Below are 72,089 nucleotides of genomic sequence, written 5' to 3'. Positions count from 1 at the left end.
AAGAAATTCATTAGAAACTCGAAATTCAGTTTGTTTTGATTGCCTCCATTAGGCTTCTGCAGAAGTTTCCTTCAGTTCTGTTGCGAATTTGTATCGTTAAACTTGGTGTTTTTGTTACTAGTGCTGTGTTTTGGAGAGGATTGACTTTATAGTTACTATCTTGAAAATTTTCCGTACGAGAAGAATGTTCAATGTTACTTTTGTGCTTTGTGTATTTCTGTGGATTGTTTGTTGTTAATAGTTTTTATATTGTTCTTGATTGGCTTTATTTCCGTGCTATTAGTTTTACTTCAACGGATTGTTCTCTTGTGCGCTGCCGTAGGGATATGTTGGGAACAAATCAGCTGTTTTCCCTCTCCAACTATTGGGCTATGATGTAGATCCAATAAATTCCGTGCAGTTCTCTAACCACACAGGCAAGCTGATTCTATTTCTTCATTCAAATGGTCTCAGAACTCTGAGGTCTAATTATATACGGTGCGATGCCTTATGCCATTATGCATAAGTTCTGGTTTGATTGCGTTGTGTTAGTGAAAGTGGATTATGGTTCGTTTTGAAAATAAAACAGGATATCCGACTTTTAAGGGCCAAGTTTTGAATGGAGGACAATTATGGGACTTAATTGAAGGCCTCGAAGAAAATGAATTGTTGTACTATACTCATTTGTTAACAGGTACTCTAGTTTTTCATTAAATGACTTTTCTTGTACAGTATAATTTGGTAACTTTACAATATAAGTCTTTACCTAGGAATTGCATGTTGCTACATAGTAGTGAGGCAGAAAAGAATAAATATGTCTGCTAGAAAAGGAGAATTATGCTAAACTGTTCCCAGCTTCTTGTATAAAGTTCCTGCAATAATTTACATACTGTAGAATTGGTTATTTTGATTTTCAGCTAATGTGAGTTTTGTTGTAATATGGTACCTGTGGATTTTGCAGGCTATATTGGTTCTGTTTCTTTCCTCAACACAGTGTTAAAAGTTGTCGATAAGCTTCGCTTGGTGAACCCTAAGCTAACATATGGTCGGATAAATTCAAGTTCTTTATGCTTCATTATCATTTCTCCATAATCATATATAGGTTTTGGTAAATGTTTATTTTGAGCTCTTGATAACCTTGAACTAGTGAGCTGCAAGGATAATGTCCCCCCCCCAAAAAAAAAAAATAAAAAAAAAAAGAAAGAAAGAAAAAGAAAGCTGGGAGGATAATAATTTTCTATTGCATTTTTGCTCGCAAGGGGCGATCTTGTTCATTGATTGATGATTCATTATCTTCAAATCCCAGGACTTTTTTTTTTTGTCCCATTGCCTTTATACCATGCATGTAAGAGTATATGCTACGGAAACAGAAACTTTGTAATTTATAATGTGGAAATTTTTCGGGATTAGTCAACCACCTATTTAACCATCTCATTAAATCTAGTGTCCTTTTCCAGTATGTGATCCGGTGATGGGTGATGAAGGAAAGCTTTATGTTCCTGAAGAACTTGTATCTGTATACCGCGAGAAGGTGAGGAATCCAGCTCATTCTGGCCCATGGTCGTGCTTGATAGCTCAATCAGTTATTCTTGACTTGACTTAGATTTTTCCTTGATTAACGTCTATTGAACTTTCAATGTTTCAGTACTTTAGTACACACACATATATTTTATAAGAATAACGGCTTTCATTGAGAAAAGATGAAAGAATACACAGGCATACAAAAAAACTCTACCCACAAAAACAACCCCCCCCCCCCCCCCCCCCAAGGAAGGGACTCCAGCTATGTAAGATAACATCTATAGAATAATTACAAAAGGTCTTCGAAACTGAAGCCCACAAAGAAACATGAAAGCGAGCAAGGGACCACACCTCGCTAGGGTCCTTGTTCACCCTCTAAAAATCCTACTATTTCGCTCACTCCACATAACCCACAAAATATGTGGACCATTCAGTACTTTAATATGTGGACCATTAAAAATGAAATTCTGTATCCATGTCTGTTGGAAGTTAGACAATTATTTACGCATCTGCCCTTTATATTTCCTTTTTCATATTCTTGTCTATAAAACTTTTTGATGAGTCCAATTCATGGTTAGGTAATCCCCGTGGCTTCAGTGTTGACTCCTAATCAATTTGAAGCTGAACAATTGACTGGGCTGAGGTAATTTAAATAGGATGGACATGATGTGCTAATGTTATTTTTACTGACCTACATAGATATACGGAAAGCTTATAATATCACGTTTACTTTTTTCTTTTTGAATGTGGATACATGTGTTGGTGAAGTGCAAGAGAACTGCCTTATTATAAGGCTGAATTAGTTGTGAATACCTTTGAAACTCTGAATGTGGCGTACTGTAGATTGATATATTTCTGAAACTAATGTCTAACACTTAACCTTATTTGTGTTTTACTGTATGATGTCTACACTTAAATCATGAAATTATGTGCAAATTGGTATGGTTGGAAGTGGAGACTGGGGTGCCTTATCTTTTTCATTGATCAAAATTTGATAAGACACTCTTTTTTGAATTTTTCTGACTTGTCCTTCTCCCACCTATCAATCTTATTATTTTGGATCTCTCTATGTAATTCTGTATAGCAATTATCAGTTTTTCTTTGATACTCTAGAATTTTTTTATTCAAGTGAACTTCAATTTGTCTGACTTGGCAGTAATCAGTACTTCAGCATCTTTTTTTTCCTTGTCAGATAGAGTTTGAGAAGCCTTGCTTTTTGCAGGATCCAATCTGAAGGAGATGGTAGGGAAGCTTGTAACATTCTTCATGCCGCAGGACCTACAAAGGTAAGAATTACGAATTTGGCTATTGGCCTGTTGAGAAATCTATGCGCATAGGTATTTCTTATTTAAGGGTGCTTTAGTAGTCAACCATCATGAATTGGAGACATTGGAAGTCAATGAACTCTTGTAGGAGTGATTACTGATTATCTTACAAGTGAATCTCACGTTCATTACTCATTTAGAGTGAAAGGTAGATGGCAATCACATCGATGCCTGTCTCAGTTAGATAATTGATTCACCATAACCATAGTTTGGCTGTATGAACTGGATCGTGCAACAAAATAGCTGGCATCCTGCATACAATAATAACTCAATAAGATGTAATTACTGAGTCAGTTACAGATTTAGTTTGGAAGTACTTTAAACATCTTTTGTTTTCCAGGTTTTTCCAGACACTCTGTTGAGACAAAATTTCAATAGTAGGTGCTTGTCCTTTTTAAGGTTTCCAATTTTTACAGCTGCAGTCCTAATTACTTAAGGTGGTTAGAACTTCTCCTAGCATAGAATACCTAGCTGTCAAACTGTGTTCTACATTTAAAAATGTAATTATACCTCCTTTAACAAACATAAATACGACCCATTCTGTTGTTGTCAACCTTTTTTTGTAAATGTCAGACATCATTCTATTTCTAAATATTTATTTCCTGTGTTGTCAATAACTCGGTAATCTGATGAATAAATCATGATAAACTTCTCAGGTTGTGATTACGAGTATAAATATGAACGGTGAACTCCTCCTCATTGGCAGCCATCAGAAGAATGAGGTGAGCTTTTGTATTTTATATTGAATTAAGTTTTTTTAGTTTGTCTTAAAAAAGTTCTTGCAGTTCGAGATCTGAGTCATTTGGTGCATTTTTTTTTAATCTTGCAAAACTCTTAGTAAATTGCTTTCATTACTCATGATTTTTTTTGTAACAGCCCAAGAAAACTAATTTACCTAAACTATTTTCTGTTGAAACTCAACAGACTGCCTGGTTATAATGGAAAATAGGCTTCATCATTATCACTGTCTAAATATTACTGAATAAACTGATGTACCAAGCGTACTCTACTTTCCTAAGTCACTTGTGCTTATGATGCTTTGCTTCACAGTATTCCAATCCGCCATTACTAGAGATAGATGTTGAGGGGTTTACACACATGGGAAAAAGTTGAGACTGAAAAGAACCATTTTCACTTGAGAAGTTTTAACATTTTAGGTTAAAATATTATTTTAGTTTCTGTACTTCTTGTTAAATTGCTTCTCGAAACAACAATCTAAAGTGCATCAGCAACTTCTCTCAGTAATCCTCAAAAATTTCCTTTTCTTTAAAAAAATGTATATATATATAGAGAGAGAGGTTACAAATTCTTCTCAACTAAGATAGAGTTGACAAGACTTTTGATGGAAGTTGAGCTAGGATAACTGATATTGGAATTGGACAGGGCAATACTTTATCTCCATCCATCGGATATACATTATTGGCATGTGGACGGTTCCAGGAACTCCTGTCAAGTGTCAACACCTTAAACTGAAAATTCATGGATCAACTCGAAAAAGAATGTTTTGTTCTTTGGCTAAGAAAAAACCTCCAATAGTAAAGGAGCCCTTTCTGAAACTGTGAAGTTTGATCTTAGAAAAAAAGTTGTAACACTTGAAGATTGAAGGCCCCAAAATGATTCATCACAGTAGAGTTAGTCTTCCTTTTACAAGCTGCACCCACCCCATTTTACTCTTATAGACCTTTATTCACCTTCGATTCAAATGATTTGTTGAGGATTAGATGATTGTTATTCCAAGATGTCTCTTTCAGTCTTTCATGATGGTTGGATAAATTCAAAAAAGCCCCACGAAAATTTTGAACTTTTAACTCATAGGGGATGCTTGTGAAGGTTTTGTTGATGGGTAGTTATTTTAAATGACAAAACTGCTAGAAATATTTACAAATATAACAGAATATCAATGTCTATTACCGTCTATCCATCTATTACTGTCTATCACGGATAGACAATGACATTTTGCTATATTTGTACGTAAGTTGGGTCATTTTTCTATATTTGATGAATACAATCCTCTGATGATTATGCAATAATTGACTGTAAGAAAGCTTGGTATCATGGAAGCTCTTACTGAAGTGAAGAAACAGGCCTTGTCCTAGCTGAGACTCCCTTCCCTTCCACTTCATCCACCTTATTGTCTCTTTCACTTTCACTACAAGCCCTTTTCTGCAGTGCTTGATTATAAACTTGCCGGCATGCATGATTCTTTCACTTGGGAGGCAGTAGTTTGTTTCAGTTATGAAAGACGTAGCCTTTTTATCTTTTTCTTTTTCTTTTTTTCCCTTGTTTGTTCTATAAATGTGTAACATGAAGTGAAAAAAATTGATTTTTTATTTATTTTTTGATGCCTTACATTTATATATGACACATTTGTAGGTTATGGCTTGATACTCTAATATCGGGACCTGTTGTATTTTTTTAGTTTATTATGTTATCTTTGGCTTGCATGTTCACGATCTAATTGCAGTAATTAAACTGTGATGTCCTAGGGCCAGGCTCCTGAACAATTTAAGATCGCAATTCCCAGGATTCCTGCATATTTCACGGTAAAAAAACCTCTGATCTAATTTCACTTGCAATGTTCATCTCTAACTTTTTTCAGCTGAGATTGAGGTAATGAAAGAAACTATTGTTCTATCTGAACAATACAAGGTAAGCTAGTGCGTCTTAGAATTACCAACTTATAGAATAATAAAAGTTTATCACAAGTAGTGGGCTCAGGCAAGTCATTTATCAGAATGTGTAGGAAAAGTGGAACCTCTAAGATTTAGTGTTTCTTGCTCAGTGCATCTATTCAAGCTCTTGAAATGAATATTCAAGAATTAATCACCCTTGCTACATCGGCTCCAACTTTTTCAAAACATTACCCAATCTGCTGGCGATGTGTGTGAATTGTAATTCAACTGCTATAACATGCTGGATCCCTAGTTTGAGGACAATGTGTTTACTGGGTGGAGTGATGTTAGGAACCTTAGTGGGGGCACGTTATGGTTGTTTAAAAACAAACTTCACACGAGGAAGGATTTCACCATTAGCCTTAGTGGGACGTGTTCGTCATTAGCCGGAGAATTTCCGTGATTTGTTTCGATACTTCCTAGATAATTCAATGTTTGTTATGTTTTTTTTTTTTTAATAGAAACATAACTTTTCATTGAAATAATGAAATGATACTAATGTTCAAATTACAAAAGAGGATACAAAAATAAAACATTCCAGGATAAACAAATGGCCTGAATTGAGACTTCTAGGACAGCTTGAATTCTGAAGAAACCAAAAACCAGCTTCTTGAGACTTAACTATCAACCAAACACCAAAATCATACCTTTAGCATGTTGGTAGAATATCTCTCTCGTCTCTCTTTTATGTTTGTTTTTATAAAAAGTAATGGTAATTTAGTAGTAGCAAGTGGCAAAGTGAGTCTAATTGAATTGTAATTAACATGGCCTTCTTCCTTAGACGACGAAGGTTTGATCCTTCACCCCCTTAGTTGTACTTGAAAAAAAGTTAGTAGGAAGTTTTCAGAAATGCCTTTCCCATCTTTGACCGAAATAAGATCCTTCTTGAATATAATAGGTTTTTCTCCTGATTCATATCACTCTCAAACTATTGGTTCGTTGCATTGGCCCCATCCAGTATCGTTTGCTGTTAGATTGACACATCTCCTAAATGCATTTGTAGGGAACTGGGGATCTTACGACCGCACTTATTCTTGGTTGGAGCAATGTAAAACCCCTTTAACTCAATTTTATTCAATAATATCTAACATATTGTTTCCAGAATCGCTTTCATTAAATAACAATTCACTATGTTACCAGAAATATCCTGAACGCCTTGATTTGGCAGCAGAGCTTGCAGTATCGAGTTTGCAGGTCTTTCTCCTCCTCCTCCCTGTTTGTTTTGTTTCTTGAATTATTTTTTCAGAATTTACTCTAGAAATAAAAATACCGGTGATTATGCATGTGCTCTGTATATATTTTTTTAGTGTCATCGTTGGGGAGAAACAACCCATCAACTTGTGTGATTTTTTTATTTTTTTATTTTTTTTTTATAGAAAACAATTTTTATTGAGAAAAAAATGAAAGAATATAGGGATATCCAAAAGATCAAGCCCATAAAAAAGAGAGCTTCCTCTACAAGAAGGGGCTCCAACTATGTAACAAAATGCCCATAGGATAATTACAAAAAATCCTTAAAAAACAAAGTCCATAGAGAAACATGAAAACGAATGAGGGAATAAGCATCCAAAGGATCCTCATCCACACCCCTAAACACTCTGCTATTTGGTTCACCCCACAACACATAAGATCACACCCACCCCTACTCACCATAAAAAATATTTTCTCTCAAAAGGCGGATTGAGGAGGAACTCCTCGATTATAGTACTCACATCTCAGTGCTGAGCGATCATCAAACCGGATGTTTGGAAGAAAGAATCCCGAACATTATTCGCGTACTCCCAACGCTAGAGAATATGGTTCAAGTCTTCCTCCGCCTTTTGACAGGGAGGGAGAGTACAACAAAAAGGCCTAACAAGCAAATGCATCTTCCTCACAACAAGCCTATCTAACGTGTTAGCATGGCAGTGAAGAACCTATGAATTAAAGAACCTCACCATCATAGGGATCTTAATCCTCCAAAGAACCAAAAAGACCGACACCCTAAGGGAGAATGATCAACCAAATATTGAAAGAATGACTTCCACGAGAACCCTTCTAAAGGATTAGGGCTCGAAAATCTAACATCACTTCTCCCGCTTCTAAAAGAATGACTCTTGAGTAAAGAAAGAAAAGTAGCCATGTCCTTCGCTTTCCTATCGAAAAGAGAATGACATAACTTGTGTGATGACCATTTTGTTTTTAATTTTCTGTTTTTGAAAATTAAATTTATGAACATAAATCTCACTTACGTGGGTTTTTTTTTTCTTTGTTATCTATATTTTAGAAACAGTTCCAAAATGTGAGTCAATTTTAAGGCTTCATTTGAGAACGATTTTTTTTTTTTTTTGTTATAAGAAACTTTTTCTTTTTTGGATAATGTATTTATTTTTGGTTTTCTACCTTTAAAAAGTGATTGTTTCTTCCCAAAAGCACAGACACAGTACACAAAATAAGTCATTTTCTATGGATTTAGGAACACAAACACGAGCAATATACATTCAAAGAGGAAATTTAAAGTCAATAAGCCTATATCTTTTACATACAAAACGAGTATTATGTATTTTGCTCTCAAAATTTATGAGTTCTTATAATTTACTATTCTCCTTTTCATCATGCTTAACAAATGTTTGGCACGTGTTCAAGGGAATGTTGAGTGTCTTGGAGCATGTTTGAATTAATTTTAAAATGATTAAAATTATTTTGTTATTTTCAAAATATCCATTTCAAAACTAAATTTGATGATATGAAAATTGTATTTAAAAGTGATTATTAGATTGATTTTAAAAATGACAAAAGTGATTTTGATGATTTTAAAATCACTTCAAAACATGCACCAAGTATCAAACACATGTCAAGTCAATCTTAAATACGAATATGATGTTTCAATCAAATTTTATTCTCTCATGTGAATTTAAAATCTATGATTGTGCATGGTTTGCAGGCAGTTCTGCATAGAACAATGAATGATTACAAAAGTGCAGGACATGATCCTCAATCCAGCAGTTTGGAAATTCGATTGATTCAAAGCCAAGATGAGATTCGTAATCCACAAGTTCAATTCAAAGCTAAAAAATACGATTGAATTTTATGTTCCTTTTGAAATATTTTTCTAGGTATATTGAAATATGGCTTTGAACTTCCTTGTTTCACTTCCTTGCCCCCCAAAATTAATAATTGCAATAATAATTGTACTCAAAACCTTATTTAATTTCACATTATAGAGACTTGGGGATTAATGTCGAAAATGGTTTAGTAACACCACCCACCCATACATTCACCTCATGCAATCATATATTTTTAATCTTATAGAAATTATCAGGCATGATTCATTCACAATATTGATTTATATATATATATATATATATTTAGTCCTCTTTTAGATTTAATTTGTTTTTTTGGATTTTCGAAACAAACACTATTTAAATTTAACTTCTACTTTTTTAGAAGCATTTTGTTCCCCCCTTGTTTGAGATTTTAAAAATGACACGTTTGGCCGTTGAAGATTAAATTTTGATTTTTAGATAGCTTTTTTAAATTAAAAAAAAAAATGCTAGTTACTAGTTTAGAAACATGGGGATCTTTTTTCACACATACACACATATATGTATAGGGTCTAAGTTCAAATAAGGTGACCTGGAATCTCCTTTTTAAATATTGTGAGTTCCAGAAATGTATTCCATTGTCCATCTTGGAGCAACATATACTATCCTTGAAATGATCATTCTGTTTTAAATATTGAATGCATCTTAATTTTCAAATAATTATGAGATAGTGCAAGTATGAAATATTATTCAAGAGTAGAAATCATGATTTAAATTTTAATAAAGATGGTGGGCGGACAAAACAAGAGAGGGTACCGCCAAATTAATTATTTGGAAAGAACTTATTAATTTTGTCAACAATATCATCACTATAAAAGTCTTGACAAGCAACATTCAGAACATTAATTACAAGAAAATAACAAAGCCATGGAGGTAAAAATGACATTTGAATGAGGCTTAATCCCCTGGTCAATGCCTAATATAATGCAAGTATTTCAAAACCAATATTAAAAATTACTTAAACTCAAGTTTTGATGCAAGAAAATTCTAGGTAAGTTTAAAATAGCTAGAATTTAGTCTTTGTGGTTTGATTTTCTTTGTGGTTTGATAAAATCAAACCAAGACTGTTTATGAAGATTTTACCAAATTATATGAACTATTTATAAAACTAAATTATAACTTTTAAAACTATATGAATAAACTCTTACTATCTCACCAAATTTGTAATCTTAACCAAAATTGTACAATTTATTAGCTAATTTACTACTACTAATAATAATAACAAATCCTTTCATAAATTGAGTAATAAAGTCTTCTATTATTATAATTATTATTATTTTACTAAATAAGCCAGTTCACAGCCTATGAATTAGAACACTAAACAGGTACTTTACTACAAAGACAAATAATCTACTCTAATGAAACAAAATTTACCAACAATAGAAAAGGGTTTATTCAAAAAACACAAACAATTAAATTACAAACGACATTAGATAATAAAACTTAATCACTTGAAAATCCTTACAAGCAGAATAATGGAACCTTTTATGCAAGATTGCCACCATCATCCTTGCTTCAAGAATCAATCATTTTTAAGCAGATACTGTTTTTTCTTGAGTCACTTTAATGTCAACTCCGTGGAAACCAAGCATCTTGTTTAGGGCACCAATGTAAGCCTTCACACTTGATACAACTATGTCCATCCCTGCTCCGATGCCACTGCAACAATAAAAACGTAAATGTATCACCATATTTGATATACTGTAGCTTGCTAGCACGTAGAGAAGACTATCAAAAAAAGCTATAGAATTCATTTTGTGAACTTGATATTTGGTGGGAGTTTGAGTCAGCTCGTGTTTATTTTGTTTAATCTTACAAGACAACCACCTAAACCTCCAACTGCAACATGTGATTGCAGAAGATATTCATAGGATCTTAAATCCAAAGTAGATACCATTGTAGTTTGAACCCTTACCTAGATACAGCTTGATTATATTCCATCTATTCAATTCTTTTTAATCTGTCTGTTAGTATCTAAGTTAGTTTGAACACATCTTGATTAATCTCGCACGACAACTATTGCCTACAACTACGACATCTTGTTCTCAATAGGTTTCTACCTAGTTTGGACTTTCATTCCTCGTAAATCCCTTGACTAGGAACCAAATCTTCTCAAGGTGTACATGATTTAATCCAAGAACATAGAGGCAATAATACTTCAAGGTTACTTAAAGATTATAGTTTCCAGAGTTTTCAAAGTGCAAGATGCCTAAGACAAGTAGTCTGCAACAAGTGACAAAAAAGCGTCACCTCAGTGAGGTGAGGCGCATGTAATAAAATGCTAAATGAATATTATATATAACTATTTCATAGGTAAAAATAATAAATATTTAATTTTAAAAACATGAAAAACAAGAACAAATCTTTCAATATTTAAATGAAGTTTGGAAGAAGTAGAGATATTCAGGCACATAAAGTAATGAATGTTTCTTTTGCCCCTTAATGTTGTAGAAAAACCGATTCTACAAGCTAAGGACTAAAAGATAAACAAAACAAGCTTAAAACAACCCCATTTGTCAGTCATGGAAGAAAATAATGGTAGCCAATAAAATTTAATGGGAAAGAGAATGACAGCTGTCATGATAGCATGCAACATGCAGCTTTAATGTTTAACTTTTCTTCTTTTAACTGGTTCTGTTTCTTATTCTATTGTTTTTTCCACTTCTTATTGACCATCCGTCCCATCCATCTTCAGTTGATCGTAATTTGTCTCCTTCGTTTTCTTTCTTTCTTCTTCTTCTTCTTATTCTTCGTTCTTCTCTTTTATTCTTCTTATTCTTCAAGTTTTTTGTCTTTGTTCTTCAATCTTTGTATAATTATGTCTCTTTTTCAAGCTCTTTGGTTTTTCATATTAATAGGGTTCTTATCGGCCATGTTAATAGGGGCTCACGTGACTTTATGGAGATTGTGCAAAAAGGCAAAAAATGGCGCACCGAGGAGTGCCCTTTGATACTTTCAAGGTCCAAAGGCCTGCTCTCGCCTCTTTTCATAGGGTATTTGAAAATAAGACACAAATGTTTAGTTCCCAATATTAATTACAATTTTTTCCTTAATGATTGTTAAAAGCGGGGTGATGTTTAGTTTCAAAGCATGCTTTTTCTAGGTCAATCTAGAGCTTCAAAACTATTGACCTTTTGGTTGAGGATATACATGTAGTTAATCGTTCATGTTGGCCTAAAGAAAGATGAGTGGCAAAATGTTGGATGAGGAATTATCACCTAAAGAAGAAAAGGTGGAATTTTTGCATACTTGTAAATGTAGAGATGAAATCAGAAATTTCTCTTTTCGTATGCTGATTTCTCTTCTGAATTTTTTTCGACTTCATTATACCATGTTAGCATAGGTTATCATCAGAAAATGGAAATGGTAATAATTGAAAATTTTTAGAATAATAGAGACATAAAAGAACACTCCAACATTAGGCACTAAAATATATATTTATCCTTAAAAATACGCATATATCACAATATTTTGTAGCTAAATTTTACCTAAATGTTCGTTGAACTGCTTCTCCAGTCAATGCGTTAGTAGCTGTGTAACTTTTGTCCCCTCTTATTAGAACACGGGTTGTGGCAATTGCATCAATACCTTCAGTGACAGCATTCATTGAATACTCGAGAAGGGTTGCTGGTTCCTGCATCCAGGAAAATGGCAACTCTACACTGTCACATTCACTCAAGTATGGCACACCAAATGAGCAAAGAATTTATGGCAAAAAAGGAAAAAAGAAAGAAAAGGTTATCTTTCCAGTCAAAATATATATATATATATATTATGGGAAAAAAATGAGATAGTCGGTCATTCAGGAATAGCACAGAACTAGATATTAGATATGCTTATGCATGCATGAAAGTCTGGCAGTCGATCATGATGACTTTTTATGTTATATCCACCAAATGTCATGACACCACAATGGCTTAGTAAGTCCGTGTGCTTTCTACCTATTTCTTCTCCATAAACAATGTTCATTGCCTTTTGATGTCCATTGCCACTACTATACCCACCAGGCTCATTGGTCCAGTGATGAACAACTTCTCTTTAAATAATGGATTTCTCCGTGAAACTATATATATATATATATATATATATATATATATATATATATATATGGGAAAAAAATGAGATAGTCGGTCATTCAGGAATAGCACAGAACTAGATATTAGATATGCTTATGCATGCATGAAAGTCTGGCAGTCGATCATGATGACTTTTTATGTTATATCCACCAAATGTCATGACACCACAATAGGCTCACATCTGAAACTATTCAGAGAAAAACGAATAGGCCTTACATTATGTTTTGGATCAAAATGCACTTTAGCAAAATAACTCATTTCCTAAATGCCCTGGTCACGTACTTTTTGTAATGTAATCTTGAAAGCTATGATTTCTACATCTCAGAGTATTTGAACATTAGTCTCTTTTCATTTCATTATATCAATGAAAAGTTTGGTTTCCATTTCAAAAAAAAAAAATGTAACCTTGAAACCAATTATCTGAAATATCCTAGCTTTACTTCAATAGGAAACCATCCTGAAGAAGTAATCTAGATGCAAAGTTTCTTTTTATCTCAACCTTAACAATGAGATCCACAGCCTTGTAAGCTGAATCTACAGGGCCCGTGCCGACAGCACAAGCAATGTGCTCTTTCCCGTCCGCATCAAGGAGTTTAACTGTAGCAGTGGAAAGACCAAGAGTTCCACAAGTGACCTGCATTTAAGCTGTTGTCAAATGATGCTATACATGTATCAAAAATTAATTCCAAACAATTTCTTAATCTGATGATTTATTACAAAATTTAAAGAACCTGCAAATCTAGCAGCTTCCAAAGAACAGTTGGTTGAAAAACTTCATCGGATACCAACGCTCGAAGATCCGCATCTGTAACTCTCTGGAAAGTCGAAGATAAATTAGGGCAAAAAAATTAGAACACAAAGTTTGACAATTAGGAATGAAGGCATGAAATTACATGAAGAAATTTCCTATTGAGTAGTTATTTATTTGAAACAGGTCGAAGTAGAATCCCAAGTATGTGCTGCTCTACTATACGCAGGAGCAGGGAAGGGAATAGCTCAGCAAAAGAGGGACAAAATTCTGAGTCACCTTCTTTTGTTCAGCCACTGCTTTGAAACGCCAGAATACATTGTCGAGATTCTCACTGTCAAGTTCATAACCAAGCTGAAAAGATGAAAAATAACATTAGCCTATTGACATAATGGAAGAAATAATCTGGAAGGACTACCTAAATATTGAGCTTGGAGATCCATATTTACCTCTAGAAGTCGACTTTTAAGGGCATGCCGTCCACTGTAAAAGTAGTCATAATGAAACATGTTATTGGGGTATTATATTTTGAACAAGTACAAGATACAAGAAGTGAAATACTTAAACCCAGAAAGTTGATCCTGTTAATGTTGTATGGTAAAAAAAATTGGGTTAACACTACAATAGAACGGCAACAGATATTTCACATTTCTTCTGTCCCAGAAAAACTACTTTAGCTCCCTTGGTACAGCTCATTGAACCCAACTATAGGATGATTTATGAATAAAAGAAGACACAATGTTTCCATGTCTATTTAAATATTTTTAAACTTAATCTGACCTTGAAGAGAAAAATGCCTCACAAATTATGCATTTTCTGACCAGATAAGCTTCTTCAATCTCGTCTCCTCTATTCTTCGCAATTACAGATACTACAATGTCCAACGTTACTAAGATCATCTAGTTACGCTAAAGGAATCCCAATAAAGTGGCGTTCCAGATGCTGCAAAAGGGTACATCCTCTATGGCGTACTAAGATCCTCTTGAACTGTATTTTTTGAGTAAAACATGCAGCGCTTTTGAATGGTCTTTGGTTCTACCTAGAGATGTAACTGCCTACCCTGACTCTATTTTTTTGGGTCACTTTTGTAGAGGCATATATCTCCTGCCATCTTTTGGGTCCTTTGGAAAGAAAGAAACCAAACAGTCTTCATGGATAAAGAGCATTGTATTCTTTGAATCTTGTCATTTATTACACTATGTCCTGGTGTAACAGTTCAAATCTTTTTGCTTCTTACCCGTATGCTTCCCTTTTGGACAATTGGGATAGCCTTTTGTAATTCCATGGACTGTATATCTTTTTTTTTCTTTGTAAATTTCGTACATCAATGAAATTGTTTCTTAAAAATTTTTAAAATAATAATTTAAAATTAAAATAAAAATTTAAAAAAAAAAGAAAGAAAGAAAGTATGTCTCTAAGCAAAAGAACTGAGTTCAATGAAAAGAATGAATAACATATGTTTAGAACCACAATAAATTAGATGATTAATTTATCATATGAAAGAAAATGAGAAAGGATATTCAAGGGTTTAAACGAGATAAGAAAATGATTATATTCAGGACAGAAAAGAAGAAGACAAGATAACTCAACAGAAGCTCCATTAGATGCTAAAAGACTAATCCACTAAGAAAGAGGGAGACAAGAGTCTGTAGCACTTGAAAAAAATCTGAGGGAGAGATTACTAAGTTGCAGGTTTTGTATGATTTTGGACTTGAATGAATATAATTAAGAAGTTCTTCCCGTGCTGGCCTCTTGCCAGACTTTACTTTTTATCATGTTCTCCTGCAGCCTGCCTACTAGATTTTAATTGTTTTAGTTGAGGTACGTATCGCACCTGATCTCCACAAAGCACAAAAACTCTATACTGGAGAACTGGTGGAGATTTAAATATCGGACACTTGAATGTCACCGAAACACATGAAGTTTTAAAACTCAAAGACACAGGAGTACAACCTATAGAACAAATCTGTTCAAGTAAGGTCGTCACTAAAACACACTAGGTGTGTCGAGAAAAACTTTTTAAAGAGAGAACAGAAAAGAAATGCCCGTGTATACTATATGTCTAAAGTGAAAATACCGAACTTTAAAAGGCATATTAGATCTCTCATTTTAAATAGTTTCATATTAGGAAAAAAAAAAACATAATTAGCTGCAAGGTGCCCATTAAGGAGTCCACCTCCTAGGAAGCAAGATTCATACCACACGATTTCTTTGGGTATTTTCAAATTTTCCCTTTTTGTTCATAGAAGGAAGAAAGTTGTTTCAAAGTCAATAATATTTTTAGTCGACTTCTTACGTAAAGCCACCAAGATTTCAAATTCATATATTTCATACTTTTGTAAATTTCATATATCAATGTTTCTTATAAAAAAAATTAATAATAACAATACTTTTTTTTAATTTTCATATGGTGTGCTCGCTTCCTCTTTTTGCACCTCATGCTTAACCCTAACACCTAAGACATGCACATACGCATGAAGAGATGGGGAAGGGGAGGGTAGGAAGGGAGATTTAATCAAGAAGGCAACATTGTCATTTTCCATAAGGCAACATGGCATACCTAAGTTTTCCTAGAACAATACCAGCTTCATTGGATCGTTCATAGCCAATATCTTCAGGGGATATAATTTCATAAGTACCTTTGTGCTTAAGCATCCCATCCTGCGTCAACAAAGCAATATTTAAGATACAATTGGATCCTAGCAGAACAGGAAAGATAGCCACCCACGACTCACATAAAGAAGAAGAAGAAGAAAAAGAAGAAGAATTAAAAATATGAAATAAGAGCAAATCAACATTTTCATAATGAATTTAAGGCAAAAGCATGCATCAGTTACAAGAGTTCTCCATATTTATAAGTAAACTTATCAGCCAATATAATAATCACACTAACTCCCCCGTAATTAATGATGAACAACCAGTCTTTTGTAAAATCAATAATATACATTCCATTGGCCCGAAACTACCCAATGATTCAAGTAGAATGTGGGAGGCAAAGATAAAACAAAGATACACCAAGCTGCACCTTGTATTCAACTGAGCTTTTGGATGTAGAGAAATTGGCTCAAATGCTAGGTTTCCCTTTGAAGCAAAAAGCTACAAGCATAGCCAGGACTTTCTTCTAGAGGGCTCAGCTTCAAAGGAACAGTTAACTTTTCTTACAAATGGATAGAAATTGTGACACTTTAGGGACACTGTTTTCTTCCTCTTGGAGTGCTTAAGAGAAGGTCTTTTATGAGAAACATAGGAATAATTTCACTGATGGGATGACATTACAAAAGGGCACATTTTGTTTCTAGGTTCTTCTGGGGTTTTTTATATGAAAGGAAAATAGGTGCTACTTTCTCAAGGCTTTAGGCTTCTTCTGGGGTTTTTGCCTTCCACGTTTTGTTTCTAGGTTCTGGAAGAGCGCTTACCATCTGGTTAAGAGCTTTATTTGGGTTGTCTCATGGTTTCAGAATCTTTGTTTGCCTCCTGGTTGTTTTCCTCATTGGAGTCTGAGTTCCTCGTGTTTTTGGCCTTTTAGTTGATTGTTGCTGCCTTAAAGTTCTGTTTTTGTCGTTTTATAGTTTTGGTTGGTTGTTTCTAACTTTCTAGCGTTGTATTTTGTTTTCTTGAGGGGCCACTAATGCTAGAATCAGGTCATAATCAACTATAAAGTATATTGGGTAACTATCTCATCATGACAGGTTTTAAAGATAAATATGACAACGTATCATAAATATTGCATATCAAAATCCAACAAGACTGACCTGGTGGATGCCACTTTCATGAGCAAAAGCATTAGCTCCGACAATAGCCTTGTGTGGTTGTACATTCAAACCAGTGTACTCTTCTACCTAAGGAATAAATTTGTCAGTAAGTAGCCTTTATGATAAAGATACGGATGTCGAATAGAAAAAGTGAAAGCAAACTGGAGGGAAAGAGAACGAGCATTCTGTCCTTAGTCCAAATTCCCAAATAGACTTCACCTCAAAACAACGAGAAACCAAAAAAGAAACAATAGTGATAAGAGAAATAAAAAACACAGACAAATTTTAAAGAGAAACAATAGTGATAAGAGAAATAAAATACACAAAAAAAAAAAAGAATGAAAGAAAGAAAGAAATGCTCCTCTTCCTATCCTTAAAAAACTTGCCTCGCCTCTTTCCAAATTAAAAAAGAACCAGACGCGAGAACAAAACTGTCTAGCTTTCAAGTTGAACATAGGCCACAAGCAACTTGCAATAGAAAATCTACCAACCCAAGGAAAGTTTAACTTTATATTTTGAAAAAAAGAAAGAGATGAAAAGAATGATAAAAATAAAATAACCGAAGGAAATTTTTTCAGGAAATATGTTTTGTAAATTGTAAGAGAAACAATTACCATCTTGCTAGTCAAAAAGATATGTCTCGAGTTAATTCCAGTATGAAGACCTCCAAGCACATGCTCTCCACGACATTGTAAGGACATTACCACCTGAGGATATTAAAAGATGGTTTCAAAAGAGAAAATTAGCATACGTTCATGCATGCCATTTAAAAAACCCATACAATATGACTCAATATGAGTGTTTTCACGTCAGTGCAAACAGATGTTCACGAAACATTACAACAGAAACGTGCATCCAGTCACATGTAAAATGAAATATAGACACCCTAATTTATCTGGATCAAGATTGATCCTCTTTTGTATATAAGATAGACTATTTGCCACTGGATAGATCCATCAAAAATTAAAAGAAGAAACCTTAGCACAATAAAGTTGAACAACTGAACTAACCTATAGGATTCAAGAATAGATAGTTTCAGCAAAAGAAACTCCAAGTTGTTCTGTGCTAGATGATGTGTCTTTTTTAAAAACAAGAAATGGGACTTTTCAACGAAGAAATAAAAAGATACTAATGCTCAAAAGATATCAATTCTTTTTGGACTAATAGACTTCCATATGGCCTGATACAGATCCTTCTGCAAAGGAGATGTAGAAGCAAGTTCCCTGGTAAAAATTTCCCCAAAATATACCAGAAGGGAATCAAGATATTATCCTCCTTCCACATATCCACTACTCCCCCCGAAGAACCATCAACATCAAGGGCCACCCAACCTATCCTCCTTGAACTTGAGATGGTCTTCACCAATAACCATATACTCAGAATTTAACTTAGTCTCTTGAAGAATCACTATATTCGTACCAACTTTGGAAAAATGAACCTTCACTAGAGCTCTTTTTAGCACAGCTCCCAACTCTCTCACAATCCAGGCGAAGATCTTCATGGAGCAACCTCAGGGCCCTGCTTACTCCTATCTTCTTCATCTTCTTGGTCCTCTTCCCTATCCTATTCATTTTCCTAAGTGCGCAACAAATTCATTATCTCTCTTGTCTTTCTTTTGCGAGTCGAGCTACCTCTTGAGTCATTAGTTTTTTGTGGGAATTGGGCGAATGCACATCTTCCATTTCTTCAAGGATTAAGATTTTATCATCTTTTCTAAAAGAGGCAACCTTTGTCTATGAATTACTCACTCTCATTATCCCTACTGATCACCAAATCTAGATGATTATTTTAATTTCACTGACCCTAACCTTCCATTTTGTCATCCCCTTGAGTGTCACTAAAACAAGCATACAAATTTTCTGGGGGGTCTTCACTCAACAAGACATCATGGTCCATCACCCATCTTCTTCAAGAATCTTGTTCTTCAAGCTTGAGAAAGGAAAGTTAATGCTAATGACAATATCTTTTCCTTTCTCTTTACGGGACAATTCTTTTGCTTTATCTTTTTCCTTGTCAAGCAAAATCTCCTTTTTTTTTTTTTTTTTTTTTTTTGCTTAAATAAAGAGATCTGGCCTTCTTGGGCAAAGGAGACATTTTTGGTTGTCAACATCCAAAGGAATTATTGGATGATAAAGTGGTCAACTATGAAGCACTTTATTTTAGGCAGGTTTTAGGCAGAGTATCGATGGGACACAAATACATCCTAACACTAACCAGAAATGTGTCCAATGAACCAACTTACATGTCACTTTTTTTAATTTGGATGCACTCTTACACATGTTGTACACGTTGGTGAACTTTCAACAAGAAAGAAGGCCATTTATTTTGAGCCCAAACTTAAGGCTAAATTAACTTGACGTTTTATCCTCTTTAGAGTACATTTATTATTTTAGTGTTATTAAAAAACTTTAAGAAACATTGTGGTCAGGGAGAGAATTCATCTTTCTCATCTCGCAGCTGATGATAATACAACGGTTCTTATTGTCAATCTTACAATATTCTACCTCCTCTTTTTAAGCCACTTTTGGACCTAAGATTGATGGGATAAGATTCTGTGGTTGACATGTGAGAGCTTGTATATGGGCATTCATAATGAGGTGTGAGGTGATAACCCTTCCTTTCGCTTGGTTTTACCCAAAGAAATAATCCTAATTGCCTGCCATTTTGAAGCTTCTTTCCTTGAAGCATTATTTTATAAGGGTGGTGGGTGATGTATATCCAATCACTCTAAGTGGGATCCTGATCGGTTATTTCTTATCCTTATTCTTGATTCCTTCCTCGGCTAGTTCAAGGATGGAAAAGATGGTAAAAAGAGCAAGATTATTTTACTGGTTAATAAGAGAGAAGCTTTGAAATCGTGTTATTATATTGCTCTGTAGTGTGGTCATGGGATGAAAAAGGTGCTAAACTGTTAAGCATTAATATAGCCAAAGCACCATTGTGAGGAATATGGGAAGAAAGGAATCTACGTATCTTTGGAGGAAAACAAATTACTTGGGAGGAAGATTAGAGATTATTGTACTTCATGAGGTTCCATTATTGGTGGGCTTTCTTCTTGTAACTATATTTAGGGATTTTTCTTTGCTGGGATGCTTTCTTGCGTAATATTTGAGTTTCTTGATTTCCATGTTGCAGCTTCTCAAGCATGAATGACAAGTTTTTTTCTTGTTTAAAAAACAAAAATAATAATAATAATAAGAAGAAGAAGAAGAAGAAGAAAACAGCTTCAAGCTCACTTTTATCTCAACAAATCCCAAACTTCAGAATCATTACCTAAAAAGATATTTCTTTCTAAAAATAATGTTGCTCTCGTCCCTTATATAAAAATCTGAACCACAATTAATTTACAACAATATAACCCATAAATGTCTATAGTCCAATAAAAAATAGTGACGATGATAAATGCATGAACAAACTTTATGAAATATGTATAACATATTGATTAGATCAATCATGCTAGGTTGCGTTGCAAATCATCCCCACTCCACAAAATGAAATAATAATATATTATAGAATAAATCAAATTAACTAAATAAATAACTTGCCTCCTCTAGCGAAGCATTTCCAGCTCTCTCACCAATGCCATTAATTGTGACCTCAACTTGCCTTGCACCTGCACATGCCCCCTGCAAAGAGATGAGAAGAATTAAACATAATTTACTTAAGGTTCGAGATGAAGTCATATCAGAGCATCTAGATAGACGGAAGAGTGATTTTTTCGCAGTTCACACAGAAATCCCTTTTGTCTTGCAATTTTCCAATTCTAAGGAGTGGCTGAAGAATTTTGTCCTCCACAATTTGTGTACTTCAGGAAATGATTACAGAAAAGCTTCAACAATTTAGACCAAGATCAAGACAAAAAAACGTACATCTTATCCCTGCTTCATGATTTACAATGTAAACTATTGAAAATATATATCCTTAAAATATCATAAGAGTATACATTCATCATCACATTCATGTCTTGTTTCTTTTTTTCCTCTTCATTTTTAAGTGATGTGTCACTATGTCCATATCGTGTTCATGTCCTACATATCATGTCTTGTAGTGTTAATAGTATATCATTCATTCCTTGTTACCAACCCATTATCTTCAGATACTTCCCAAATTAAAGGTCCGGTTCAATAAATAGGATTAAAAGAGAAGAAAACACCATTACTTACTGCTACTGTGTTGGCAGTTGCAAGTCCAAGATCATTCTGGCAGTGTGTTGAAATGATAACATTTTCAATGCCAGGAGTATTAGATTTTATATCAGCAATCAACTTGCCAAATTCGACAGGCATTGTATAACCCACAGTATCTGGTATGTTGAGAGTAGTTGCCCCAGCCTTTATCACTTCCCCCAGAATTTGATAAAGGAACTCTCTGTCAGATCTGATCATAAACAACAACATAATAAAGAAAAAGGTTTAATCAATGTAAAAGAACTGCAATTTTATGTTAAGCAATTATTGATGGCTAAGGATGTTGAAAACCTCCATAGAGAAGGGGCCCTATGAAGGATCTGCTCCAAACAAGACAAGAATGGGGATAGACATTAGTCGCAGATTGCACAATGAACAATAAGTCAGATACACAAAAATAATTACAAAATTTCCATCAAAACCTATTATAACGATTCTAATATTGGTGGAAACCAAACAAATGCATTAAATCAATTCATTTCAAATAGAGGTTGTGTTATAACAGGATGCTATAGTCTAATTTTCAAGAAGAATTGGTTAAGTTTGTGTAACACGGGGAGTCAAACTTATTGAGTGTACAAGTCTGCTAACCAAAGCTAATTATTAGCTATGTAGATACAAATTACATAAATCAAACATGGCCTGGGAAACTAACTACCAGCTTTTTTATGCCCAAATTTAAACTTGTGTATCCTATTCTTTTATAGGAGGCGGAAACAAGTTACACAAATCACACCTTACAACTTCCAACATAATCTAAGCTTATTAAAAATTCAATCCAAATATCCATTATGATTGAGAGGTTTTGAAATCCAAGGAGCATGCAGAGTCAACTTACTCTCTGGATCAATTCGTTGAAACAAAATTTAAAAATGGCATGTAACTCAAGATCAAGATCAAACCTGCCAGCATCCTCAGGGCTGAACTCAACATCATCACAACCCAAACTTCGTGCAAACCGCACCATATTTCGAGCAATTTCAATCACTTGTTCCCTCGTCTTTCTCAGCTTATGCTCCATATGAATTTCACTCGTTGCAATAAAGGTATGTATCCGCGGTCTTTTAGCGTACTTCACGGCCTCCCATGCAGTTCGAATATCATTCTCATTACACCTCGAGAGACCACAAATAACAGGCACATACCCATCCTCATCGACAGCATTCCCAACCTCTTTGGCAATCATCTTAACTGCCTCAAAGTCTTCCTTAGAAGCAGCAGGAAATCCAGCCTCAATGATATCCACACCAAGCTTTGCAAGCTGACGAGCAATGTCAAGCTTCTCTTTAGCAGTGAGGGAAGCACCTGGAGACTGCTCGCCATCGCGAAGAGTAGTATCAAATATGCGAACATAGGAAGGGTCAGGGATGCGATTAGGAATGTATGGCGGACGTCTAATTGATGATTTCAGTCCAGAATTCGAAACTACACTTTCTGTCTGACAGCAGTAAATGCGAGATACATTATCCGCCGCCGTCCTAAAGGACAACGACCGTGAAGGATTCTTAAGAACCTGAAAATTCGTACTATAAATCCGATGACGAGCAGGAAACTGAGTGTTCGATTGCCGAGAAAGAAAATGAGTATTCGGTCTTGACAATGCTGCCGGCATGGCCATCGTAAAGACAACAACCACAAATCAAAGAAAACAGAAATGCACTAGCAAGAGAAATCCGCTTCTTCACGTATTATTGATTGCACAATCTCGCAACCGTCTGAGAGCAACTAACGAAGCAATTGATCGGGAATGAATGAAGAACAGTGAAGACTTACTTACAGGCGAACTCCTGCGGACATTTCTGAGAGCTGTTCAAGAGGAAATGTGAATGGAAAGGAAGTGCAAAGGAAATCAATGGCGGATTGATAAACCCTGGAAGGCTGAAGAAGACGGCGGCGGGAATTTGCATTAAAGGATCTTGTAAAACTCCACGTTTAGGTTATGTATTATATTCTTCCTTATTATCTAAAATCATAGTGTCTCATCTGATCATCTCAAAGCTTACGTGTTAATTAGTCGATCTGATTTATTTTTTCCCGTGAATAGAGATAGAGATGAGGACTGAGGTGAATGTTGTGTTTGTGCACTCACGTGCTTTTTTCTTTTTTTTTTTCAAACTATTTTATTATAATGGCTTTGAAGAGAGAGAAGATAGATTTTCAATTAATTTTTAAATTATATTTAAAGTTTTTTTTTAGTACAACAAGGGTGGAGATTGAATCTGTGGCCTCACATTTAATAGTACAAACACTATATTAGGGTCGATAACTCAAAAAACCTTATCAACTCAATTCAAGGCTGATCAACTCAATCCAATTCCTATAATTTGAGTTGGGCTTGAGTTGAGTTTAATTCAAATAAATGAAAATTTTATGGATCGGATTGATTCATGGGTTGTAACTCGAATCAATTTGAACTTATCAATTTTAAAAAGTATTGTTTTATTTACTTATGATACAATTTTTTTTAGAGATTTTTTACATGAAAAATCCTCACTTGGTCGGTTATTCCATAAATGTCTTTTAACTTTTTTATGGAAAGATTTTTAGAGATAATTTTTTACAATTTTACCTTTCTTTCCATTTTTAAAATATAGCCCTTTTTTTTTGTAACTAGTCAAAAACACGTGCAACGTGAAATCTTGAAGTTTAAATTTAATTATGTGGAAAATAGTAAGTCTTAACATGAAACAAATAAATATTATATAGTTTTGTTTTAATTTTCATAGCTTTTTTTTCGTAAAGTAAAACATCAAACCATTTTTTTATTGTTTTTTAAAATGAATCTTCTTTTTTATCTTATTAAAAAAAAGTTTGTTTACTACTTTAAAACTTTTCATAAATCCTCGAAGTGTTTTTCATTGTTTATAATTTTATAGGGCAATAACAATTTTCTAATACCAACTATAATTATCAAGTAACACAATGCAAGTTAATAAAATTACAAAGTTAATTTCTTTGGATAATTTAGAGAGAATTTAAAAAGTTTATAGTTCTAAAAAATGCGAAAGGTGAATGATTGATGTGTTGGGGTTTATGCCCTAAATCTCATGATCTTGTGTTTGTAATTGTAATATATAAATATTTATTTATTTAATAAATTATGAAATGTTTTATTTGACATTTAGTATCATTAACCCACAAACCAATAAACTAGCATCCAAGGTTATCTCCTGTCACATCCCCTCCCGGATTACCCTCTTAATCTAAAAGAGCATGTGACAACAGCATTTATCAACCCTCTTGTCGACACTTATTGCCTAACTTACATTTAAACCTACCCTATAACCCAGATATGCATTTATGACTTGATAACGACAATATTCACAACCTCATAACTTAACATATTAAACGTACTGAATAGATTAACTGAAACTTAACATTATTAAATCAACAGAGTTCCATAGCTACTATTCATATTCACAACTATGTATGGTATAAAATCCAGTGAATCCATGGCACTAAGTTTAGTCCTTATACGCACAAAACATGTGTACTAGTATTTACAGAACAAACACTTAGTCTTCCTTTAGCCTTGAGTCTTTGAGTAGCAGAGCAGCAACAAAAATAGCTTATGGGAAGTTGACCTCTACCTGGGGAAGGGAAAACATTTTTTTTTAAAAAAAATAGGGTGAGCTATTAGCCCAGTAAGTGACGTAATAAAACATAAATATCATGTTAAACTGAAAGCTAGGAAACTGAATATTGAAACTAGAAACTTGCCAAGCAAACATGTACATAAAACTTTTAAAACCATTATATCTGAAAACATAGCTGAACTGATTCCCGGTTGAGAGAGAACCCTTTCACTCGATCTCTCAATATCGGATATCCTTGTTTAAGAGAAAACCTTTTTGCTCAATTTCTCAAACATAAGCTTGGGCTAGGGTGAGAACCCTTTTGTCCAATACCTTTCAGGCAATGTTGGGAAATAACCCTCGTGGTTCAATCCTAACGAACTGATTAACTGTCATACCTACACGTAGAGCAAACTAGATCCTGACGTCAAGGATCATAATTGAAGTAGGGTACCACTGCTTATTACTGAACTGAGTGAATTATTCCGATACCTTCTCTAAATACTTCAGTATCAGAATTATAACATAACTGAAACTAGGTAGTACAACTCAAATACCTTTTCCTTGTACTTCAGTATTAAGCTGAAAATACCTTATAGGAAAACATTTTCATGCAATTGCCTTCAAGCTTGAAACTGATTGACCATGAGAGTCAGATCGATAGTATAATATATACCCACAGAAAAGACAAGCTTACTGAAAACTTGATTTCATAAAACATAGTTTTCATAAAAATATCATTTGCTAACGCATGCTCAACAACATTAAGAGCACATATGCTTTAAAACATACTACAAATACTTGTAACTTAAACATGTCATAGAATCTTCTTTTGAGAGCTACCATGGCTCAACCATTATACCCAAGCATACTTCATAAACTTTGTAACTAGAATGCATTTATAAACTTTAGGAAAATGTGTTGCTTGGAACTTCTTGTAAAATAACTAGCATAAAAGTAATAGTCAATGAAACATGGATTATTAAAACATTTATAAAACATTTATAAATTATTTATAATCACTCCCTACTCGTCTGGGCTCTTAACGGTTTGTAGGCTTCTCCTAGCTCCTCTTGGCCTGAAGCAACATAATTTCTTGTTAGATTCCTTAGAATTCTCATCAAGATGTTTCAAATAGTTTTCTTACTAGCGAGACCCTTACTAGCGGAATCAACACTAACGAAATCATCACCAAAGAGATCTTCACCAACGAGATCATCACTAGCGAGATCATCTTCTGAGCGAGACTTAGCATGAAAATCAGTCAGATTAGGCACAAAACTAGCGAGATTTTTCATTTTTAGCGAGACTTACAATCATTAGCGAGATTTAGTGTAATTTATAGCAAGACTAGATAGAAAACCAACGAGATTTGAGTGAGCAGCGAGATTTACACCAAAAATTCAGCGACATTCAGCACAAAAAGCAGCGAGATTATCATCCCGAGTAAGATTCACATCTTTCTCGTCTCGCTCTCGCTCTCTATGGTGAGCTGCTTGCTTGATCTTGCCAAGCTACTGCCTCTTTACGCACTAAATTCCTGTTTCAACTTCAAAAATTCATAACTCAAAAGTCAGAGTTCTTTGAAGGAAATCAGATCTGAGATTTCCATGAGCAACGGAACAAGATTATTCCAAATCACAATCATGAATGAACAATGCACTTACAATCGACTTCAAACAAGCGGTTATACAATTCATACAGAAATTACAGCATGAAAAACTTAAATGCACAAAGGAAAAAACCTATGAACATTTGCAGAAACGTCTCTATGCTCCGTTGTGCGACCGCTCGAAAAACAGCGACCACGAACACTCGATCTACGTGACTGCAACACAACAACGAACACAGCACGAACACTTCACGCTCGTCCTCAACGATGGCCACGAACTTCTCAGCAACACGAACGGCCTCCACAGCACCACAAACGGCCTCCAGAAAACCTCGACGGTGTTGAATTGAGTCTGACACCACCAACAAGGCTACCTTGGTATTCTCGGTGTGAAAATCTAGAAGGCGGGCTCTGTTCGGACATGGTATGAAATAGACGGATGGAGGAACCACCAATCGCATACACGACTGGGCAAGTGGGAGATGGAGGAAACCTATCACATAGGTCGATAGTCTAGCTAAAGCTATGCGATTGTTTAGCTCATCGTTTAGCTCGGTCTATCGCCTACAGACTCTACACGATCATTTCCTTAGGGCAAGTGATCATCTAGCAAAACTATGAGATCGTTTAGTAAATATTGCACGATCGTTTAGCTCGTCCAACTGTCGCTTAGTAAATCTGTATTTACTTGACGACTTCGTGGGTTTCTTTTGCGTGAGAGAGAAAACTCAAAACTTTTTTTTCAAACTTTTGAAATCTTCATTTTGAAAACAGGAAAACCATTTTTCTTTTAAACTCACAGTTACCATGATTCAATAACCACCCACTAATTTGATTATTAAGAAAAATAATTAATTATCTAACAATTAATATTATTATAAATATAAATGATAACCAATTTATCATACTATATTTATAGCCTATAGTTTTAATATTTCACCTCATGAAACATATAAACCATATTTCTTTTTCTATTCCATGGTACTTAATGCAAATTTCATTTACATCAATCCTCCACTAGATGTATCTCATAATAAAAAAACCTCTTGTCAATTTGAACATTTCAAATCAACACCAAGAATTGATTCTCAATTGAATCCATTGAGCTACCAAGGGAACCTTATGGACCTGTAGCTCGAAGCTCCAATGGTACGTGAATAACTGACTAGACTCTTTAGTCACGGGATCCATTATCCGTTAACTGTCAGGAATTCCACTAAAAACTAACAGCTGAAGTCTCCTTACCACAGATATATTACGTGTCCATCTTAACCAATCAGCGGTGCGACAACCCTTCACAGATCGCTCTAAGTACAGTTGGGTCAATAACCGTTATGCCCTTGTAGTTACATCTGTCTCCTTAAGTACCACTGATCCCTCTAATGAACATAAGTCATAGTCCTACTATGACTGAGTCTTCTCTTCCAAAGAGAAGCTGTGGTCACTATGTTCAAGCCCCGAAATTAGCCCTTAAGGGAGCAATCTTTTTACTTATCCTTGCTTCGGGAAAGAAATAAATTTCATCTTGTGGATTGAGTTCCCAACTCCCAAATCAGACAAGTCCCCAAAAAGGTAGGCATGTTGAGTTGGCAATCTGGCCACTCTCACCCATACTAATCAAAGGACCGCCCTCAAAGGTAAGAGTTCCTAAAACACTTAGGATTGAGGTCGTGTCACCTATGGTCGTTTAAGTGAGATGCAAGTCTCTAGTATCAACGATACATAGTCTAGTCATCTCATGGTCCAGGTCTTATCAAACTCTTTGTATGGGACACCCCCACTCACACGTCTTCACATGAATGGTCAGGATCAACCATCTGTAGTAGTTTACAACACTTGTAAACCTCTACAAAGCGGATCGTATCCGTAGTGTCGCCAGGATCAGGTATCCCACGTTAATCCTTATACTACATTCCTATTTAGGTTATCACTTAAGGAATGATTCACTTGTATATCACATATACATGCTTAAGTTCACATAAGATAACCAAGAAGTTTTGTTTATTGGATATGAGTAAATACCAAAATTAAATAACACTTATTTTATTCATTAAACAAGTGTATCTTTACAAAACAACGAGACTCCGGGAGAATTAGGACATCAATCCCAACTCTTTTCAAGAAACTTTCTTCTACAAACTTGTTTAGAATTGAGTTAACTTCCTTATCTTAAAATTTCAGCCTTAAACTCCTTGTAATTTAGCCTGGAGCTTCCAATCTTCACCCCTAGTCTTGATCAATCCGAGAATCTGGCCTTTCTGCAATTTCTTTACTTTTCGTCCTTCTTTCTATGAGATCTTCCTCCAGAAACCCAACCTCAGAAACTAGATTCTCCTAGCTTTCAAATGGCACTGATCTTACTTAATTCGCTATAATCATTTGCCAAAACCGAGCTTCTGAAGTTCATCTTCCTTTTATACTTCCGGCCGCTTCTCATGAATGAATATCAAACCGCCACCTCACCCAGCAATATCTTAATGCTTTTCAGCCAAGTTCCATTAAGAAATTTCTTTATTCTTTTTTTTTTTCTTTCCTTCATTCGTAATTCCCTGTAATTAAACCATAGATTTCCACTTATCAATTAATGAACATAATATCCTCATGGCTAAACATACTTATATGGAAAATGTAGAATTCGTGATTTACATCTTCTGCAGCTTAAACATGTATGTAGAGACATATAGGTAGATCATGTTTAAGTGATAACCTAAATGGTCTGTAGTATATGGATAAGATTGGGTACCTTATTCTAGTAACACTGCGAATATGACTTGTTTTATAGATGTTACAACTGTTGTAAAGTGCTACAAATGATATGATCTTGATCATTCATGTAGAGACATATGAGCGGGGGTGTTCTATACAAAGGAGTTTGTATAAGATTAGACCACAAAATAACTAGTCTCATTATATAACGTCATTAATAATAGAGATATACATTTCACCAAGATGACTTGAATCCTGAGTGAGTTGTGAACTCCTGCCTATGAAAACGGTCCTTTGATTTGTATGAGTGAGAGTGGTTAGATCGCCGACTCAATAAGCCTACAATTCTGAGAATTCGTCTTATTAGGGAGTTGGGAACACAACTACACAAGACGAAATTCACTCATTCTCTAATGTTTGGGTAAGTAAATAAATTGTTTCCTTAAGGGATGATTCTGGGGCTTGAACAATGTGACATCATACCCTCTTTTGGCCCAAGAGGGCTTTGGTCATAGTTGAACTATAACTTAATTGTTCATTAGAGGGATCAGTGGTACTTAAGGAGTTAGGTGTAACTATAGGGGCAAAACGGTAATTTTGGCCCAACTGTACTTACGAGTAATTTGTGAAGGGCCATCGCATTGTTGACTGATTATATCCAATGGACAAAGAAATATATCTATAGTGCAAAGAGTGCTTCTATCGATCTTTAGTGGAGTAATCGACAATTAATGGATGTTAAATAATTTAACTAAAGGAGTTTAATTAATTATTCAAGTACCACTGGAGCTTAATTTACAAGTCATAAGGTCTCATCTATAGCTCAACAAGGATTATTGAGAATTAATTTTGGATTAATTTAAAATTTTCAAATTAATTGAGGGAATTAATTATATGTAATATAATTAATTTAAATTAATTATATATGATATAATTAATATAATGTATTCAATACATTATAATATAAAGTTTATTTAGATAGGAATTAAAAATTTGAATATGATTCAAATACTAATTGAATAAGATTCATATAATTGAATTTAGTATAGATGTGATTTATATTAAATATCATGCATTATTGAGAGAATTAAAACTATAGGTTATATTGTATTTGATACAATATAAAAACTATAGGTTATGTATTATATGATATAACATATAGTTATATATACATATAATAAGTTAGTTGTGTGTGTGTGTGTATATATATATATATATATATATATATATATATATATATATATATATAAATTAAATTAAATTCTTTTTATTTATTTTTAAATTTCAAAATTAAAGGGAGGGAAATAACTTCATTCTCCTTAATTCTCACAATCACTAACGTGTGGTGGTTTTGCAGGAAGTTTCTTTTCTCTCTTCTTCTTTTCTTTAGGGTTTGTTTGGGCTAAAATAGGTGTTGTGAATTCTATCTTACTCAGAACAAATAAAATTTATAATACTCTAACTACAACTAAAACTAGCACATAACAATAGTAGAGTAAGAAGTCAATCCCAAGAAAACATCTATTAATTGGCCAAAATAGGCTAACTGAATTCCAAAATACAAAAGATTAAACAGGGGAATTGTTTGTTTTTAAGAACAAAAAACGACTAAATGAAAAGCAAGATTTGATATAAGAAATCTAGTAATGAGAGAAATAAGAGAGTTTATGAGATAAGATTCAATGGAAAATGAAATCTTGGGGATTTTATGTAAACTAGGCAATTCTATCATTAACTTAACAGAGAATCATGCAATTAGATTATTCAATAGTTCATTAAGGATAAATCCCTATTGCTCTAATTAACTAATTTAACAATTAACCCTAATCTAGGTCTTAATTGTTTCCTAAAGACATTTCACAATTAATCCCTAAATTGCATTAAACTCATGGGTTTTCTTAACTATGCCAAATTTTGAAATCAAAAGACTGGAAATTCAAGATTGATTGTATGAATGTTCTGAATTAATATGTTCTTTAAAGAAAAGAGGAAAAGAAGTCCATATTTTCTAACAAGATCATTAATTAATTCAATCCTAATTACAAATTTGTTATAGAACTATGTAAGTTTTGCATACAAAAATTGATTAGTCTTGAGTTGTCAATTCATTCTTAATTAATTTTATTTGAAATCTCATCAAGAACATTCAAAAGAAAGTAACTACATAAAAGAAATTCAAAGAAAAGTCTCAAGAAAGTGTCAATCTATATAATTCCCCAACAAAAAGAATTACCTACTCATGGATGGTGAAATTTTTCAAGAAATCCACTAACAGTTGTATAATTGGTACAATAATTGAATACAAATTGACAAAATCCATTGATAGTTGCATAATTGGTACAATAATTAAATATAAAAAGCAACCACAATGTCCAATATTAACAGAGATTTAGGAAAAACTCACTTTAAGACTGAAATTTCATAATTTGGACGGTTGATGAACCTTTGTCTTCTAGCGTTGCGCAACGCTCCGGCTGGGGTAGATTTGTAATTCTTTGGCCTTCTTTCCCCTTTTGTGCAATTTAGCTCCTATCTTGATCGTTTTATCATCTTTTCGTCCCAACGCTTCATTCAACCTCTTGTATACTCGAGACCTACAAAATCATCATAGGATTGACTACAACCTGACTACTCTGCTCAACGAGCTGTAGACTTTCCAATCCTTGTTGAAAAGCAAGGAGAAGAAGGGTGAAGCAAATGTTGCTTTATCATCCAAAAAGTTCCATGAAGGTTCAATCTCTGGAACTAAGTCTGCACCTTCTTCCTCCGGTACTAAAAAGTAGAAAAAGAAAAAGGGTGGAAAGAGGAAGGCTGCTACTAACCCAGAAGTTGTTGTTCAAAGGGGTAGGCAACCAGTGAGGGTTGACAAAGGAAAGTATTTCCATTGCAACCAAGACGGTCACTGGAAGAGAAACTGCCTCAGATATTTGGCATCTCTTATTGTAGCTATTTTTCAAAAATCATAAAAATATAGGAACGGTTGAACCATCTTTTTTTTCCTTCCTTATTTTGAGTTCAACAAGTTTCAATAAAAGTAACATGGTCAATAAAATTCAAATAATTAATCCCAGTACTTCCAATGACAAGTTTTGTATGGACAACAGTATGAAACTAAAGAAAATTGGACGTGAGGATTTCCATGAGTAGTGGAAGGATAGTTCCAAATTTCAGTCATAGTCCTACTATGACTGAGTCTTCTTCTCCAAAGAGAAGTTATGCCACTATGTTCGAGCCTCAGAATTAGCCCTTAAGGGAGCAATCTCTTTACTTATCCCTGATTCGGGAAAAAAGTGAATTCCATCTTGTGGATTGAGTTCCCAGCTCCCATATCAGACAAGTCCTCAAAAAGGTAGGCACGTTGAGTTGGCAATCTGGCCACTCTCACCCATACTAATCAAAGGACTGGCCTCAAAGGCAGAAGTTCCCAAAACACTCAGGATTGTAGTCATGTCACCTATGGTCGTTTAGGTGAGATGTAAGTATCCAATATCAACGGTGTTATATACAGAGACGAATCATCTCGTGGTCCGGTCTTATACAAACTCTTTGTATAGGACACCTCCGCTCGCTGTCTCCACATGAATGGTCAGGATCTACCATCTGTAGTAGTTCATAATACTTGCAAACCTCTACAAAGCGGGTTGTATCCGTAATGTCACCAGGATCAGGTATCCCACCTTAATCCTTATATTACAGGCCTATTTAGGTTATCACTTAAGGCATGATCCACTTATATATCTCATATACATGCTTAAGTTTACATACGATAACCAATATTGGATATGAGTAAATTCCATAATGAAATAACTCTTATTTTATTCATAACAATGTGTATATATCACAAACAACGAGGCTCCAGAGAATTAGGACACCAATCCCAACATGAACAACACAAGTTAACACAACAAGTTTGGCAGGAACAATATTATCAACCTCTGACACCATGGCAGGTCGCTCCCATCCTACTATCACTTCTATTTTTTGAGGATTCGTGCTGACCCTTGTAGTAGATACTACGTGGCCTAAGAACACTATTTGATCCAACCAAAAATCACATTTGCTAAACTTAGAATATAATTTATTTTCTCGTAGTATCTGTACCACAATTCTCAAGTGTTCCATATGTTTTTCTCTGTCTACGGAATACACCAGCTTAGATGCCAAAGATGAGTATTTTCTTTAGGAGAAACTGTTGGTCTTTTTACAGTTGTTGTTTTGAACATTTCAATATTAAGCAAGGCTTTTGTGATTAACGACCTTAGTACATACAAGTTATTTTCTATTGAACCAAAACCAATCTCTATACCATTCTTAAAAATAAACACTTTATTCTTAGAAAAGGAGATGGAATAACTTCAGAGGTTTTACTTCCCGAATATAGGTGGCGTGAGACGGATCGTGCATGACTCTTGAGGCTCTCCTATTTGCACCAGTTTTAAGTCTATTACTTGAAAATGGCCCATTAAAGCTTTGGAAGGTAAAGCTATTTTGGAAGCTTTGCTCTGGTAGGATACTCATCCCGCTTCTCGTGAAAGCTGATTCGTTGGAGATTATCAATGCTCTTAATAATCTTTATGAAGACCTCTCCGAAACAAAGAACGTGGTCGAGTTGATCCTCGACAAAGCTCCTATCATGAAGATCATTTCTTTTGTCAAGTGTAATCATTATGGCAACAAAGTTGCCTATCTCCTTGCTAGGGATGCTATTAGTTCTCTTTTTTATCAACCTCCCTCCTCCAATATGGAGGATGGAGGCTTTTCTTGGGGTGGATAATTTCCTTTATGGGATGTCCTCAGCCCTTTATGAGCATGGTTGATGTACCTAATTCTGTTTGTTTTTATGAATTTTCTTCTTCTAAAAACACTCTAAGCCTCTCTTATGGGACGATAAAGTTTTAGGAAGATTATTGATTTGAATAATAAAGACTTAGAAAAGTCTAACTTGAATAATTAATAGGAAATTTGAAGAAGATTAGAAAAGATTAGGTAAGATTTGGTCAAGATTACACATTTCGTCCTGATTGAGATTTTATCGAGAAAGTCCAAAAAAATCGATGTACAATGAAAAAAATGCAAATCCCAAAGTTAGTCTCAGCCAGGAAAGACTGATAATAAGTATTATAACAATTTGCTAAAAGGAGTGCTAATTGTGAAAGAAGAAAATTTTTAATGTTATTTATGAAAATTTTCATTTATATGGCATCTCACATCTTATTAACACAACTTTCTATTACTGTTAGATGGATGCTTATGTTATTTTTTTTTAATTAAAAAACTACTATAAAGATACTAAAATCAAAATTTATGTCCCATTTCGTAACTATTTTATATTTGATTTTTAAAAATTGTGTTTGTTATTTTACAACTTCTATAACATAGTTTTCATATTTCTCGTCTAATTTCTTGAATTTTTAGTAAAATTCAAAAAAAAAAAAAGGAAAAAATAGAAAATTTTAGAACTAATACCTCATTTAGTAACCATTTTGCTTTTTATTTTTGAAATCTGTACTTATTTTCTCTCTAGTTCTTACTCATGATTTTCTTATTTTCTATCTAAGCATTTGAATTCTTAGCCAATTTCCAAAAACAAAAAACAAGTTTTTGAAAACTACTTTTTTCAATTTTCAAAACTTGACTTTGATTTTGAACACACTCCTAAAATATAGACAACAAACCATAGAAACCAATAGATGGAACCGGTGTCTGCAGGCTTAATTTTCAAAAACAAAAAACTAAAATCTAAATGGTTATCAAAAGCAACTTGATTTTTATGGTTTTCAAAACTTGGCTTGGTTTTTTAAAACGCTCTTAATAAGTATATAATAATAATAAATAATTAAAAAAAATCAATAGGTAGTGGAAGTAGCATTTATAACCTTAATTTTTAAAAACTAAAAATCAAGGCCCTAACCATTTGGTTTCTTGTTATTTATTTTTGAAAATTAAACCCATAGACATTATTTTCACATCTAAATTTCTTCTTTTGTTATCTACATGGTTTAAAAAACCAAGCCAAATTTTGAAAACAAAAAAAAAAAGTAGCTTTTAAAAAAAATTGTTTTAAAGTTTATCTAGGAATTCAACCATTGTACTCAAGAAAGATGCAAATCATTGTAAGAAATAGGAAGAAATGGACTTAATTTTCATAATCCAAAAAAAAAAAAAATGACATGGTTATTAAACATGGCCTAAAATGCTATCGAAATACAATAGTAATTTAAGCTTAATGATTACTTTGGTGATACTTTGTCAATGTTTTTTTTTTTTAATTATTATCTTATGTCTGGTTTTCGTTCGGGCCTTTTGGAGTTTGAAGCTTTGAACAATAGTCTCTTTTCATTCATTCAATGAAACCAATAAAATACAGGGCTAATTGCATAAATAGAATTCAAACCCAAAATAATAGAATATGTAGTACAAAGATAAAATAATTGCATATATAGATCAAAAAATGATAAAAAGACTAAAAAAACTCATGCCTAGCCATCATTTTGTTCGCTTCTTCCCAGTTTTCTCAAATTAAAAGCTATCACTGATAACAGCTATCAGTGATAGCCACTGATAGCTGCTATGCTGATAACTTTTATCAATTGCTATCGATAATAGTTGCTATCAACGATAGCTTTCAACTTGAGAAAAAATAATACAATATTAAAATATTACCTTTTAATTTACTATCAATTATCAGTAGCTATCATTGATTCACTTCTTCAGTTGGAATCAACCTTGAAATATCAATACTTAATGCTATCAGTGGTTATCAATGATAGATTTATAAATAATGATCAACTTTGAAAGAAGACCAACAACTTTGATTACCACAGTAACTATCACTAATAATATTTTATCATGGCTATCACTGATAGTAACTATCAGTCGCTATCACTGATAAACTTTCATCAATTAGAATCAACCTTGAAATATTAACACTTAAGGCTATCAATGATAGACTTCTATAACTGGTTATCATCTTTGAAAGAAACTCGATATATAGATATCACCAAAGTTCTATCACCGATACCACTAACATCACTCATATTGTGGTTATCAGTGATAGCTTCTTTCACTGATAACATCATTGATAAGATGCTATCAATGATCTCACTGATATCATGTTATCGGTGATAGTTCTCTATCAATGATAACGTGCTATCAGGTAGCTTCTATCACGGATAATATACTATCGGGTAGCTTCTATCATCGATAACATGCTATTAGTATTAGCTTCTATCACTGATAACATACTATCAGTAGTAGCTTCTATCAATCATAGCCACTGAACACCTTTTTGCCCCTTTCTTGTCCTTCCTAAACATTTATAAGTCAATTTTCTTTTCGATGATAGCTTCTATCACTGATAAATATGCTATAGTGATAACTTCTAGGCATTCCACTTACATTTTAGTTTGAGATTCAACTTTATTAATTAAATTCACTAAGTTGGCTATTAATGATAGATTTCTATAAGTGGCTATTAACTATGAAAATATAATTAAAGATTAAGCTATCAGTGATGGAAAATATTAGTGGCTATCACTAATAGATTTTCATTTGCTATTTATATTTATTATTTGTTATAATAATCAAACTTGATGATTAGTTTGTTGGTGTTAAGTCACTTATGAAAGAAAAATTAAAAAAAGAAACAGAAAGAAAAAGAATGAGCAAAAACCAGAGAAAGGAAAGAAAATAAAAATAAAAAAAAGAATAGAAAAAAAGAAGGAAATGAAAGAAAATAAAAAGACTAAAAAAATGTGTGCAATAAGACAAGACAAAGGAGAGCGAAATTGGAAATTTTTTAAAAAAAATCAAAGATTGACTAGCATCTCATTCATATTTACAAATATTTTAAAGATATAATATATTTTTAGATTTTTTCTCTTATTATACTATCTATTACAAATATCCTAAAATATAAAATATATAAATAAAAAGGTAATTGCAATGGGTAGCTAAGGCTAACGATTAAGTGCATAGCAATATTTTAAAAAAAATTGCAAATATAGAAAAATTCATCAATGATAGACTTTAACGTTGACAGACTCCTATCAACGATAGACTATATCATTGATTGATTATCAACGATATAATTTATCATCGAGTAACTTCGAGAGCTTGATTTATATGTTGCTATATCTGCAAATTCTTCTGCACTGCTAATATTTTGGACCTGATTGTTATATTCGCAATAGTCCCAAATAATATGATCCCAAAAAGAAAAAGAATCAACCCTTCGTTTTCAATAAATATCGTTTCAAATAAAACCAAACCGCAGACAAATCACCTTAAATAATTTCAAGAACACAAAAAAGGGAAGAAAATTCAAACTAAACTAGACAAATCAAATAGGACGCTGATTGCAAACCGCACAAAACTTCTCTTCAAATTTCTCAAGAGGCAAAAGAGATAATGGAGAAATATCGATAATTCTTTAGCTTCTTGTGTACGCCAATCTTCATTTTTTTCCAAATTTATTTAAAGTGGCCTAATCATAAACTTGTTATTTGTTTTCTTCTATGTGGCTTTTATTTTAGCGTACAAGTGACCATTCCGATTCAAGTTAACCAAATTTTTAATAGAAAGACTAAATCCTTATCATTTTCGGTGTACAAAGACCAAATCAATACTATTGAAAGTTTAAGGAATAAATCACTATTTTGTGAAAGTTTCAGGATCAATGGTGAACTTTTAACTTATTCCTTTTTATCATATCAATGAAAAAAAAATCCTTTCTAATTTAAAAAATATTTTAGTACCTATCTTAACTGATTTATGCATTCTTAGCCGTTTCTGAGAGTAATCTCCCAAGGAGAAATTTTAAATCAGGTGTTTTTGATAAGTAAAGGGAGAGAACAAAACTTCTGATTTCTTATAGGCCTCTAAAGCAGTTTGGTCTTGGTTGGCTACAAAACTTCTTTTTGGTTTGGTTCCAGCTGGGGAAAAAAATTTGACCAAACCAAACAATCCCACTAAAGAAATTCAGTGATACTATCTTACACACTATATCAAACAGTGCAATATCAGTTTTGTTTTCAAAGAGAGCACAAGAAGACAAGAGACTAATTTTCTATAAACAAGAAAGACATCCATCTTCACACTTCACTCATGAAACAGAAAGACCAAAGTAATAACATTACTACACTCATTACAAAAACCAGTCCTTTGTGTAAAGGGCCAACATAGCATCATCACTAAGACATCTTGAATGCAACGTGGTTCTAATAACAAACATTCAAGTGTCGTAGAAACTACCCCACCTCGAATCTTCTAATTCAATGTTACAAACATTACAAAGACCTCACTCACTCGCTTGAGTCGGACTCAATCACTCCTTTTGTTTCGAAACCATATTTTATGGTTTGAAATTTACCATTAGACTGAGAAAGCGTAACTCATTTCATTACTAGTGTCAGAGTAGTGATAGTTGTAATCGAGAGATTCCCAAAGTCGAGATAGCCCAAACTCTCCAACCTTAGGTGACTTCAAATAAAATAGGTGCAATTCCTTCATGTTTTTGTCAAATCTCTTCTTTACTGCAAGTATCTGTAAGATGACATACAGTTTAGCCTCCTTATCAATTCTCATTTTAAAATAATAACAGGAAAGGGTATTATATATTTTCCAGCTACGATGAGTAATAGACATTGTATTTGTCAATTTCTACCAAGCACCAACCAGAGCATGTTTGGCAAAGAAGGTTTTACAAGACATTTTCACTACTATATTGATAAATGTCAAGTGATCTCAAGATTGGAGAATTAAGGAGTACTTTAGTTGATTCAAAAGTTACATTTCGCATTTCTAAATGATAAAATAAACGTAATGAACATGATAGTCAAAGACAGTTGTCATGTCAAGTCAAACACAAGGAGAACAGGAAGTGAATTCCAAATGACATACAATGCAAGAAGAAGATGACTTCTCTTTCGTGCATATTTTAATAAATGGCTTTCCATAAAACTACACTAAAGTTTTTACAAGGTACGATCAAGGGAGATTTGAACAGGGACATACTAGTAAATTTTGGACATTTGCCCTAGATTTGAAGTGTGAAGCAAAATTAAAATTTATTGCTCCTTACCATTTCATGGTCGTGAAAAGGAATCTCTACTTAAATAATTTACCTGAGACTTGTTGATCCCAGAAAGTCTCCTTGGAGAAGCTGCATTATCAACTTGAGTATTCCACATGTCACCAGTAAAACAACATCGGAGATCTAGAGCACATTGCAAGATTTGATTAATGATACCAGCCACAGATCGGGTTTCTTCAGATAAGAAACATCTGCAAAAGGTTATACATAAGACATATTAGGAACTCAGTTTAACTAATTCAGAAACTTCTACGCTTCCAATTCCACCAGTCGATAATGAAGAAAAATGAATAAATATGTTTCTAAATCACTTCTGTTAGCAAAGACAACCTAGAAAGCACATACATTGCTCGAAGCTTTGAGGTCAAATTTAAAGATGATAGAATTGTTTGAATAGTACTCAGACCAAAAAGTGAACTGGGAAAAATCAGCTATATGTGGAGTTAATATAGACCACAGCAAGGTGCAGTCTACTGCCTCTCTTCTCAACTGCAAAGCCACTAATCTGCCGTTCATGTACCTTGGATTACCACTCAGGGGTTATCCCAAGAAAGTGTCTTTTTGGCAGCCAATCATTGATAAAATTCAAAATAAGCTTGACAAGTGGAAAAGGTACAATTTATCTCAAGGGGGAAGAATTACTCTTTGTAAATTTGTTCTATCTAGTCTTCCAACCTATTATATGTCCACTTTTCTAATGCCTGAAAAGGTGATCTCCATATTAGAACGAAAAATAAGAAGTTTCTTTTGGGAGGGCCACAATGGAGGTAAAATGAATCATTTGGTAAAATGGGAGATAGCCACAAGATTACAAGAAGATGGAGGACTTGGAATTGGAGGTCTTCGAAACAGAAATTTACCTTTGCTTGCTAAGTGGGGTTGGCGCTTTATCATAGAAGAAAACTCACTGTGGGGTCAGTTAGTGAGAAGTATCCACGGTAGCAACTTATTCGGATGGCATACAGCTGGAAACTCCAGCCTAAGTTTAAGGAGTCCTTGGATTAGTATTTCCAAGCCTTGGCTGAATTTGATGCTTTAGCAGGCTTTCGTTTTGGTAATGGGCACTAAATTGGATTTTGGATGGATAATTGGATTGAAAAAACTCCATTGATGGTTCATCTACCTAAATTATTCAAGATAGCCATTAATCCCATAGGTTCGATTGCAGAACATTGGGCCAAAGCTCTTCATCTTGGTCCTTTGCATTTAGAAGAAATTTGAAGGAGGATGAGTTTTTAGAATTTCAGGCCCTCCTCAGACTTCTTGATGGAGAAAGTTTGTCAAATACTCCAGATAAGAGAATCTGATCAATTGATAAAAATGGAGTTTATTCTATCAAGTCTCTTGTGAAGCATCTCTCAAAAGCCTCCCCATTTGATAAACAATTGGAGAAAGCACTTTGAAAGTCGAACAGTCCTCGGCGTGTGAACATCACAGTGTGGATTATGTTATTTGGGGATTTGAACTGCTCTGATGTGTTGCAAAAGAAGCTGTCTTCTCATCGTCTTTCCCCACATATATGCACCCTTTGTATGGCTGCTTCAGAGGACTTGCAGCATCTGTTTTTTTGATTGCTCTTATGCGAACAATTGTTGGATAAGACTCCTCTCGGTTTTCGAATTAAATTGGGTGTTTGGAAAAAAAAATTCGTTCTAATATAATGCATCTCTGGGCACTACTACGAGGAAGAAGGCTAAATGGCTTTGGACCAATGCTGTGAAATCGCTGCTAGCGGATCTTTGGTTTGAGAGAAATCAACATGTCTTCCACGACAAGAGATTGGCCTGGTTCGAACAATTTGAGTAAGCACAGCTGAATGCAACTTCTTGGTGCTCACTTTCTAAACCTTTTTTGCAAAATACTCGATTCAAGAGTTAAGCCTAAATTTGAGGGCATTCATTTTTCCAGTTTATTAGAGCCTCTTCGGAGTACTATTATTCTTGTTGATTGCGAGGTGTAATGGTCATCGTTTGTAACTGTTGAACATGTTGTTTAGCCCTAAGGGTATTTTAGTCTTTTTACGTGGTGTCTACAGTCTAGGGTTTCATCCCTTTGGTTATTTACACCTGTCCCTGTATTGTGTACTGTGTATCAGAACTAAATAAAAAAACTCTTATCGTGGTTTTTTCTCCCTGATCTAGAGTTTTCCACGTAAGTCTGGTGTTTTTTCTCTTCTACCCTTACTTTTCAATATGGTATCAGAGTATGGTGATGAAACTGTAGCTGGAATAGAAGAGATTCAATTGTCGACCCTAGCAGGGGATGGAACTCTAGGGGAAAATTCCTATAGTGCTGAAATTAGGGCTGTCGTCGACCAATATTTACGCTCGTTACTTGGACCAATTCAGATCCAACACATGGGACAGCAGCCGTTTGTCGATCCAACAGTCGCGGCCGTACAGTGGAGCGCCGAGCAATCCCTCCAGCCGCCGATCACTCCAGCGGCCGTCGGAGGACCTCCATTGCTGCCGTCGACGTTGCCCGATCTCGCAGCCCAGACACCATCGGACTTCCTTCCTCATCATCACAGATGTTTCTTTCAGCCGGCGGTGGATTTTTTCCAGGTCAGGTTTTCCCTTTTGTCTCTTCCTCTTTGCCGTCCTGTCTACCCGGCCCTTCGAGCTATCGGACCCAGCCGAACCAGCCAGTCCAACCAAACTAGCTAGTCCAGCCAAACCCGGTCCAGCCGAACCCATTCTAGCAAGCCCTTTTTTCCCACGTTCTGTCCTCTGGTCAGCCGGCTCATCAAGCCTCTCTTCCCATGCCAGCAGAAACCATTTTTTTCAGGGGTCTATAGGTAGAAACAACCTACAGCAGGTTTTAGTGGGACCGTTGGGTTTCAACAGCAACTGGCAAATTTGCAGCAGCAGATTTCTGCGCTTGGGGCAGTCGTTAGATCCACAACCAATCCTTCAACTGACTTTCACCCAGATACGTATTCGGGATTTCCGTTATGTTTAGAAACTCCGATAACTACTTACCCTACTTTACCTTTTGAAAACATTATGTCTGGTTCTGTGTAATTCTGCAAGAATATCTATCGGCAAAAAACTTAATGGCCAGAACTATTTTTCTTGGTCACAATCTGTGAGAATGGTTCTCGAGGACGGCACAAATTTGGATATCTAACCGGGGAGATACCTAGACCAAACCCTGGGGATCCTCAGGAACGTATATGGAAGGGAGAGGATTCTTTCCTCCGCTCGATTTTAATAAATAATATGGAACCCCAGATCAGGAAGCCACTTTACTCAACATTGGCTTGGGATATCTGGGAAACTGTCCAGAAACTATATTCGAAGAGGTAGAATGCTTCATGCCTTTATACATTGAGAAAACAGGTGCATGAGTGCAAGCAGAGGACTCTCGACGTAACATCCTATTTCAATAAATTATCACTATTATGGCAAGAAATGGATTTGTGTCGGGAAATAGTTTAGAATTACCCAGTCGACGGGGTTCAGTATTCGAAGATTGAGGAGGCTGACCGCGTATATGATTTTCTGGCTGGCTTAAACTCGAAATTTGATGGTGTTCAGAGCCGAATTTTGGGACAAAGACCAATGTTGTCCCTGATGGAAGTTTGCTCAGAAGTCAGATTGGAAGAAGATCGAACTAGCACTATGAATGGTACAACAACTACCGCCTTAGACTTTGCTGCGTTTGGAGTCAAGTCATCTAGATCAGAGAATGACAAACAGAATGGAAAGACCCCTCCAATTTGTGAACATTGTAAGAAACCATGACATACAAAAGACTAATGCTGGAAATTACATGGTCGACCACCAAATGGCAAGCGACATCCTCAAAACGATAAATCTAAGTCCAGTCGAACCTTCGTCGGGGAAACAATTAATGGTGCTCCTCAAGGGACCAGCCAGGTGGATCCAAGTACAGTTGGAACCGACAATATTGTCCAATCAAGTACTCCCCATTCCTTTAGTTTCTTTGTTAAGGGAGATGAATCCTGGATCCTTGATTCTGGAGCAACTGACCACTTAACTGGATCATCTGATCAATTCCTCTCCTATTATCCAAGTGTTGGAAATGAGAGAATACGAATTGCAGATGGGTCGTTCGCCCCCATTGTTGGAAATGGTCACTTATCTCCGATTCAGGGGTTGGTTTTACAGAATGTTTTACATGTGCCAAAGATATCTCATAATTTGCTATCGGTCAGTAAAATAACTAGAGATTTGAACTGCAAAGTTGTTTTCTCACCAGATGATGTTTTATTTCAGGACCTGAGCTCGGGGAAGACGATTGGCACTGCCCGGCACAATAGGGGGCTCTATTTCCTCTCCAATGATACTTCCTCTAGGAGCTTGTCTAGGACTAGTTTATTGTCTTCTCTTACTATTTCTGAAATTGATTTTTTATTATCGCACTTTCGGCTTGGACATCCAAACTTTCATTATATGAAATATCTATTTCTCCACTTATTTCGTAATGTGGATGTGTCTTCTTTATCTTGTGATGTTTGTATTCGTGCAAAGCAGCCTAGAACCTCCTTTACTTCACAACCCTATAAACCTTCCCGACCCTTCCATTTGATACATAGTGACATTTGAGGTCCGTCTAATGTCACAATTGTGTCGAAAAAATGGTGGTTTGTCACCTTTATAGATGATCACACTCGTCTTACATGGGTGTTTCTTCTTACAGACAAATCTGAAATGACAGCGGTATTTCAACAGTTATATACTACTGTCGAAACTCAATTCAATAACAAAATTGCCATTCTTCGGAGTGACAATGGACGTGAATTTATTAATCAATCCCTCCGTGAGTTTTTAACATCTAAAGGTATCATCCACCAGAATTCCTGTGCCTATACCCCTCAACAAAATGGGGGTGGTTGAGCGAAAAAATCGCCACCCTATTGAAGTAGCCCGATCTCTCATGATATCTGCTTCCTTACCATCGTATCTATGGGGAGATGCTGTACTTACTGCAGCTCATCTCATCAATCGGATGCCCTCCCGCGTGCTCAAATTTTTTTTTTGAACAAGAAACAATCCACTTCATTAAGATAATGAAAGATGTTATAAGTGTATGAAAGGAAACAAACACTAGCAAACAAAATATAATAAAAAAGGATCAGCAAATGCACCAGGACATCTCAACTAGGTTGAAATCTCAATAGCATTCTCATCATATCCTAAAAAGTAGAACAAAAATTCTATAACTGAGTACAAGTCTGACTAGTCCTTGCCTAATATAAAGGCATACACCAAAATGAAAATCTGGAAAATAAAATGTTGCCAAAATCTAGGCAGTTACAAGATCAAGAAAGCGGAAAAATGAAGGCGTTCCAATTGAGACTGATGTCTTGAATGGAGAAATCTTTAAAATCTTTGGAGAGAGAGCACCAAGAGGAGGCATTGATAAGAGCGGTATCGAATTTAAAGGAGCAAAGAGATGTTTTGTCTTGAAACACTCTTTGATTCCTTTCAAACCATAGTTCTGATAACAAAGCTTTGACTGCATTGACCCAAAGAAATCTTGGCTTCTTCTTCAATTTTGGACCAATTAAAAGTTGTAGCACATTTGCCTTAAAATCATTGTCTAAAACCCAGCTGACATTGAAGCAATTAAATAAACGTATCCAACAGTTTTCTGCAAAAACACACTGGAAGAACAAATGTGAAAGAGATTCTGAATTTGTCCAACATAGAGAGCAAACCTGTGGAGAAATATAATGAGTTGGCAGCTTCCTTTGAAGAATATCTGTACTGTTAAACAAGCCATTCAGCATGATCCAAATCAATATATTAACCCTTCTAGGGCTCTTGGACTTCCACAAGGCTGATTCTAATTGTAATCCAATTGGGGAGGAGAAGGATAGGTGCTTTACAAGAAACTTGACTGAAAAAGTCCCACTTGGTTCTAAAGTCCACCTTCTTTTATCGGGAAGCAAATTAAGTTTAGAGTGGGAAAGTTTTTCAGTCAAGAGCTGGAAGTTTTCTGCCTCTTCTTCCTTTAGCAGTCTTCTAAAATGGAAAGACCAAGAAGTTAATGTCTCATCCCAAAAGTCTTGTAACGTGCCTTCGGGCTTGGTGGAGATGAAGAAAAGACTAGGAAATGAGTCTTTTAAAGGAACAATTTCCAACCAAGGGCCAATCCAAAAACCTACCCTTTCACCGTTACCTACTTTAAAGGCTGCCAAAGATTCCACTTTTAGTCAAGATCTTGAGATGTTGACCCAAGGACTTCTAAGGCTGCAGGTAGTTTTACCATTAGTGTGCCAACCAAACTTACTTCTTCCATGGATGCTTGTAATTATTTTCCTCCTAAGAGAATTCTCCTCATCGATGAACCTCCACCCCCATTTTACTAGTAGGCTTTGATTTTTTAGTTTCAAACCACCAATACCAAGTCCACCATCTTCTTGAGAATGAGAAACAAGGTCCTATTTTATTAAATGATTTATTTTACTTCCAGAATGCCCTTCCCATAAAAAATTTCTCAAAAGTCTTTCTATAGTCTGAACCACCTTTTCTAGCATCAAGAAAAGTGACATATAGTAAATTGGGATATGAGAAAGAACTAACTTACAAAGGGTGGAGCGACCTCCTCTAGATAGATTGTATCTCTTCCATTTATCCAATTTACTCCTGTGTGCTCAAATTCCAAACCCTTTAGAATGTTTTAAAGAGTCTTTTTCGTCCACTCATCTTTTCCCGGATGTTCCTCTTCGGGTGTTTGGCTGTACTATTTTTATTCATAATCACGGTCCTCACCAGAGCAAATTTGCTCCTCGGGCCCAAAAATGTGTGTTTGTTGGGTATCCACTCCATCAACGGGGATACACGTGTTTCCAGCCTTCCTCTCGAAAGTATTTTAGTCACCATGTATGTCATCTTTCAAGAGGACAAACCTTTTTTTCCCGTTAGTTTTCTTTAAGGGGGAGATCACAAGTGAAGAGGCTAATGCATCTACCTACTCTATTCCTGTAGATCTATTTCCAGAGTCTATTCCTGATACAAATGATCCTGTCCTCCCTACAAAACAAGTACCTTGAATAACCTACTATAGGAAGAATCTTCGAAAGAAAATAGTTTATGAAATAGTTCCTCCTGTTACTCTGCCGGAAGATGTTCAAGAGTCAGAACCAGAACCGGCTCAAGGTACCTCTATTTCTAATGATAATGAATGTGTTGAAGATGATGTAGTGACCTCTGACGAAGTCAAGATCGATGATAGGGGTGAATTGCCAAGAGATACACAGGGAACTAAAAATGTGCAACCAGTGGGTACAGATGAACAGGTAGACAAGACCAGTGAGCTTGATGCTACCTTGGATTTACCGATTGCCCTATGGAAAGGTACGAGGTTGTGCACCAAGCACTCTATGAAAAGTTTCTTGTCCTACATTAACCTGTCTAGGAGATTTAAAATTTTCACTACCAGCCTGGACATCATGATGATTCTAGGCAATGTGCATAAGGCTCTGGAAGTTCTTGAATGGCGAACCGCAATTATGGAGGAGATGTGGGCCCTTGAGACAAACAGAACGTCGGATCTGGTAGTTCTTCTGAAAGGTCACAAAACAGTAGGATGCAAGTAGGTGTTCATTGTCAAATACAAGTCTGATGGGACTCTCGATAGATTTAAGGCCAGGTTAGTTGCAAAAGGATTCACTTAGACATATCGGATGGATTACTCAGAAACCTTCTCATCTATGACAAAACTTAATACTATTCATGTTCTTCTCTCCGTCGCCGTTAATCAAGACTGGCCCTTACACCAGTTGGATGTGAAAAATGCGTTTTTGAATGGTGAGTTGGAAGAAGAGGTTTATATGAACCCAGCTCCAGGTTTTGATGTACGGTTTGGCATTTAGGTTTGCAAATTAAAAAAGTCTCTATATGGCCTAAAGTAGTCTCCTCGAGCTTGGTTTGATAGATTCACTACTTTTGTCAAGTCCCAGGGGTTTGTTCAAGGGCATTCTGATTGTACCTTGTTCACTAAGAGGTCGGCATCAGGAAAAATAGTTGTTATAATTGTCTATGTTGATGATATTATCCTGTCAAAGGATGATTCAACTGAGATTAGCAGGTTGAAATAGAGGATGACAGATGAGTTCGAGATTAAAGATCTTGGTGATTTGAGATATTTCCTAGACATGGAGGTAGCAAGAACAAAGGAAGGGATTTCAGTGTCTCAGAGGAAATATAGACTAAACTTGTTGAGAGAAACTGGAATGACAGAGTGCAAACCTGCAGATACACCGGTAGAAGTCAATAGCAATCTGGTAGAATCATTAGATGATGTTCCAGTTAACAAGTAAAGATATCAACGACTTGTGGGAAAGCTGATCTATCTTTCGCATACCAAACCTGATATATCTTATGCATTTAGTTTGGTCAATCAGTTTATGCAAGCTCCTTATGAAAGACACATGGAGGCGGTTACGCGGATTCTGAGATATCTAAAGTCTACGCCTGGAAAAGGCTTGGTATTCAGAAAACATGACAAAAGATGCATTGAGGCTTACACAGATTCAGACTGGGCTGGTTCTATTACTGATAGGAAGTCTACCTCTGGATATTGTACTTTTGTGTGGGGAAATTTAGTTACCTGGCGGAGTAAGAAGCAAGGTGTCAGGGCTAGAAGCAGTGCCGAAGCAGAGTATAGAGCTATGAGCCTTGGTATTTGTGAAGAACTTTGGTTGAAAAAGGTTCTGGTAGATCTCCATCAGGAGAGTCATGACCCCATGAGACTTTATTGTAATAATAAGGCTGCCATTAATATTGCTAACTGTTGAAAGACCCTAGGGGTATTATTGTAATTGTCTCTTACCCTAGGGCTCTCTACTGTCTATTTATTCATCTCGTTCTCTTGTATTCAGTGTATCAATTAAAAATAACAAGAAAAAGGTCTGTATCGTGGTTTTTCTCTCTGTTCTAGGGTTTCCATATAAATTGTGTGTTGGTCTCTTTCTTTTCTTATTTTTCATCATGGTATCAGAGCATGGTGACGAAACCCTAACCGTCATTGACGAGAACCAACCACAGACATCTTCTACAGACGAAGCTCCAATCATGGACATGAAAACTGTTATCCAAGAAGCTGTAAAAGAATACTTCCAATCTGCCCTACCACAACTTCTTCCAGCCACCATAGCCGCCGTCCAGCCACCACAGGGGTGTCGTCGACGTTGATCGAAGGTCCCTTCGAAGGAGAGAATCGCGAGATCGGGCCACAAAGACCCTCGTTCGCGCCGACCATGCCACATGAATCGCCGGCCATTCCCTTTGTTAACCAACCGCGATCGCTTCGGGAGCCGACCCGAGGAGAACCGACCCACCCGATCGAATCTGTCTTTGTCCAGCTGCATTTCTCCCAGGCGCGGATCCGAGCTGTCAACCCGACGCCACAATAGTCTTTCCAGGCGCTGCAGCCTCCGATCCGTTTCTCTCTGGCCGACGCCCCGATTCCAGCGTACCCAGTTGGTTTCGCTCCCAACCAGCCGTCAGTCAACCCGATTCCAGCATACCCAGTTGGTTCCACTCCCAACCAGCCGTCAGTTGAAGGCGCTTTTCCAGCTGGACCGAATCATGGTGGGTCGGCTAAGTACCCGGACAATGTTCGACGCAGATTGGCCTATCTTCAAATGCAGATTTCAGATTTGGAAACAGCCCTTGGCCCAAACCCTCAATCAGTCATCACAGAGAATCCGGTAAATTCATTCTCTATTTTGCCCAATACAACTTACTTAACTGGCTTAATGGGAAATACCGCGAGATTTCTGGTAAGAGAAAAAATGAATGGGGAGAATTATTTTTCCTGGTCCCAGTCGATCAGAATGGCCTTAGAAGGAAGGCACACATTCGGGTATCTGACAAGAGAAATTCCAAAATCTATCCAGGCGATCCTCAAGAAAGAATCTGGAAAGGGGAGGATTCTCTATTACGGTATGTCCTCATCAATAGTATGGAGCCACAGATTGGCCGACCCTTACTGTATGCAGCAATTGCTAAAGATATCTGGGAGGTAGCCAGGGATCTGTACTCGAAGCGACAGAACGCATCTTGACGTTATACAAACAGGTCCATGAGTGCAAACAAGGGACCATGGATGTTACTTCCTACTTTAATAAATTATCAGTGTATTGGCAAGAGATGAACCTTTGCCGAGAGATTGTCAGGAACTGCGCACAAGATAGGGCCCAGTACTTGAAACTTGAAGAGGCAGATCAGGTGTATGTGTTTTTGGCTAGATTGAACCCAAAATTTGATAGTGTTCGGAGTCGCATATTGGATCAACGACCTACTCCTTCTCTCAAAGAAGTTTGTTCAGAGGTTCGACTGGAAGAGGATCAATCACATGCTATGAATAATCGTGTGGTTGTTTCCACTGATGCATCAACCTTTGTTACAAAGGCGTCTAGTTCCGACAGTGATAAAAAACCCACACCTGTAAGTGAGCATTGCAAGAAGTCGTGGCATACGAAGGACCAATGTTGGAAGCTACACGGCAGGCCCCCAAACAGTAGGAGACGACAGTCACATGACAAATCAAACTCTGGGAGTGCACTCGTAAGTGACTCAGTTAATGAGAATACACAGCATCAGTCCTCAGCCGATAATAAGACCAATTTAAGTGTTGTCGGGGTGAGTGCCATTGCGCAATCAGGTACATTTCCATCTTTTGGCCTTATTAGCATTAATGGCAAGAAACCCTAGATTGATACGCTTCATGTGCCTAAAATCTCATATAATCTTTTATCGGTCAGTAAAATTACAAGAGATCTGAACTGTAAGGCCATTTTCTCACCAGATTCTGTTGTGTTTCAGGATCAAAAGTCGAGGATGATGATTGGCACTGCCCGGCACGATAGGGGGCTCTACTTCTTTTCTGATGATGCTTCTTCTAGGGAGGATCATAGAACCGGTTTTATGTCTTTTAAAGTTTTCTACTTCCGAAAATGACTTTATGTTATGGCATTATCGTTTAGGACATCCAAACTTTCAGTATATGAAATATTTATTTCCGCAATATTAATATAGCGTCTCTAAATTGTGATGTATGTATTTGTGCCAAACAAAGTCATATTACTTTTCATTCTCAACCTTATAAGCCGTCCAGTCCTTTCTTCCTCATTCATAGTGACGTCTGGGGACCCTCACCTACTACTACCTCCACTGGTAAACGTTGGTTCGCCACCTTCATAGACGACCACACACGCCTCATTTGGGTGTTCTTACTTGCTGATAAGTTTGAGGTGTCTTCCACCTTTCAACAATTTTATACCATGGTTGAAGCCCAGTTCCATGCCAAGATTGGGATTTTGAGGAGTGATAATGGACGAGAGTTCTTTAACACCTCTTTCCATGACTTTCTTGTGTCTAAGGGAATTGTCCACCAGAGCTCGTGTGCTTATACTCCACAACAAAATGGAGTAGCCGAGCGTAAAAATCGTCATCTGGTGGAAGTTTCCCGGTCCTTAATGTTGTTTGCCACTCTTCCGTCCTACCTGTGGGGAGATGTCATTCTTACAACGGCTCACCTCATCAATCGCATACCCTCTCGTTTACTTGACTTTCATAATCCCTTCGACCTATTCATAGAATCCTTTCCGACTACTCGCCTGATTTCTGAAGTACCCCTCCGTGTCTTCGGCTGTGTCGTGTTTGTCCACTCCCATGGCCCAAATCGCACAAAATTCACCCCTCGTGTTCAGAAATGTGTTTTTGTTGGGTACCCGGGTATAAATGCTATCATCCGTCCTCTCGAAAGTATTTTGTCTCCATGGACATTACTTTCATTGAAGATCAGCCCTTCTTCCCCGTTAGTCATCTTTAAGAGGAGAGCTTGAGTGAAGAGCCTAACTGGTCCTCTTATGATATCCCCTTAAGGGAATCCGTCCCGATTCCTTCTCCTAGTTCTGAAAAAGCCTGTCCTGTCCTTCCTACCAACCAGATTCCTTGGATAACCTACTATAGGAAGAATCTTAGAAAGCAAAGGATGCCACCTGTTGAACAGCCGGCTCCAGCCCATGAATTAGACCCTGCATCTGGTCCAGGTACGTGTATTCTTGAAACTAATGATGTTGATATATGTATGGAGACTGACAAGTGCAGGGAAGATAAGGATGAAGGAGGTGGCAATACTGAAAATGTGACAGATGAGGAAACAGCTAAGAATGATAGCAGTAAAGGGAAAGGTCCAGTTTGTGACAAGGAAATGGAAGATACTACTGAAACCCTTGATATACAAGTGACCAATCATGCTGAGAAACCTAGAGAGTTGGAAAATCATGATGCCTCTCTCGATCTTCCAATAGCACTGAGGAAAGGTACTCGTTCATGCGCAAAGTACTCTATGCACAGCTACATGACATATAGCAATCTGTCTCCCGAATTTAAAGCTCTCACTACCAGCTTGGACACTATCATGGTCCCAAGCAGTATTCGTGGAGCAATGAAAAACTCTGAATGGAAAACGGCTGTTATGGAAGAAATGAGGGCTCTTGAGAAAAAATCAACATGGGAACAGGTGCCTTTACCTGAAGAGCACAAGATAGTTGGATGCAAATGGGTGTTCACTGTAAAATACAAATCAGATGGGACGATTGACCGATATAAGGTCAGACTGGTTGCTAAAGGTTTCACCCAGACCTACGGAGTTGATTATTCTGAAACATTCTCTCCCGTGGCCAAACTCAACACTATTCGGGTTTTGTTGTCGATTGCTATAAACAAAGGTTGGCCACTTCACCAGTTAGATGTTAAAAATGCATTCCTAAATGGAGAACTTGAAGAGGAAATCTATATGAGCTCTCCTCCTGGATTCGAGAGTCAGTTCAAGCACATGGTTTGTAGACTAAGAAAGTCTTTATATGGACTGAAACAGTCCCCAAGGACGTCGTTTGATAGATTCACCACATTTGTTAAAGCACAGGGATACAAACAAGGGCACTAAGATCATACATTATTTACAAAACGGTCCGACTCCGGGAAGATTGCCGTCCTCATAGTGTATGTTGATGATATTGTTCTGTCTGGCGATGATGAGGGTGAAATTACAAGGCTTAAAACGAGAATGACCAAAGAATTTGAGATTAAAGACCTTGGTAAGCTGAGATACTTCCTTGGAATGGAAGTGGCTCGATCGAGAGAAGGTATTGTTGAAATGGTAACCCTTGAAAAGGAGATAAGTGACCTTTCCCAGCAACGGAAGCAAAGGACCCATCTGCAATTCGTATTCTCTCGTTTCCTGCACTTGGATAATACGCGAGGAATTGATCAGATGATCCAATTAGGTGGTCCGTTGCTCCTGAGTCAAGGATCCACGATTCATCCCCTTCGACCAAGAAGCTAAAGGACTGAGAAGTACCTGATTGCGCGACATTGTTGGTTCCAACCATACTTGACTTTACTTGGTTGGTGGCTGATGATGTACCATCCTCTGTTTCACTGACAAGGGCCCGACCGGTTTTTGACTTATCATTCGCAGACCGTCGCTTGCCATTCAGTGGACGACCGTGTAACTTCCAGCATTGATCTTTGGTGTGCCACGGTTCCTTACAGTGCTCACAGATTGGTGGGGATTTTCCGTTCTGTTTGTCGCTCTCTGGTCCTAAAGACTTGGCTCCAAACGCAGCAGAATCTAAGTGGTTGTTGCTAGTGCCATTCATAGCTCTAGTTTTGTCCTTTTCTAACCTGACCTCTGAGCATACTTCCATTAGAGACGGTATTGGTCTCTGTCCCAAAATCCGACAGGACTTGTGCCGCGAGGTCGTGTGGAATTGTCCTGTTGACGGAGTTCAATACTCAAAGATTGAGAAGGCGGACCGGGTGTATGATTTTCTAGCTGGCTTAAACCCTAAATTTGATGGTGTCCAAAGTCGGATTTTGGGACAGAGACCAATACCGTCTCTAATGGAAGTATGCTCAGAGGGCAGGTTAGAAGAGGACAAAACTAGAGCTATGAATGGCACTAGCAACAACCACTTAGATTCTGCTGCGTTTGGAGCCAAGTCTTTAGGACCAGAGAGCGACAAACAGAACGGAAAATCCCCACCAATCTATGAGCACTGTAAGAAACCGTGGCACACCAAAGATCAATGCTGAAAGTTACACGGTCGCCCACTGAATGGCAAGCGACGGTCTGCAAATGATAAGTCAAAAACCGGTCGGGCCCTTGTCAGTGAAACAGGGGATGGTACATCATCAGCCACCAACCAGGTAGAGTCAAGTATGGTTGGAACCAGCAATGTCACGCAATCAGGTACTTCTCAGTCCTTTAGCTTCTTGGTCAAAGGGGATGAATCGTGGATCCTTGACTTAGGAGCAACGGACCACCTAACTGGATCATCTGATCAATTCCTCTTGTATCATCCAAGTGCGGGAAATGAGAGAATACGAATTGTAGATGGGTCCTTTGCTTCCGTTGCTGGGAAAGGTCACTTATCTCCTATTCAAGGGTTGATTTTACAAAATGTCCTGCATGTGCCAAAGATATCTTATAATCTGCTATCTGTCAGTAAAATAACCAGAGATCTGAATTGTAATGTCGTTTTCTCATCGGATGATGTTTTTTTTCAGGACCTGAGCTCGAGGAAGACGATTGGCACTGCCCGGCACAGTAGGGGGCTCTACTTCCTCTCGGAGGATGCTTCATCTAGGAGTTTATCTAGCACTTGTTTACTATCTTCCCTTACTATTTCTGAAACTGGTTTTTTGTTATGGCATTTTCGTCTTGGACATCCGAATTTTCATTATATGAAGTATTTATTTCCCCATTTATTTCGTAATGTTAATATTTCATCTTTATCTTGCGATGTGTGTATTCGTGCAAAACAACCTCGGGTGTCTTTTACGTCCCAGGCTTATAAACCTTCCCAACCTTTCCACCCGATACATAGTTATGTGTGGGGCCCATCTAATATCACAACCGTGTCGGGTAAACGGTGGTTTGTCACCTTCATAGGTGATCACACTCGTCTTACATGGGTGTTCCTTCTTACGGATAAGTCTAAAGTGACTACATTCTTTCAGCAATTCTACACCACGGTCGAAACCCAGTTCAATACCAAAATTGCTATCCTTCAGAGTGACAATGGCCGTGAGTTCGTTAATCAGTCCCTCTGTGAGTTTTTAAATTATAAAGGTATCATCCACCAGAACTCCTATGCCTATACCCCACAACAAAATGGGGTGGGCGAATGGGAAATCGTCAACTTATTGAGGTTGCTCGGGCACTCATGATTCCTGCATCCATACCTTCGTACCTATGGGGCGATGTTGTACTCACTGCAGCCCATCTCATTAATCGAATGCCTTCCCATGCTCTCAAGTTCCAGACTCCCTTAGCCCATTTCAAAGAATCCTTCTCTTCTACCCGACTTTTTCTAGATGTTCCTCTTCGGGTGTTTGGGTGTACGGTGTTTGTTCATAATCATGGTTCCCACAGTAAATTCACTCCTAGGGCTCAAAAATGTGTCTTTGTTGGGTATCTGCTCCATCAACGGGGCTACAAATGTTATCAGCCATCTTCTCGAAAGTACTTTATCACCATAGATGTTACCTTTCAAGAAGATAAACCTTTTTTTCCTATTAGTCCTCTTCAGGGGGAGACTTCGAGTGAAGAGACTAACACGTCATCCACTTATTCCATTCCTGTAGACTTGTTTTTTGAACCAATTCCTAACACTAGCCCTCCCATTCCAGTCAATCCTATCCTTCCTACAAAACAAGCTCCTTGGATAACCTACTATCGAAAGAATCTACGAAAGGAAATAGTTTCCCCTACTGCTCCACTGGAAAGTATTCAAGAGTCAAAACCAGAGACAACTCAAGATAACCATATTCTTGATAATAATAACTCTGTTGAAAGTAATGCAGTGAACACTGACGACGCAGCAACTCTTGACAAAATTAGGGAGGATGAGAGTAATGAATTTCCCCCCGATGATGTTCAGGAGACTGAAAATGTGCAGCAGATGAATACAGAGGAAAAGGGTAACAAAACCAGTGAAATTGATGCCACCCTAGACTTACCAATTGCCCTGCGATAGGGAACAAGGTCCTGCACCAAGTACTCTATGAAAAGCTTCTTATCTTACAGTAGCTTGTCAACAAGATGAAAGGTCTTCACCACTAGTCTGGACACTGTGACTATTCCGAGAAATGTGTACAAGGCTCTGGAAATTCCTGAATGGCGAGCTGCAGTCATGGAAGAAATGCGGGCACTCAAGACCAACAAAACATGGGATCTAGTTGTTCTTCCTAGAGGTCACAAAACCGTCGGGTGCAAATGGGTGTTCACAGTCAAGTACAAATCCGATGGGACTCTCGACAGATATAAGGCCAGATGGGGTGGACTACTCAGAAACTTTCTCGCCAGTGGCAAAACTCAACACTATTCAGGTTCTTCTCTCTGTTGCTATGAACCTAGACTGACCTCTATATCAGTTGGATGTAAAGAATGCGTTTCTAAATGGTGAGTTGGAAGAAGAGGTTTATATGACCCCTCCTCCAGGGTTTGAAACACAGTTTGGGAGTCAGGTGTGCAAGCTAAAGAAGTCTTTGTATGGTCTGAAACAGTCCCCTAGAGCCCATTTCGATCGGTTTACTACCTTTGTCAAAACCCAGGGGTACATTCTAGGTCACTCTGATCACACCCTGTTCACTAAGAAGTCAGCATCAGGAAAAGTAGCAATGTTAATCGTATACGTTGACGATATTATTCTGTCAGGGAATGATTCTGTAGAAATTGACAAGCTGAAACAGAAAATGGCAGAGGAGTTTGAAATTAAAGATCTTGGTTCCTTGAGGTACTTCCTAGGCATGGAGGTAGCAAGATCAAAGAAAGGGATCTCAGTGTCTCAGAGAAAATATACGTTAGACTTTCTACAAGAGACTGGGATGACTGGGTGTAAACCTGCAGATACTCCAGTTGAGGTCAACAATAATTTGGTAAACTCAGTAGACGACGGACCAGTGAACAAGGAGAGATATCAACGTCTTGTAAGGAAGCAGATATATCTCTCACACACCAGACCTGATATTTCATATGTTGTGAGTTTGGTAAGCCAGTTTATGCAAGCCCCGTGTGAGAGACACATGGAAGCTATTAACCGGATTCTAAGATATCTAAAGTCAACTCCTGGGAAAGGCTTGATGTTCAGGAAAAATGATAGAAGATGCATAGAAGCCTACACTGACTCAGACTGGGCCGGTTCTGCTACTGACAGGAAGTCAACCTCGGGGTATTGTACCTTAGTAAGGGAAACCTCGTTACATGGAGGAGTAAGAAACAGGGTGTCGTGGCTAGAAGTAGTGTCGAAGCTGAATACAGAGCTATGTGCTTGGGTATCTGTGAGGAAATTTGGTTGAAGAAGATATTAGTAGATCTTCATCAAGAGAGTCATGACCCGATGAGACTCTACTGTGACAACAAGGCTGCTATCATATTGCTAATAACCCTGTTCAGCATGACAGAACCAATGTTGAGATTGACTGACATTTCATAAAAGAGAAATAGGGGTGTTCAAAAAACTCGATCACCCGACCAACCCAGAGTACCCAACCCAAACCGCAAGGGTTAGGTTGGGTTAGATTTTATTTTGGGTTGGGTTGGGTTAAAAATGTTAAAAAATATTAAATTCGGGTTGGGTCTCAGGTTACCCCATTTCAGGGTCGGGTCCCGAATATATATATATATATATAAATAAAAGTTTTAAAAAAAACAATCAAATTAAAAAAAAAATAAATAAATAAAAAAATAGAACCGGTGACCCAACCCGGCCCAACCCAGAAATTTTGGGTTGGGTTGGGTTGGGCTGGCCCTTCAAAAAAGAACTAATAGGGTTCATTATTAGCCAACCCGAATTTTTGGGTTGGTCCACAAAAATCTTCCAACCGGCCCAACCTAGACTATGTACACCCCTAAAGAAAAACTTGACAAAGGTAGTATTTGTGTTCCCTATGTTCCATCCAGCCAACAGATTGCGGATGTTCTGACTAAGAGCTTACCTAGACAGATGTTTGACACTTGTGTTAGCAAGTTGGACCTTATTGATATTTATGCCCCAACTTGAGGAGGAGTGTTGAAATGGTGTTTTAGCCCTAAGGGCGTTTTAGTCTTTTTCTCAGTGTCTACTGTCTAGGGTTTCTCTCTGTTTGGTTATTTATACCTGTCCTGTGTTGAGTACTATGTATCAGAAAAATTAAAAGAATAAAAATTCTCCTATCGTGGTTTTTCTCCCTGATCTAGGGTTTCCACGTAGATCTGTGTTTCTTTTCTTCTCTTCTCTTTTCAATAGGTATTTCAATATCAAAGGAAATATACAATGGACTAGCTCAAAAAAATAGGTATGACTGGGTGTAAACCTGCTGACACACCCGTGGAGTATAATGCAAAACTTGGTGTTATAAACAACAAAGTTCCTGTTAGCAAGGAAAGTACCAAAGGTTGGTTGGAAAGTTGATCTACCTATCCCATACAAGACCAGATATTTCATATGCAATAAGCGTGGTAAGCCAATTTATGCAAGCTTCCTATGAGGAGCATATGACTGCAGTTGAGCGTATTCTTCGGTACTTGAAGGGGACTCCTGGTAAGGGTCTGATGTTCAGGAAGTCAGGAAAAAGGACTATTGAAGCATATACCGATTTTGATTGGGCAGGCTCTGTCGTTGATAGAAAGTCGACCTCTGGGTATTGCACTTTTGTCTGGGGTAACCTTGTCACCTGGCGAAGTAAGAAACAGGGAGTGGTGGCTAGGAGTAGTGCTGAAGCTGAGTACAGGGCAATGAGCTTGGGGATATGTGAAGAAATCTGGTCGAATAAGGTGTTGTCTGATCTTTACCAAAGACAGTGAGTTTCCAATGAAGTTGTTTTGTGATAATAAAGCAGCAATAAGCATCGCAAACAACCCAGTCCAGCATGACAGAACCAAACATGTAGAGATCGACAGAAACTTCATTAAAGAAAAACTGGATAATGGGAGCATTTGCATCCCATTATCCAGTGAGTTTCCAATGAAGTTGTTTTGTGATAATAAAGCAGCAATAAGCATCGCAAACAACCCAGTCCAGCATGACAGAACCAAACATGTAGAGATCGACAGACACTTCATTAAAGAAAAACTGGATAATGGGAGCATTTGCATCCCCTATATTCCCTCAAGTCAATAAGTGGAAGATGTTCTCACCAAGGGGTTACTTAGACCAAATTTTGACTACTGTATTAGCAAGTTAGATCTTATTGATATTTATGCATCAACTTGAGGGGGAATGTTGAAAGTAGGGTTTTACCCTAGGGGTATTATTGTAATTGTCTCTTACCCTAGGGCTCTCTACTGTCTATTTATTCACCCCATTCTCTTGTATTCAGTGTATCAATTAAAAATAATACGAAAAAGGTCTGTATCGTGGTTTTTCTCCCTTTTCTAGGGTTTCCACGTAAACTGTGTGTTGGTCTCTTTCTTTTCTTATTTTTCATCACTACCAATCCTGTACAACATGACAGAACCAAACATGTTGAGATCGACTTACATTTCATCAAAGAGAAACTGGATAACGGTAGTATCTGCATTCCTTATGTTCCGTCCAGTCAACAAATTGCAGATGTCCTCAACAAAAGGTTGCCGAGATAGACATTTGACACTTGTGTTAGCAAGTTAGGTCTCATTGATGTCTACGCCCCAACTTGAGGGGGAGTGTTGAAAATGTTGTTTAGCACTAAGGGTATTTTAGTCTTTTTACGTGGTGTCTAGTCTAGGGTTTCATCCTTTTGGTTATTTATACCTGTCCCCGTATTGTGTACTATGTATCAGAATTGAATAAAAAACTTTTATCGTGGTTTTTTTTCTCCTTGGTCTAAGGTTTTCCACGTAACTCTGGAGTTTTTTCTCTTCCGCCCTTACTTTTCAATAGCAACCTTCACCAAGATTGTAATATGCTTTTGTTGGTTTTCAGCTTATCTATGTTATTCTTTTTCTATGTATTCTGGAAATGATGTGGGTGATATGGGGTGTCAACCTAGTTGAGATGTCTTGGTGCACTTCCTTATCCTAGTGCAAGTCTTGAACGCAGTTAATATTGTACTATGAGCTTTTTCTCATTTCATTATCTTAATGAAGAGACTGTTTCCCTTAAAAAAAATGACAAAAAAGTTTCTTCAGTTTCCCCAGGATTTTGCAAAACAAAGTTCAAGGTCATCGATAGAGTTTTTCCTCAATGGTGCGTCTGCATGGTTGTCTCTTTCCTCCTGGCTTTTTAAGGTTCAACAAACCCATTTTTTCACAAATCTAGACTTAATTTGAGCTTGTACAACTGAGGAAATATTTTGTAACCTTCATTGTCTAGAACTTGGAATTCCTCCCATGAGTCCCCTCTTTTGAATCCCAGATTTATCCAACAAAACTTGTTTCTTCTTATGAAGAAAAAAAAGATGCAGTTAATTTTTACTAAAAGAACAGAAAGTTAAGCATGCAGAGATCATTATCCAGTTGACGAAGATATTTCGAACTTTTAGATAGAATCTTACGTGTGTAGTGCATCAGTTAGATATGCCATATGCATTGACTCCAGGTCCATCATGTCTTTTGCCTACATAAGACAGAAGCATATCGAATAAAGAAAAAACCAGTGTTTAAATGCATCAAACGAAGATGCAAATAATCAGTCCCCACTCTTTGGCCATGAATGATAAATAAAAGCACTGATCAATACTTCTCTCCCGTAGTAATTGTTAAGATGGAGACTTCTGGGTAAAATGTGTTCCAGATTTCATGATATAAAGAACAATGATATCTAGACTCTAGGATGAGATGCATTGGAGGATCAAGATATAAGATCTCTTAAAACATGGAGAAATTAAGATGAAGAAAATTTAACCGATGTCAGCCATCAGGTAGTGATTCTATAAAACAGTATCAGGTAACAATGCAGGTGTTGAAATTTGGCAGTTTGAACCAATAAATCATGATGGTGATGATTAGAACCCCTGTAGTGATTCAGGAAGCTAAGGCCTATTTTAAACCTACGTTGTCTACAATATAGCAACTTGTTTTACGTGATAACTTGTTAAAAAAATATGTTGAGAACAAAAAATGGTAAACTGGAAATAATATTTTGTTGTGCACGTATTTTCTAAATTTAGTATATACTATAACAACCACTCTGTACTAAATAATAATAGTAATAATAATATAACACTCCTCAAATCATAAATCTAACACTTTAACTTTTATAAACCACCAAACCAGAATTTTAAACATGGTTTAAGAAACAAAAGCAAAAAGTTACTTTTCACAATAATCCCAAACAAGCACCCAAGAAAATCCAAATATCTCCTCATCATTTTAGTTCTATTTCTTTATTCAATGATGTTAAAGTAAACAATCAATACGAGAGAGTTAAAATTTTGGACAGAAGATGGATAAAGAACATGTGAAGTCTTGGAAATGAAATGATAAGGGAAGGGTACTCTTTTGGTCGTACACAAAAATATAGGAGATGTCCTTCGAAGAAAAATAAATAACCTAGAACAACTCGATGACCTATCCTGAAGAACAAGAAAAAGTGCCATAAAATAATATATACACTAATACCTGAGATAAAACATTGACTCTCACCTTAAGTTGAAGAGATTGAAGAAATCTACACCATGATAAATGTGATAATTGAGACTCCACATAATGCTGTAATACACACACAAAATGGTTGACTTCATGCCTGATCAAGAATGAAAGGACAAAAAGTAGTCAGAACACAGAAATACACATTTTAGATATTATATTAAATTTACTTTCACCTATTAGCTTAAACTTTTGGGTCAATCGGTGATTTAAGATGGTATCCGAACAAGTGGTCCAGAGAGGTCCTTTGTTCAAGCCCTTGCATTGTTATTTCCTCCCCAATTAATATTGATTTCCACTTATATGGCTCATCTTCATATTTCAAGCCCACAAGTGGAGGGGAGTGTTATTAAATTTACTTTCACCCATCAGCTTAAGCTTTTGAGTCAATCGGTGTTTTAAGAATACATGATAAATGCAAAACCAAAAATCAAAATTTAGATTCTGGACGCATGTTAAGAGTAAGAGAATGCCAGCATTATAAGCAGAACAAAGAAAGAGAAATTTGCAATAAATCAGGAGCACCTAGTCTTCACCAAAACATTGAAATGCTGGATTTCCTGATTAATAAGTTTGGAATGGCGATTCTGACGGACCAAGATAACCATGTCCTGTCAATCAAAATTTGAAGAAGATGGCATAAGTTCCATTCATACTTCCAAGAATTTTAAGACTAATTCAACTTCGATTAATTGTTCACGCCTGCTAAACAAATATTATTCCCTTGAAACGTCCTCTTTATCTCCACAACTACTCATGGAATTAAAAGCTGATTTTCCTTTTTTTAACCAGAAACAACTTCTCAATGTATAAAAAAGGATTAATGTTGAAGGGATAAAAACTCCCAAAGGGAGTGAAAAAGAAAAAGAAGAAAAAAATACAAATAACAAACACAACTATAAAGAGATTATCCAAGAAAACTAAATAAATAAAGAGCCAAATCCAGATTCTTCAACTGAAAGACTTGGAGCGATTGCAAAAAAATTAAAGAATTATGGATGAGGCCTCCACTAAACACTGAAAAATTGATAGCCGCTCCAAAACTCCCAAACAAAAACAAGAACCAACCAATCAGAAAAACTTTTAAAACCAAACGAAAAGCAATCAGATGCATCAAAAACAGAAAGTTACACAATACCAAAAAGAATGATTCTATCAAATTCTCAAACTTCAAGCCATTTCTGCACAATACCTAAAAAAACTCTGCAACTTAGCAAGAACAAGTAACCCATTCATAAAAGCTTTGGAATTTCCTTATGCGAGTCAAACCAAATATCTCAGAGAAGCCAAAAACAAAACCTTGCAGAATGAAACCCAAAGCCAAACCAAACCAAACCAAACCGGCTTTGAAATTTCAGAGAAGAACCCAACCCATCAAAACCTCAGGTATGACAAAACAAAAGCTTTCAATTGAAATATCCAACTAAAAGTTCTAGAAGAGGGAAAAGTTTCTCATCCATATAACTTTGTCGGAGCAATCCTGAGTAATGAAAAAGAAGGCTTCACAGTAAGAAAAGAAGAAATAATACAGTATGCACCTAAAAACACGATCTAAAAGGTTGAAAAAATAAATAGCTTAAGGAAGAATAATTTGATGCAGAATAAAATTGAACTAAGATCCATTTAAAAGTTTATACCTTTTTTTTCTATAAAAAATATAATATGTACAAAATATTATTTATTGTGCTGTTGCTCTACACCTCATCTGATTTACACTCATCCAAAATTGCCCCTTTATACGCATTATGATCAAAAGTTTAATTTTGGTTGTGTAATATCTCCTAAGTTTCAACCAAAATTCTTCATGGTTCTGTTGCATAACCATGCTTTATGAATTATAGATTGTTAGCTATTTCAAACAATTTTGTTTAAGTAATCATGTTGCTTCAATGAACCAAATCCTTTGACTTATCAAATTAAAGGATATATCACGACCTTCAATGAGGACCAAACTTTGGTTAGAGAGAAACCAGCAAGCTTCACTTTAACATGAAAACTGAAAATCTCAGCATATATTTTCAATGAAGCAGGGGTCAAAATGATATTGATCGGCCACTCTACTTGATATCCCAAACCTAGAAACTCAAATGAATCAATCCCTGCAATTTAGGAAAGATCTCAAGGTTGAAATTAGAACAAAAAAGATCAAAAGCAAATATAGATTACTTTAAACCATCAAGTCCTAAAATCTAGAGTTTGACCAAATATGAGGGCTAAGAAACAGAAACAAAAAGAAGAAAATATAATTGGAGTGAGTAAATAATATACCGATGGTTGCTTTGGAAAGGGGTAGAGTGCACTGTTCTTTGATGTAGACAAATAATCTATCCTTGTTGCGGTCATGTTCACACGATGACTTTTGAACAGACAATTCAAGATAACTTTGAATATCTTGAAGCTTACTATCTGCCTCTATGACACACCACTTCTGTGCTTTCAGGGAGTGGCAATGAAGGAAATCACAAAGGAATTTCATCAGCATTTTCAGCTCAGAAAAGATAACAAACTGAAAAAGTAACTCGGTATGCATTATAATACATGATTCCACAGAGATGTGATAAATGAATCTGCCCAATCCGCTAATTCCATAAAGTGGTAGCGCCGCAATGCATGAAGATGCCCTTGCAAATCAAATCCTTCATCTAGTAACTTTACAGTTAACTTGCTGACATAAGTATATCTGGCAGTGGTATAGGAATAACTGTTGCCCGTTATGGCAGCAAGTTAACTTAACCACGGTACAATAAAAAAAGTAGGATAAGTCATATTACATCACAATGTTATCTCACATGAAGTATTACATTGTAATCTTTTATTTTGAAACAAGAAACACAAGCTTTTCACTGTTATAATGAATAGAGACCAGTGCTCCAAAGATACAAATTCCAAAACGACGTGAAATAAGCAAAAGCATAAAAACATAATAAAAAGCTACAGATATAGAATTACGGCTCACATAAAGCTTAGTACTTTTGATCTTTGAAATAAGCATATAGCACAAAAACACCAACACAGGAGAAGCCAAGAACAAGAGAAAGGGTTATTTAAGAGGAACTTTACTACTCACATAAACCTTAATAAATTAATAATTAACGCATAAATGGAAAAGGAAACTTCCCTAGAAGCAAATAATAGCACAATCAGTAGCATACAGTAACTACAGAAGACACAATAAAATACAATTTAAAGAGATGAGGTGTAAAAAGACACAATAAACAACCATATATAACCAGACAGACATCCTACATATTTGCAAAAGGATACTGCAGGATTATTTCTTGCACTAAGCATTTGTGAATAACGAAATCAAGTGGTAACTCGAACAATCCTGAACAAGATAGCCTCTGACCTTCAGCACTCTTATCAACAGTTCTCTTGCTTGCAGTACAAAGTGTAGTTTCCCAGCTCCTTCCACCAGAAACATTTGTTGAAATATTTTCTCTGTCATTGTAAGATATGGTATTGTCCACAAAAATATCCCCTCCACATTCTCGTTCACTAGAGTCATTGCTTTTACTATTAGTAGCAGGACCTTGAGAGTTCCCGCCACATAAAGATTCAGCTCCAGAACTAGGCAATATTTTTTCTGCACGTACCCTACAAGGATCCTCTACAGCAGAAAAATCAAAGAAAGGAAAAGATTGACCAAAGGCACTAGCTTGTCTCTGATCAGGCTTCCTCATCATGGGAAGGAAAGCATTTCTGGTAACCATTGGGTTCAAACTAAAAAAGTTGCTACAGTAATTGTGATTCTGTGGTTGTAACATGAACAAATTAGAAGCACGTGGAATATTATCAAGTTGATTGTTCAATGAGTCATCCTTTGCAACACTGGTATTGCCAATCCTCTTCCTAGAAAGAGATATTCCTCCAAAATGGACTTCATAATTTCTCCCATCTTTCCTGATATCAAAATCCAAGGAATCCATATCTGAATAACCAGTGCAAGTGGCATCAGAATTCCATGACCAATTAGCTAAGTCAAAGAACAAAGACGTATCACTTGAACTTAAGGCATTGTTTTTGACATCATCTATCTTCGTAAAAGTCTTCTCCAAAACACTTCCTACATGAAATACTCCTCCTTCACGTTGAGAAGGCTTTCTCAAAGAATTAATATTCAAAGTATTCTTGGAGAAGCTTAAAGAAGAAAAATGATTTTCTTTTAGCACACCCATACTATCATAAGGCTCAATCCTTTGATCAAACTCAATTTGATCTTCACAGCTAATTGAGGATTGGCATCCAGGGGAATCATACATGTCCACTGCAACATCAGTCGCATCCAATGAACTACTAGAGTCGTCATGATCTGTCTTGTCTTTTAACCTGAATCAGATCAATAAGAAGTCGATAAATGAAAACTATTAAGGAAAAATTAGCCAACAAAAGCTTGAATAAGATTTATAAAACATTGAATAAAAAGGATTATGCAACAGCCTCAGAATGCCCTAAAATTTTGTAGCCAAGATATCCTTCTTGTATGCATGACAGAGTAAACACATCTACATGTAAGGGCTTGTGTACTTCTATACCATGCAATGGACACACGCACTCTTAGAGAAGGAACCAACAATATAAGAAATTACATAATTGAGCTCCTTCTGTCCACTTCTGTAACAACTATGCTACTTCCTGACTCAATTGACAAAGGTGCACTTATTCTTCCTCCAACATGAGCAAGGATCATAGATACTGCATCATCTGGAACCACCTGTTAAAGGACAATATTCATAAGACTGATATTAATAACAAAATCAGCAGCAAAATTGTAGTGCTCCAAAATATATCACATATTGATAGAAAGTACAATGAAAACCTTGATCATAGGTTAAGACATATTGGAGCTTGGTTCTAACCTCATGTTCCACAATCTACGATGTTAAAAGTTCTATGAATAATTTTCAGGGTAATAAGGCATGGTAATGAGGAACATAAATACTCAAGCCCTTACACGGATAATACCATGAACTACCTACCGGCTACAACTGATCCAGCAAAAACCATTTTCCCTCAACTCAAAATTTAGCAATTTACACAATTTTTTCTTAATAACTAGAGCATCAAGAGTCCAATTCTTGCATCATTACGCTCATTACCCACCCCCCATTAATCCTCCAAGACGTTTCACCCTTCACAAGACTAGCTAAGACAATGAGAATTTTAAGTTATTGGGTACTTGTTAAAGTATTGATGATAAAAGATTAAATTTACTGTCACCAATCAATTTAAACTTGTATGGGTTGATGGATGATTTAACAAGATATCAAAGCCTAGGTCTTGTGTTCAAACTCCTACAATGTCGTTTCCATAAAAATAATAAATAAATAAAATAAAATAATAATAATAAACTCCTTCAATATCATTTCCTCCTCATTTAATATTGATATTTACTTGATGAACCTTCTACAAAATTTCAAGCACACCAGTGAGAGAGAGGGCCAAAGTATTGATAGAAGATTAAATTTATCGCAACCCCATCAGCTGGATTGATCGGTGATTTAATAGTTCTCAATGTGAGAGTTTGAATCCAGTGCAATGGAGGGTTAACTCCAAACATCCTGAGCCCTTACCATCAAGGCATCAAGGTAAACTTTACACAAATTTTGATTTGCATTTCTCATAACACAACCTAGAACAAGAACAAGAACCCTTAGAAATGGGATGTAAGATTATTGCCAATTGTGGCTCTGGCTTTAACATAAACCATGTTGATACCCATAAATGGTTTTGAACTGCGACCAGCTTTACCATGACGAGGCACGACCTTTCCTTTAAAAGGTCATTTATTTCGCAGGCATCCTAGATTCCCATGGAGTAGGCATCTAGATTACCGCGTTTGTTTTGTGGTATTGTAAGATGCTTGGGCATCTAGAGATTCCAGGGTATCTCGAAAGTTTTGGATGCCCCCTGAAACATGTGTTTTTCAGATTCCCGAGTTGAGGACATCCCCAATTTACTTTTTTGCCCTTCCTTTTTTTTATATATGTGTGCGTGTAAATATCACTCTTCATTTGCATTATATATTTAAAATAAATATTGTCAACCATTTATATCACTTTTTTTAGTTATATCATAGTTCTTATAATTTTTTAAGCAATATATTAAAACTTAATTTTAAATTGATATTTATTTTATTAAAAAAAATCTTAAGTTATGATATATTATTTTGTTGAGAAAAATAGCATATAAAAATAATTTCAATGGTATTGGTTTAAAAAGAAATTCAAATAGATAAAAACAAATATGTTACATTTCAAATTTATTAAATTAATTATAAATTAATAAACAGTCGTAAGGGCATTATTGAAACATAATGTAAATTTAAGACATTCCCAAGTAGAAATCCTATGAGACAAAGACAATTATCAAAATATTTCTACATATCTGCAAAAATATCCATACAAAACAAGCGTGGTAATCTAGAGATGTCGGACATCTATAATTCTATATATCTATATTTCCGAACATCTAAAGATTCCGGTTATCTACATTTCCAAAAAATAAACAGCCACTAAAGGGCACTTGGGGCATGAATTCAGAATCTTAAACTTAGGTTCAGCCCAGATGTAAGAAACCAATAGTTGGATTGCACGTTTAAGAGGCCTGCATTTAGGAAAACTATGTGAGTTGAGTTTCGAGGGAGTAGGTTTCGGGTACTATTGAAACCGATGGGTTTGTCCAATAAACACCAGGCTTGACAAACCCATGGGATTAGCATAGATTTGGCATCTTATGCCAAACTCGCCCAAGCCCAAATTCTCATCCAAAACACGTCCTCGAGGTTATGCAGGAAGGACTGCATTAATCCAGAGTTATAAAAACCAGCATATTAGTGCACAAAGTTGTATTATGAAAATCAGAGTGCTATTTGCATCTGCATATTTCTTATTTGTACAAGATTGGAGCAACAAATACCAGAGATGCATATTATAACATTCGATTACCTGCTCACATCTGAACTCCATTTTAGTCGAAAGATTATCAAACTTTTTCTGCATCATATCATAGTAAATATTCCTTGCAGAAACCCTGGCCTCTACATCTTCTTTGCTGAAAGAGATTACAGATTCGTAGCACATATGATTGCTAGAAAAGCCAGTCCAACAAGGAAGAAAATCATCACAAGTACATTTTGCCGTGGCAACAGAAGTACCCAATTCAAGTAATTTCACTAATACTTGAAGCTGCTGGCCAGCTCTGAGAAGGGGAAGCAATAATTCCTTCATAAAACAAGGAATAGAAGCTCCTTCTCTCTCCTACAAGGAATGGTCCAGAACAATGCTTGTCAAAGTCAAACCAAGGAAACCACAAAAGATGAGGAGACAAAACTGCTAACTGCTTTCAAATTTACAAAGAATAAAAAAAAAAATAAGACTACCCTTGTACATGCTACTGGGAAACTGGAGACTCCAGCAGTATTGAGATTAGGTGTTTTAACATCAACATATTCTACTACGAACTCTGCATAAGGGTCAACAACTTCAGCTTTGTATATCCATGATCTAATAAAGGCACAATACGGTTCACATGAACGGAGGAACAGAAACTTGAGTACGGCACAGTGAGCAGGATCAGCAACCTAGAGAAAATGAGCCGGAGATATGTTCATCATATGAGCCATAAAAAGATATTTTACAGTATAAAAGAGCAAAGTTGTAAGGGAAACGGTAAGAAATTCAGTTGCACGCAAATGCATGTTCCAAATAAGTGTAGACATAAATATGCATATGGAGAAGCTAAAGTGGCCTTATGAATTCCCCCAAGCAGATATCGATAGAAACGAGGGGGAGTGTCCCATAAATATGATGACTTATGCAATGGATTCCTCAAGAGAAAGAGAGAGACTAAAATCCAATTCCAAGTATTCAAGGCATAAATTGGAGCATCTTCACCATTTCATTAAAGTCAGATACCAATCAACAGCTCATCTACATTACCTAAATACCAAATCAAGAAGCCCAAGGTTGCAAAAAACGGACTTCCTTAAATCAAAACATGTGAAAGGACAATGTGTCAATAACTTGTAAAGATCGCCAATCAAGATTCTGCAAAGCACAAAGAATACAGTAGGATACAAGAAGACAAATAACTCCCTTCATTGCAGTCATTCATATTAACCTATCAGAAACAACCAACCACGTGAGAAATCTCATCTTGGTTGGCTTCTATTAATTTCAGACTACAAAGACAACCTACCCCCCAACTGCAAACCCAGTCTTTCTCTTCAAAGTATACATACTATTAAAAGATTCAGTTTTTCTTGCAAATCTCGGGCACCAACTCACTTTGTTTGGAGGGGATTGCTGACAGGACAGGAAAGGACAATCAAGAAGCCTGGATTAACCTTTTGTTTCTTACTCCTTTTTCAGGTATCTCCTGATACAAAGATTATTCTAAACCTTCAAGTGACTCAATAGGCACCAGAGGAAATATTCATATCTACCAAATTTTTAGGATTCAATGAGAAAAATAAATTACAAGTCAGATGAAGGATATCTTCTAGTTTAGCTCACCTGTAGTTGGGTGTACAAATATGTAAGCAAGTCTCCTCCCCTATGAAAATTACAAAATTCAGAGGTTGCCTTATCAATTAGGTCTTGAAATGGTAACAATGAGAAGCAATTGGCTATATTGTGCAAGTTACATATGTTTCCAAGTACTTCAATCTGAATTCTTAATTCCCTCGTATGAAGGTACACCTCCAATAATGTTATTTCAGAATGCACCACACTCATAAGACATCCTTCCACTGATGATTCAAGAAACGACGCTTCAGGCACTTTTGCCGTTCTTCTCAAGCCTACAGAAGCATGCAACGAATCTAGTGCACACATATAGCCTTCCAAAATCTTTCTCAGAGCAACTGCAAATGCCTGATTAACAAGACTCTTTTGGGAGCATCGTTTCTCTATCACTTTACGGTCATCATTACTTTTGCATTCTTCAAGCTTAGGTTGATTACTCGTCTGATTAAATGTTTCGTCTATACCCAATTCAGTAAAATGGTCTACGAATTTATGAAGCAGGAAAACTAAAAAACCAACGCAGCCAATGGACCTGAGTATTTTTCCCAAAACATGCGTACTTGAAAAGCGATTCCATAGAGATGGAATTTGATGGAATGTCCTGTCCGAAGGATCAGAACAAAAGGCAGCAGATAAATTTTCCACGCTGATAAGTGCTGATTCGAGCCCTTGCAGTGCGTTCATCGCCAATCTAACCAAACTTGCCTCCTGAAACATAATGATCGTAGTTTCAATCCTCAAAAATCAGTGCTTAAGCAATTAAATACTCGAAAGTTATAATAAGTAGGTAAACTAACAGAATGACAATGCCGAAACTTAAAAATGCAACAAGTATAACGGTAATAGTGAGAATATCGAGCAGGTTGTAATTCTAAAAAACGAGGGATGAAGGTAGAGAAAATGGACGAGAAAACTTACGGAGACTGAAGAGGAAATGCCAGCACTACAACGGGAAGGGAGCTGAGTTTGTTGGCTTTGTGAAGGGGTGGACTCCCAAGTTCTTGGAGGAAGCCATGGATCTTCTACCTTCAAACTCTCGAACAGAGATTGGAAATTCAAATTGGTATCGACTGCCATAGTATCTACTATTTCAATGCTAAAATTCTGACATCGGCAGTAGAATTCTTGTCCCTCTGAATCGATGTTCGATAGCTTCAGAATTGCTTCTGGGAAACGAAGGCAAACCAATGAGTAGAAGAACCCATGGGAGAAGTTAGCAATACGAACAGCATACCGTTAGAATTGGAGAGTGAAGAAAGACCTCCCTCCCTCCCCTGATCTCCGAATTTTCGCGTTATTTTCAAAACTTAGCCCTTCTTACTTGATTGGGAAATTTGTACGCATAACGCAAAATTTGAATCCAATTTGACAAATTATCTATTTTTATTTTTCAAAAGAATGGCCGATCTTGTTGACATCACGTCCGAGTGAAATTAACGAAATAAATTCATGTTACATGAAAAGCTATCTTGCTCTCTCTTCCTTTTCTCAATCACAAATCACTCCCATCTCTTGATCTTTCTCCACTCTCTTGTTATCTCTAGGGTTGGTAACAGGATCGATACGGGGGATTTCCCATCCCGTCCAGAGTATTTCCTCTAGCCCACCCCCGTCCTTACCTTCACCCCATCGGGAGAAACGAATCCCCGCAGGGACCCATCATCTGTTCTTTTGTAATATATATAATTATATAAATATTTATAAATTTAATATATATTTATAGGGTATATATATAATTATATATTATATATATTTATTTGTAAAATTAATATATATATATATACACATATATATATTAAAAAATAAATTAAATTAATCGAGGTTGGGGTTGGGAACGGGGATGGGGCAGGGATACCCTTCTTGTCCCCGATAGTGACCAAGTTATAATCCCTGGTTTAACCTCCATCCCCGATTAAATCTAGGATTCCCCGCCCCAAACCCGCGGAGACCCAATCTCGCAGGGATTTTTGTCAACCTTAGTTGTCTCGCTTTCTCATTCTATCTCGTTCTTTCTTCCTTTTGTTCTCTCTATCTCTTTCGTCCTTTTGTTTTCTCACAGTCACGTCTCTTTTCGTGGTTTCGCTCTCATCTCTCTTGCTCTATTGGTCACGTTGTGCTGCTCATGTGGAGTCGTCGTGTCGAATAAGTTGTAGCGTGGTAAAGAATAAAAAGGACGACATCGCTCTCGTCACCTTCGAAGAAGAATAGGAAGAAAAGAGAAGGGAACAAAACCCTCAAAGAAAAAGAGGAAGAAGAAAAAGAAGAAAAAAACCTTGCTTGGCCACAATTCACAAAGAAGAAGATGATGAAGAAAGAAGGAAACAAAGATGGGCATATTTGTAAATTCAATTACCAATGTTTTAAAAAAGGTGGGATATTTTTCATTTTGGACCTTCGAGATAGGTCATCTGTGCAATTTTCTCTACTTGATTATTATAAAAATGATCTCTATTAGTAAGAGTGTTCATATGACTCAAACAACCCGGACCACCCAACTCAAAACGTAAGGGTTGGATTGGATTAGTCTTGTTCTTGGGTTAGGCTGGGTTAAACTTTCTCTACTTTTGTTGAGCTGGGTTGGATCGCAAGTTGGCTAAAAAGAATTTTGGGTTAACCTAACCCAACCTAGATTATA

At 36.3% G+C, this 72,089-nt stretch overlaps 3 protein-coding genes across 6 annotated transcripts in view; 1 reads left to right on the top strand and 2 right to left on the bottom strand.

The window, feature by feature from the left end:
• SOS4 (pfkB-like carbohydrate kinase family protein) overlaps nucleotides 1-8,724 on the top strand; it is a 9,141-nt gene extending 417 nt beyond the window's left edge. The window contains exons 2-12 of the mRNA XM_039019519.2: nucleotides 323-416; nucleotides 569-673; nucleotides 941-1,024; nucleotides 1,437-1,510; nucleotides 2,079-2,143; nucleotides 2,723-2,786; nucleotides 3,482-3,547; nucleotides 5,312-5,368; nucleotides 6,501-6,545; nucleotides 6,638-6,691; nucleotides 8,421-8,724. Of these exons, the coding sequence (XP_038875447.1) occupies nucleotides 323-416; nucleotides 569-673; nucleotides 941-1,024; nucleotides 1,437-1,510; nucleotides 2,079-2,143; nucleotides 2,723-2,786; nucleotides 3,482-3,547; nucleotides 5,312-5,368; nucleotides 6,501-6,545; nucleotides 6,638-6,691; nucleotides 8,421-8,561 (849 nt within the window). The 3' untranslated portion in view covers nucleotides 8,562-8,724. The remainder of the gene's footprint in view (nucleotides 1-322; nucleotides 417-568; nucleotides 674-940; nucleotides 1,025-1,436; nucleotides 1,511-2,078; nucleotides 2,144-2,722; nucleotides 2,787-3,481; nucleotides 3,548-5,311; nucleotides 5,369-6,500; nucleotides 6,546-6,637; nucleotides 6,692-8,420) is intronic.
• A 1,094-nt stretch (nucleotides 8,725-9,818) lies between these two features.
• LOC120067890 (2-isopropylmalate synthase 2, chloroplastic-like) lies at nucleotides 9,819-23,408 on the bottom strand. 2 transcript variants are annotated; one of them, XM_039019505.2, is made up of 12 exons: nucleotides 22,246-23,408; nucleotides 21,320-21,533; nucleotides 20,702-20,782; nucleotides 17,771-17,863; nucleotides 17,157-17,243; nucleotides 15,965-16,065; nucleotides 13,854-13,887; nucleotides 13,684-13,758; nucleotides 13,388-13,471; nucleotides 13,156-13,290; nucleotides 12,069-12,214; nucleotides 9,819-10,239 (listed from the first exon to the last, which is right to left on the bottom strand). In XM_039019505.2, exons 1-12 carry the CDS (start codon nucleotides 22,959-22,961, stop codon nucleotides 10,113-10,115), a joined length of 1,893 nt encoding a protein of 630 aa, XP_038875433.1. In that variant the 5' UTR covers nucleotides 22,962-23,408; the 3' UTR covers nucleotides 9,819-10,112. The 2 variants fall into 2 exon arrangements, with proteins under 2 accessions (XP_038875433.1, XP_090161813.1); XM_090305687.1 differs by lacking the exons at nucleotides 9,819-10,239; nucleotides 12,069-12,214 and adding an exon at nucleotides 12,879-12,970 and having other exon boundaries at nucleotides 13,062-13,290.
• A 14,876-nt stretch (nucleotides 23,409-38,284) lies between these two features.
• On the bottom strand, nucleotides 38,285-71,052 carry LOC120080999 (Spc97 / Spc98 family of spindle pole body (SBP) component). 3 transcript variants are annotated; one of them, XM_090308303.1, is made up of 15 exons: nucleotides 70,689-70,816; nucleotides 70,373-70,620; nucleotides 69,443-70,162; nucleotides 68,308-68,508; nucleotides 67,874-68,185; nucleotides 65,516-65,640; nucleotides 64,191-65,255; nucleotides 63,465-63,606; nucleotides 63,195-63,354; nucleotides 62,862-63,025; nucleotides 61,452-61,537; nucleotides 60,924-61,023; nucleotides 59,834-59,895; nucleotides 39,361-39,520; nucleotides 38,285-38,779 (listed from the first exon to the last, which is right to left on the bottom strand). In XM_090308303.1, the coding sequence occupies exons 2-15, from the start codon at nucleotides 70,529-70,531 to the stop codon at nucleotides 38,609-38,611; spliced, it is 3,627 nt and encodes a 1,208-aa protein (XP_090164429.1). In that variant the 5' UTR covers nucleotides 70,532-70,620; nucleotides 70,689-70,816; the 3' UTR covers nucleotides 38,285-38,608. The 3 variants fall into 3 exon arrangements, 2 of the variants coding, with proteins under 2 accessions (XP_090164429.1, XP_038891620.1); XM_039035692.2 differs by having other exon boundaries at nucleotides 70,373-71,052; XR_016525310.1 differs by lacking the exon at nucleotides 62,862-63,025 and having other exon boundaries at nucleotides 70,373-70,850.
• Between the last annotated feature and the right edge of the window lie 1,037 nt (nucleotides 71,053-72,089).

The sequence above is a fragment of the Benincasa hispida genome, chromosome 1 (assembly GCF_027475165.1).
Source record: "Benincasa hispida cultivar pf3 chromosome 1, pf3_genome.v1.1, whole genome shotgun sequence".
NCBI lineage: Eukaryota > Viridiplantae > Streptophyta > Magnoliopsida > Cucurbitales > Cucurbitaceae > Benincasa > Benincasa hispida.
The sequence above is the reverse complement of the archived record's forward strand: the minus strand, read 5'-3'. Positions and strand labels throughout refer to the sequence as shown.

Coding starts and splice junctions, on each gene's coding strand:
- LOC120067890 (XM_039019505.2), bottom strand. CDS start 22,961: ATGGCCATGCCGGCAGCATTGTCAAGACCGAATACTCATTTTCTTTCT. Junction 17,244..17,770: donor TCTTTTTGACTAGCAAGATG/GTAATTGTTTCT, acceptor TTTATTCCTTAG/GTAGAAGAGTACACTGGTTT. Junction 13,472..13,683: donor CAGTGGCTGAACAAAAGAAG/GTGACTCAGAAT, acceptor TCGACTTTCCAG/AGAGTTACAGATGCGGATCT.
- LOC120080999 (XM_039035692.2), bottom strand. CDS start 70,531: ATGGCAGTCGATACCAATTTGAATTTCCAATCTCTGTTCGAGAGTTTG. Junction 70,163..70,372: donor GCATTTCCTCTTCAGTCTCC/GTAAGTTTTCTC, acceptor ATTATGTTTCAG/GAGGCAAGTTTGGTTAGATT. Junction 59,896..60,923: donor TTCAATCTCTTCAACTTAAG/GTGAGAGTCAAT, acceptor TGTCTTATGTAG/GCAAAAGACATGATGGACCT.